Source organism: Zingiber officinale, chromosome 9A, assembly GCF_018446385.1.
Source record: "Zingiber officinale cultivar Zhangliang chromosome 9A, Zo_v1.1, whole genome shotgun sequence".
In the NCBI taxonomy this organism is placed as follows: domain Eukaryota; kingdom Viridiplantae; phylum Streptophyta; class Magnoliopsida; order Zingiberales; family Zingiberaceae; genus Zingiber; species Zingiber officinale.
In genome coordinates this window covers 30,735,282-30,806,756 of record NC_056002.1, presented here as the reverse complement: position 1 = coordinate 30,806,756, position 71,475 = coordinate 30,735,282, and the positions used below count along the sequence as shown (strand labels likewise).

The 71,475-nt window shown below is 39.7% G+C and overlaps 4 protein-coding genes across 11 annotated transcripts; all 4 read right to left on the bottom strand.

Annotated features, from left to right (window-relative positions):
* Positions 1–11,047: 11,047 nt before the first annotated feature.
* Positions 11,048–15,011, bottom strand: LOC122021759 (vacuolar cation/proton exchanger 3-like). 3 transcript variants are annotated; one of them, XM_042579913.1, is made up of 13 exons: positions 14,804–15,009; positions 14,393–14,446; positions 14,033–14,284; positions 13,869–13,936; positions 13,746–13,774; positions 13,380–13,576; positions 13,082–13,294; positions 12,759–12,899; positions 12,481–12,597; positions 12,347–12,400; positions 11,951–12,067; positions 11,374–11,473; positions 11,048–11,300 (listed from the first exon to the last, which is right to left on the bottom strand). In XM_042579913.1, exons 1-13 carry the CDS (start codon positions 14,813–14,815, stop codon positions 11,272–11,274), a joined length of 1,383 nt encoding a protein of 460 aa, XP_042435847.1. In that variant the 5' UTR covers positions 14,816–15,009; the 3' UTR covers positions 11,048–11,271. The 3 variants fall into 3 exon arrangements, 2 of the variants coding, with proteins under 2 accessions (XP_042435847.1, XP_042435846.1); XM_042579912.1 differs by having other exon boundaries at positions 11,048–11,303; positions 14,804–15,007; XR_006122639.1 differs by lacking the exon at positions 11,048–11,300 and having other exon boundaries at positions 11,951–12,045; positions 14,804–15,011.
* A 2,142-nt stretch (positions 15,012–17,153) lies between these two features.
* On the bottom strand, positions 17,154–19,117 carry LOC122020239 (50S ribosomal protein L27-like). Its single transcript, XM_042578075.1, has 4 exons — positions 18,926–19,117; positions 17,886–17,975; positions 17,689–17,813; positions 17,154–17,599 (listed from the first exon to the last, which is right to left on the bottom strand). Exons 2-4 carry the CDS (start codon positions 17,962–17,964, stop codon positions 17,369–17,371), a joined length of 435 nt encoding a protein of 144 aa, XP_042434009.1. The 5' UTR covers positions 17,965–17,975; positions 18,926–19,117; the 3' UTR covers positions 17,154–17,368.
* A 1,884-nt stretch (positions 19,118–21,001) lies between these two features.
* Positions 21,002–37,174, bottom strand: LOC122021690 (histone acetyltransferase HAC1-like). 6 transcript variants are annotated; one of them, XM_042579842.1, is made up of 19 exons: positions 36,780–37,174; positions 36,293–36,472; positions 35,913–36,203; positions 33,514–33,619; positions 32,967–33,270; positions 32,407–32,874; positions 31,491–31,786; positions 29,880–31,409; positions 28,946–29,242; positions 28,551–28,829; positions 26,208–26,336; positions 25,900–26,100; positions 25,655–25,797; positions 25,251–25,563; positions 24,132–24,271; positions 22,499–22,577; positions 21,983–22,375; positions 21,567–21,784; positions 21,002–21,469 (listed from the first exon to the last, which is right to left on the bottom strand). In XM_042579842.1, the coding sequence occupies exons 3-19, from the start codon at positions 36,080–36,082 to the stop codon at positions 21,367–21,369; spliced, it is 5,169 nt and encodes a 1,722-aa protein (XP_042435776.1). In that variant the 5' UTR covers positions 36,083–36,203; positions 36,293–36,472; positions 36,780–37,174; the 3' UTR covers positions 21,002–21,366. The 6 variants fall into 6 exon arrangements, with proteins under 6 accessions (XP_042435776.1, XP_042435774.1, XP_042435775.1 ...); XM_042579840.1 differs by having other exon boundaries at positions 29,880–31,786; XM_042579841.1 differs by having other exon boundaries at positions 29,880–31,786; positions 32,407–32,826.
* Positions 37,175–39,755: 2,581 nt separating this feature from the next.
* LOC122020844 lies at positions 39,756–46,657 on the bottom strand. The gene is made up of 8 exons (XM_042578870.1): positions 46,243–46,657; positions 41,918–42,065; positions 41,692–41,842; positions 41,189–41,314; positions 41,031–41,111; positions 40,737–40,929; positions 40,393–40,660; positions 39,756–40,301 (listed from the first exon to the last, which is right to left on the bottom strand). The coding sequence occupies exons 1-8, from the start codon at positions 46,474–46,476 to the stop codon at positions 40,060–40,062; spliced, it is 1,443 nt and encodes a 480-aa protein (XP_042434804.1). The 5' UTR covers positions 46,477–46,657; the 3' UTR covers positions 39,756–40,059.
* Positions 46,658–71,475: the final 24,818 nt, after the last annotated feature.

Sequence of the window (71,475 nt, the reverse complement as noted above, 5' to 3'; positions counted from 1 at the left end):
AGTGAAGCTAGACAGATGGAAATCCTGGTGAGTGAAGCCAGGTGAAAGTCCTAGTGAGTGAAGCTAGGCAGTATGAAAATCCTGGTGAGTGAAGCCAGGTGAAAGACCTAGTGAGTGAAGCTAGGCAGATTGAAAACCTTAGTGAGTGAAGCTAGGTGAAAGTCCAAGTAGGTCAAGAGAGTGACCGGATACTTGGCATGAAAGAAAAGTCCAAGTGGGTCAAAGGGATTGACCGGACACTTGGTGAGGGAGTCCTAGCAGGTCAAGGGAGTGACTAGATACTAGGCATGACGTACCAACAGGTTAAGTTTGACCGGATGTTGGTTTGGGAGGTTTGGGACTTGGTTTTGGGCAAAAACCAAGCTCTGGATCGATCAGTGGATCGATCCAGGCTCTGGATCGATCAGTGGATCGATCCAGGCTCTGGATCGATCAGTGGATCGATCCAGACCTTTCCCAGCGAACAGAAAGCCTCTGGATCGATCAGTGGATCGATCCAGACCTTTCCCAGCGAACAGAAAGCCTCTGGATCGATCAATGGATCGATTGGGACGCTGCTGCTTCGCGCGATAAGCGCTGGATCGATCCGTGGATCGATCCAGGCAGATAAGCGCTGGATCGATCCGTGGATCGATCCAAAGCCTCCCCGATCGATTGGGAATAATCGAATCGATTGGGATCCGACCGTTGCGTCGTATTTGAGCTGCAGGCGAGCTTTGTCTTCGGCATCACTTCACAGATTCATTTCAGATCTTCACCAGCTCCTCCACAACTCTTCTCAAGCTCGAGATCGCCAGTTCTTGAAGGTTCTTGGAGGCTCTTCCAAGTCAAGAGGCGGATCAAAGCAAGAAGAAGAAACTAGGGTTAGGGTTTGTGCACTCATTGTAAGCTTGTATTTCTTTACTACCCTTTCTTCTTCTTGTATTGAGTCTTATAGGGCTTCTCCGCCCTTGGTAGTTACCATAAAGGAGAGTTTCATTAGTGGAGGGTGCGAGCATTGTGTGGATCCTTGGATTAGTCACCTCCCTTGGACGTGGATACCAAGTAAAATCCAAGTGTTAGCGTGTTTGTATTTGTTTCTTTGTATTTCCGCTGCCCATCCTTGAAGAAACAAGCAACGCCGAGCAACGAGCAAGCGAAGAGCTATTCACCCCCCCCCCCCCCTCTAGCTACTTTTCGGTCCTAACAAGTGGTATCAGAGCGAGGCCGCTCTTCACCGGAAGGGTCAAGCATAACAAGAAGAGCTAGAGGATGAAGAAGTTGAAGCAAAATTGTCAAAGTCAAAGAAATTCAAAAGCTCAACTTCTACAATGGAATTCCGAGATGGGCTCGGATTCGACACGAGGGTGGCTCCACCATACACTTCCACGAGCTTCGATTCTTGGAAATCAAGAATCGAAAATTTTCTTATGATGGACATAGAGCAATGGTTTGCTCTTATGGAAGGCTTCAAGACTCCAACAAACTCAAAGGGCAAAGTTCTCAAGAGGAGCAAGTGGAGTCAAGAGCAAGTCCAAAGGTGCGAGGCCAATGACAAAGTGACCAAGCTTTTGGTAAATTTATTGCCAAGCACCATCCTTTGCAAAATTGAAGAATTTGAAGATGCAAAGGAATTGTGGAGTAAATTGGCCAAACTTCATGAAGAGATCCCCTCCACTGTACAAGTGCAAGAAGAATCCAGAGAGGGTGACTCTTTGGAGCAAGACCAAGAGGAGGACTCCAAGGTTGAGAGATGCTCAACCTCCGAAGAAGAAGTCCAAGAAGAAGCTTCATCTTCAAGGGAGTGCAATGAAGAGAACAAGGAGGGAGCATACTCCTTGTTCCATGTACAAGATGATAAAGCCTCCACCTCTAGGATTGAGGGGGAGTGTAGATCAATGAACCCGGAGCAAGAAGAGACCTCCACATCCGGGTCAAGTGAAGAAGAAGAAGATGGTGCCACCTCCAAAATTCAAGAAATATCAAATGGAGGAGCAAGTGTCATCCCTACACAAGAAGGTATAAATGCCTCAATTAAAAATAAAAATCATATAATATGTTTTGAGTGTAGGGAAAGTGGGCACTACAAGAGCAAGTGTCCCAACTTGGCCAAGAAGAAGGGTCAAGTGACACAAAAGGGCAAGGAGAAGCTCAAGGAGACCACCCCCGGGACAAAGAAGAGCAAGAAGCACATTGTGTGCTTCTTGTGTCAACAAAAAGGACATTACCGAAGTCAATGCCCCAAGGGGAAGAAGATGGTCAAGGCTCAAGGAGGCACTAGTCAAGGGGGAGCCTCCAAGGTAAAGAAGAAGGTAACATTTATTGAGCCTACCCCTTTACGTTATGGTAAAAAGCATGATAGTTCAAATTTTTATCAATTTAATGCAATTTACCATAAGAATAGAAAGCATGAGGGCATTAAGGAAAAGTATGTGGCCCTACATGCCAAGACTACCCAACCTAAGGTTAGGAAGGTAGATAGACATTTGGGCAAAAACACTAAGGATAATAGATACAAGCCCAAGAATAAAAATGCTCATGGATCAAATGAAAAATCAAATACTAAGGACTTAGTAAGGGAAAATCAAGTCTTAAGGTCAAGACTTGATAAATTAGAAAAGACCCTAAAAAAATTGGAAAATATCCTATTAGGGCAAAATGAGCATAACCTAGGTTTAGGGGTACAAAAGCCATCCAATGACCATAGAGGTTTGGGATACAAACCCAAAGCTAAAAAGGATGTGCCTAGTTATCATAGGGTTCCATATAGTTATGGAACAAACCCTAAGTCTAGAGGTCAAGTCAAGGATACAAGGGAAGATATCCCTAGAAGTATCTTTGCAACCAAAGTGACTAAGACTTCTAAGAAGTCTAAGAAAGTCACCAACAAGGTCACAAGGGAGGCTATCCCTAGAGTTGACCTAGAAAAGGTGACCAAGGCTTCTAAGAAGCCAAACAAGGTCACTAGGAAGGTATCTAGGGAAGTTATCCCTAGTGAATACCTAGAGCATCCAAGGAGCACCAATAGGTGTTGGGTTCCTAGGAGCATTTTCTCTACCCCATAAATGGGTTAGAGAGTGTCAACTCTAAGTGAAGGGTAGTTAACCCAATCATGAAGAAATTGACACTCAAGGAGCATTTTCAAGGTTTTTGTTAACCTTTGAAAATGAAATTGAATTATTATTTACTCCTTGAAAGAGTAAAATGTGCCTAATGGTGAAAAATTGATTTTATCTTAAAATGGCATAAATTGGGAAAACCTAGAGAAATACCAAGTTGGGATTTTGGTATTCTCTTAGAAATTTAAGGCAATCCGGGCCTTGATTTATGTGATTATTCTTGAGAAAAAATGGAATATGCCAACATTTGAGGATATGCTTAATTTTTAAGTGGCATAAACAAATCAAGAGAAACAGAAATGTCAATTTAGGTTTTGGCATTTCTTTGAAGCATTTAGGGCAATCTAGGTTTAACGTTTTAAGTTAAAACAAGTGGGATTAGCTAAGTGGGTAAGGATACTTAGAAAGGTAATTTAGGTATATTTTATTTATGCTGAATCTTGCCATGATTGTTTGCCCATTATATGTCATGACATCATGTTTATTTTTTCACTCATACCTTATTATGAAAATACAAAAATACCATGTCATGTCATACATACATCATGTAATTATAGGAATCTTTCTTTTGAAAGTTATTTCATTTTGATGTATGTCATAGCATAATCATGCATTAAGTTTAATTCCTTGTAATTAAGGACAAATGGCATTTAACAACACTTATTAACAAGTGACATCTTGGGTGGATATCTAATATCTCTAAAATGCCTAGATAGATATGCATGATCCCTAGAATAGGGCAAAACCAAATTTTACATCTCACAAAGACCTATAAGATGACTTGTATGTGTTTTGTCCACAATAGATACAAGTGAGATGTTAGGATGATGAACAAAACTCAACATGTTGATTTAGTGCATTCTTTTGAGTTTTAGGTTCATCAAAACACATAGTTATGTGTTTTCCCATCATTGGGAAAGCTAATGTACAAGTCATGTGCATTAAGCCCAAGGAATGTGATGGGATATTGGTTTTGAAAATTATTTTAAAAGACTTTTGGAAAACCTTGGTGAAGGCTATCTTTTGATAGTAATCATTATTGAATAGTTAAACACAAACTTGAAGAAAACGCTAAAGTTTTAGCAAGTTTTCAAGATTGTGTCAATCTTTGAAGATATGATATATTTTCATAGAAAACTATTTTTCCATGATAAAGTATGCCCTAAATAATGTCTACACGAAATTTCATGATTTTTGGATTTTTGTAGAATTTTCTAGGGGTTTCTGAAGTTGGCTGAATTTGAAATTCAGCAACTATCAGAGCTCCGATCGATCCATGGATCGATTGGAGTGTCTGAATCGATCAGTGGATCGATTCAGAAGGCAATTCTAGCGAGCAGAAGCTCGCTGGATCGATCAGCCGATCGATCCAAAAAGACTGAATCGATCGGTGGATCGATTCAGCAGGGTTCAATGATTGGAACCCAACTCCAATCGATCGAAGATGCTGATTTTGGCTGGGAAAGCTTATTTTCAGCATTTTGAACCTATTTTAGTCTAGGTAACCATTCCAAACCCCTGAAAATACATTTGTATACATAAAAAGGGTGTTTTCGTGTGGAAAACAAGGATGGATTGGTTAAGGAAGGCTAAGTTGAAGTTTAGGTTAAGGTTTGTTTCAAATTTTGAATATTTGAACCTCAAAACTTCTAAAATTGGGTTTCCTAAAGTTTTGGGGATTCCAAGTCATTGTTGGTGCAATGACAGAAGTTACCACCATGTTTTTAGGGGGAGGGACTCTTTAAAGGCATGAAAATTATTTTTCATAAACCTTGGAAGGTGGTTAACCTTCCGTTAAGTGGATAATGCTCAAGGATGGGCATTTGTCTACATTGAGGAAGAATGTAGGGTTAAGGATAAATGAAGGGTATGGGACCTTCATTTGGGTCATTAGACCATGTTAATGCTCCAGAGCGAGCATTATTTGAAAATGAAGGGAATGGGTCCTTCATTATCGTGTTGGTCACAACGAGTGAAGTTGTGAACAACGATGAGCAACTCTTCAGGGGGAGAGTTTTCAACAATGGGGCATTTGTTGAAGAGTGCCCAAAATTGAGGCACGGGTTGATGTGTGCTCAAAGATGGGTTGATGTGTGCCAATAGGGGGAGAATGTGTGGTTTAAGTTAGACCTTCATTACCTATAGGGGAGGTCATAGGGGGAGAATGAAGGGAACCAACATTCATACCTTGGCATGAATGGAGTTAAGGCTATGGGATTAGCTTAACTCATAATGGTCCAAACTTAAAGGTATTGCCAAACATCAAAAAGGGGGAGATTGTTGGTGCAATATCCCTTAGGTCAAGGTTGACTGGTTTGACCAAGCTTGAGTCTTGGTCATAGTTTCGATGTTTGACAATACATGTAGACACATGGACAATGCAGGTGCAGTTGTTCATATGGGGAGATTCTGATCAGGGACTGATCAGTGTGAATGAAGAAGAGTCAAGTAGGTATACCTGACTGGATGGAAATCCTGGTGAGTGAAGCCAGGTAAAAGTCCTAGTGAGTGAAGTTAGGCAGATGGAAATCCTGGTGAGTGAAGCCAGGTGAAAGTCCTAGTGAGTGAAGCTAGGCAGATGGAAATCCTGGTGAGTGAAGCCAGGTAAAAGTCCTAGTGAGTGAAGCTAGGCAGATGAAAATCCTGGTGAGTGAAGCCAGGTGAAAGTCCTAGTGAGTGAAGCTAGGCAGTATGAAAATCCTGGTGAGTGAAGCCAGGTGAAAGACCTAGTGAGTGAAGCTAGGCAGATTGAAAACCCTAGTGAGTGAAGCTAGGTGAAAGTCCAAGTAGGTCAAGAGAGTGACCGGATACTTGGCATGAAAGAAAAGTCCAAGTGGGTCAAAGGGATTGACCGGACACTTGGTGAGGGAGTCCTAGAAGGTCAAGGGAGTGACTAGATGCTAGGCATGACGTACCAACAGGTTAAGTTTGACCGGATGTTGATTTGGGAGGTTTGGGACTTGGTTTTGGGCAAAAACCAAGCTCTGGATCGATCAGTGGATCGATCCAGGCTCTGGATCGATCAGTGGATCGATCCAAACCTTTCCCAGTGAACAGAAAGCCTCTGGATCGATCAGTAGATCGATCCAGACCTTTCCCAGCGAACAGAAAGCCTCTGGATCGATCAGTGGATCGATTGGGACGCTGCTGCTTCGCGCGATAAGCGCTGGATCGATCCGTGGATCGATCCAGGCGTTTTTCCAGAGCACAGAGGCGCTCTGGATCGATCCGTGGATCGATCCAAAGCCTCCCCGATCGATTGGGAATAATCGAATCGATTGGGATCCGACCGTTGCGTCGTATTTGAGCCGCAGGCGAGCTTTGTCTTCGGCATCACTTCACAGATTCATTTCAGATCTTCACCAGCTCCTCCACAACTCTTCTCAAGCTCGAGATCGCCAGTTCTTGAAGGTTCTTGGAGGCTCTTCCAAGTCAAGAGGCGGATCAAAGCAAGAAGAAGAAACTAGGGTTAGGGTTTGTGCACTCATTGTAAGCTTGTAAGCTTGTATTTCTTTACTACCCTTTCTTCTTCTTGTATTGAGTCTTGTAGGGCTTCTCCGCCCTTGGTAGTTACCATAAAGGAGAGTTTCATTAGTGGAGGGTGCGAGCGTTGTGTGGATCCTTGGATTAGTCACCTCCCTTGGAGGTGGATACCAAGTAAAATCCAAGTGTTAGCGTGTTTGTATTTGTTTCTTTATATTTCCGCTGCGCATCCTTGAAGAAACAAGCAACGCCGAGCAACGAGCACGCGAAGAGCTATTCACCCCCCCCCCCCCTCTAGCTACTTTTCGGTCCTAACAAAATTTACTGAACGATTCAGTCAAATCGACAATATTCAGGGTCAATCGGGCTTGATATAGCAGCCCTTCATTCTTGGTAATTTTTGTTGCGTCAAAGCGCATATCAATCAGGATCTTCAAGGCCCTCTTGTACTTAGGATCCTTCTTGTATCGATCGAGCGACAATTGAGTCAGCAGCTCCACTTGCCATGCGATTAGAAGGAAAAGGAGGTCGGCGACTTCACGAAGATTCATATTCCTAATTGCAAACCCCCAATGGGAATCATGTTGGTGCAATTTTCCCTAAGTTAAAGTTGACCAGGTTGACTAAGCTTGAATTGGCTCAAGCTTGAATCTTGATGTTTGAGTTTTGATGTCTGAGTTTTGATGTTTGACAATATATGCAGATTGCTGGTGTAATTGTCTATTTGGGAGATTGACGGTCAAAGGTTGACCAAAAGTCAAGTAGGTCAAGGTTAACCAGATACTTGATTGAGAAAGTCTTAACTGGAGGTTAGTCAAGGGCAAGACCAATCGAAAGGTTGGCAGAAGAAGGAGAATAGAAGTGGGGCAATGTTCATCAGATATTTGGTAGGAAAAAATCTTGGTGAGTGAATTCAGGTGAAAAACTCTAGTGAGTGAAGATAGACAGTGAGAAAGTTCCGGTAGGGAAAAGTCCTAGTGAGTGAAGTCAGGTGAAAAACCCTAGTAAATGAAGTCAGGTAGTGGGAAAAGTCATAGTGAGTGAAACCAAGTGAAAAGCCATAGTGAGTGAAGTTAGGCAGTGGGAAAAGTCTTGGTGAGTGAAACCAGGTGAAAAGTCCCATTGAGTGAAGCTAAGTAATGAGAAAATCCTAGTGAGTGAAGTCATGTGTAAAAGTCCTAGTGAGTGAAGCTAGGTGGTAAAAAGTCTTAGTGAGTGAAACTAAGCAGTGAGGAAGTCCTAGTGAGTAAAATCAGGCAGTGAAAATTTAGGTAAGTCAAGGTTGACTGGATATCTAGTGTTTAGAAGTCTAAGTGAGTCATGGAGAACCTGACACTTGGCACGAGTGGAAATCTAGGTGGATCAAAGGATTGACCGGATATCTGGTGAGTGGAAATCTAAGTGGATCATGGAGGACTAAACACTTGGCATAAGGAGATAAAGTCCAAATGGGTCAAAGATTGATCAGACACTTGATGGTGAAATCTCATTCCATCAAGGTTCACCGAATGTTGGGCAAGCGAATCTTAGACTTGGTTAAGCTAGTCAAGGTTGGTCAATAGGTTGGGAAATCGATTAAGCTAGAGTCCCAATTGATTGATTAGGGAACTGTCGCAAACATAGACAGTCCAATCGATCAACTGATCAATTAAGGATACATTAATCAATTAGTTGATTGATTGGAGGCTTTTCTTGCGAGAACATAGAATGTGGTTGGATCGATTGGTTGATCAAGTAAGTCACTCCAATCGATCAAGTGATCAATTGGGGCTGGTTTCTCGCGATGGCACAGAAGGGAGGTTGAATCGATTAGGAAGGAGCCAAATCAATTCTAAAGTTTTCCGTGAGAACACAGAGGCGTTCTGGATTGATCAATAGATCGATTAAGCCTCCCCAATCAATTAATTAATCGATTGGGATATGATTGTTTTGCATGTTTGAATGGGAATCTGACACGACAATCAATTGGGATCGAACCCAATCGATTGGGAACCCTAAAGCGCACAGATAAAAGGTGTTTTCTTCGCAGCTCAACCTAATCTTTTCTCTGAGATCTTCTTCGTTATTATCGTCAGTTCTTGAAGCTTCTTGTAGGAAAGTGTTGCTACACTTCCAAGTTTCAAGAGGTGTTTACAAGCTACAAGAGATCAAGCAAGAAGAGATTTTCCATTTATATTCTTGTATTTACTTCTTGTTTGAATTGTATTCTTGTTAAGAGCTTGTACGAGATTTCTCCACCTCTGGAGTGTTTCCGAGAAGGAGTTATTTTATAGTGGATGTGTGAGAGAGAGTCGTATCCTTGGATTAGTCACTTCATTAAGGTGGATACCAAATAAATCAAGGTGTTAGCATTTGCTTCAAGTTTTTCACTGCAAATCATCATCAACATAGTAGTTGGAGCTAATCCCCCCCCCCCCCCCCCCCCCAGCTCCTGAAGTGTCCCACAAAGCACGCCAAAGATTCATACTCCTAACACGTGGCAACACAAATATGACTGCCTCCCAACATAAATCATTTAGTCAGTCGGCCTTCCGCCTCGTTTGACTAGACACGAATGAGAGGCTTGTGATGTGGTGGATATGAGAAGCCCCCCACGTGTCCACCAAAGGTTAAGCATTATACTTAGGTGGAGAGCAAAGTCAAGGTAGGCCAACAAAAGGAAGATCCGTTCAAGTAGTCTTTTGAGCCCTGATCGAACGCTCTCTGTCTCTCCCCGGTTGATTATACTGATCGGACACTTCCGACCCTCCCTGGTCGGCCTTTATAGTGTAAATCCGCTCGGGTAGTCCCTTGGACCTCCAACCAAACACTCTCTGTCTCTCCTGAATCGGGCCTCACAAAGTATATATCCGCTCGGGTAGTTCCTTGAACCCTGATCGAACGTTCTCCGTCTCTCCTTGGTCGATACTTCTCCTCGATCGGTCAAACCGATCGGACGTACTTCGCTCCTCGATAGGACACACCCTGTTATCCCCGATCGATTCTTCTAATTGGGTATGCTCCATTATTCCCAGATGATCAAGTCGATCGGGGGCGCATTTCTTGTACCGACTGGACATGCCTTGCCCATTTCCATAAAGCCCTAAAAGTCTGGTGTTATTCAATTAAACATGCCCCTAACCTCTAGCCCAACTATCCTATAGCTATGGGCCTCATGGACTAGCCTATCATGGAGAACGACACATGTACTAATACAATATGTGAGTTATTAGAGCATGTGGGGTATCATCTCATGTATCATGATCCGAAGGACTAGTAGATACGATAGGATATCCTCCTTACTGTAGTGTGATACATGTCCCATCTGTGATTAATACGTCATTAATACAGAGAGATATCTAGTGGTAATATTATAAAAATGGGTCCAAAACGAGGACGGAGATATGTGATAATCTTTGACTATACTCATTTTCTTTGTTATTCTCCATATTCTATGTGTAAACTTAAGCGTCAGAGTGACAACGCTAGAGTACTTTCGGCCACCATTCTAACACTCTTCTCTCTATTTTTCTCCTTACGAGGCTTGGCTTATTCTTCATTGGATCTCTCCTTCCTAACAATCAACGACTCTAGTCCACATCGCCTCCGACTCACCGATGGCTTATCCTTTGAGGTCTCGAAGCAAGAACAGTGTTGTAATTGGAGCCGCAGCGATTCATAGTCGGTCGTCCGGGAGCTAGACGAGGGCTTTGTCCAAGAGGCCCTCATAACCAAGGTCGTCGACCACGCCGGCGAAGATCATCTAGAGAGGGGAGAGGGCCTCCTTGAGTCGACGTAGTCAGAGGCGGTCCGCTACCTTGGTGCGCTCGACGGTCTCCTGGAGGTGCTGCACGACGAGCTCGCAGTCAGTAGTCGAGGAGAGTACGAGGCCAAAGGCTGAGGAGATGGTGTGGTTGATGCGTAAGTCGAGAGGGCAAGCAATCACTGGAGCGGGGAAACAGCTTCAGAGACGGACTAGAGTGCGACGACGCCTGTCGGATAGCAAGGCTTGCATGCGGGAGGCGAGGCCGGACCCGGATCACGAGGCACGTGGTGTTAGGCCAGCACGACGGTGGAGACGTCCGCTGCCATCTCAGACTGTCGATTAACTGAATCAACGAGGGGAATCGAAGGCGGAGAGGTCGACGGCGACAATCAACGACAAGAAGGCCAAGGAAGGAAATGGTCAGCCGAGGTTTCGAAACGCCATTTGCCGCTTTATTCTGTTCTGTCAAGTCTCAAGGTTTAACTTTTCAATTTGCCCCCACAATTATCTTAATTTGAATATGCCTTAAAATTTTACAATCAACACCCTGCCCCTCCCTAACCTATCCATAAGTCATAGTTCTATAACTCACATATTATTCACTCCTTACAAATATTTGAAGATAAGAGTTGCTCCAAACTAGTGTTTTTAACTAGATCAACCTCACTAATCCATAATCCATCATAATCAAATCAATTACAAGGATTTAGAATATTAAAGATTTTGAGAAAGAAACAAAATCAATTAATCAATTACAAGGAGATCATAGCATAACTCTCATTGAAGGATATATATTTTTTTTCCAATCTATTAATTTACATGTAATAAATAAAGTGTGCCTAAAACCCTCCCTCAATGTCTCCTATTACGCCAAAATGGGCCACTCTCTACTTCACCAAGAGGATGGCTCCTTGTATGCAATTAAACTTTGTTATAACAATGAGTTTAGTGACTTCCATTTCCCGGCTCTTTATCTTCTGCATAATTAATTTTCACATAAATTAAAATGACTATATATATATTATTGATTTTTCTTTAAGAACTCACCATTGGCAAGAGAAGGATCGACATGTACAAAAAAGCTTGCAGCTACAATTAGATAGCAAAGGATCAGCATTAAACCTTTGAAATAGTTTGAAGTTCCATCCTGCAGTAAATGCATAAGGTTAGGGTGTATCGTAAAAAGACACTTTTGAAAATAAGTGGACTCATTAGTTTAAGTCATTCATTCTACGCTAAATAATGGAATAGTCTGAATTTCATATGAAAAGTTGCAGACTAATAAACGGCTTATAGAATGGGACGAATGAACAAAGGCTAACTTGAACAAAAGGGTTTTGGATTAGCAGTCATGTTTAATAAGTTTTGGGTGGATTGTAATGGATATCCGATATTGCGAAGGCTAAAATAGTTCAAATGGAAGTCTAATCCAACTCGAAATGTTAGACTTGACATTGTTTAGAAGTGAAAGATTGACTGGGGAGGAACAACTTAGTTGAAGGATTAGAACTGAAGGACGAATTCCTGCTTTCTTTGATAAAAGTGAGCAGTAACCATTAGAATCCAACTATTGTTCACTTGCATCATTTTTAAAAGATTAGCAGACGAATTGACATCTCAATACCTGGAGCATGAAGGTGACAACCAATACTGTTATAAACAAAGTCGCCGTCTCAAAAAGTTGAAAATTCAAGTCCATTGGTTGTCCCATGATCCATCCTACTACCACACAAAAAGGAATCTGCATCACAAATGAAGCACAAACAAAAAGAAAAAAAATACATGAGACGAATGATGAGTCGGCAAAAAACTACTATTGTTTCATGTGCCAACTAACAAGCAAAATGATAAGTTGCACCCTCCTCGGTTGACATGAAGCAATTTCTAAAACGATGAATGAAACAATTGAAGACCAATTATGAAATTTCATTGGAGTTCTACAAACTTTCTGAAAATTATGAGCAAAGAACAGTATGCAACTCAATGCTTGCATAGCTCATTGAAACTGAACTTGGCTTACCCCAAACATAGATATCTGAGTAGAGGACCCAATAGCAACTCCAAGAGAGATGTCCTGGAAAATGAAAATTATTATATTTGTACAGTAATTTAAGTTTATCGTGAAAGAAGATTACAAAGTGATAAGAATCATACGAGCTTGTCTTTCATGGCAAACATAATAGAACTTGCATGCTCGGCAGCATTACCGACAATTGGGAGCAAAATGACACTTATAAACGAAATAGGAATGTTCCAGGCAATTGAGGCACCCTGTGAAGTCAAATCCATTTAAGAGAGGTAGATGTTCGTGTTAGAGACAAAGATGATGAAATCATTAATAAAAAGGCAACTAATCTTGGATCAAAAAGAAAATCTTGAATGTTGATTTGAGGGAAAAAAACAAACAACGTGATTGAAAGAAAAATAGGTACCTCAATTGCATCCACCAGGTAATCAGATAGCACTGAGATCCAAACTGTCAAAATTCCAAGCCATATGATGGCTTCCCATTTTGAAATCTCGGGGGCTTCATCTTCTTCATCTTTTGTGATCTCCCCATTTTCACATCCTTCCTTCAGAAAGCACGAAACGAAGCACATTATGTCAATTTCAAAGAAACATTCCTATCTGAACATCATAACAAACATAAACTCTCCTGAAATTAACATATAATTCTACACCAATAACCTGCATTGGGGAGATTTTGAACCATGAAAACTTATTTTGAATTGAAAGTTCTGGAAGTAGCACTAACCTCGCTTATGGGATCGTAGGATACATTACTGCTTTTTAATTGGAAAGCAAGGTAACAAGCATAGGCCAGAAGCATTATGCAACTGCTAAATCTAGAAAGAGCCATTTCTGATTTGCCATAATGTACTTCTGTATGTGTATAATGAAGAACAGCAGGGAAAAGTAGTCCCATTACTGCCATTAACAGCAATCCTGAGTTCACTGCAGCATCTGCCTGCCATAAACAAGACAACAAGCACTTTGATTGTCACTGGATCAACAATAATATTTAAGACTAGATGTTGGATAACAATATGTACCTTATCGAAAACTTGCTCTTTGTTCATGAAAACAATCCCTCCAAAGAAGAACGCACACCCAAGAACAAGCAACATGTTTGATAGAATAGATCCTAATAGTGACTGTTGAACGACTCGTACCATCCCACTTTGCAGTGCATGGACTGATATTATTAACTCGGTTGCATTTCCGAAAGTAGCATTCAAGAGGCCCCCCACTGCATTTGGAGTTTCAAACCTCAGATAAGGCGTTCAACCTTGAGAGGAATTCTTTCTTGATTATGCATTAAATTAGTAATATCATAAATAATTAATCTCTTTTTGTTTTTTAATTTACTTCAAAGACAAAAAAACTTTCTCAAGTAAATAAAGATAAAAAATGTTCACCTGTTGCTCCTGTGAAAAATACTAACTGCCTGCAATGAAGAACAAATCCAAATGTATCAGATATTAGGGCTGAAAATGCAGCATCAAGAAGCTCTTTCGACAACCTAAACTAAGTTTTCTTACTCAGTTGCGAAACCTAAGCGCTCTGCCAATGGAATGATGCCTAACAAACTGAAAAGGAATACCCATCCCTGCACAATGCCCAACAATAGAACCACACAAAAAATCAGAAGCTGCTCCTGCTAAAAGAATTGACCGAAGAAGGCTTTATAGACGAACCGACTAACTTTATCATCAGTCATGTAGCTGATAAGGACTGCTAGAGGTCCAAAAGGAATCAATACATTTATCTTGGCTGTGAATAATATTATTTTCAAGCTCCTCCAGAAGTTAGTCTTCATGATACTATCCATTCGTTCAATGGCAGAAATAGAACCATGCTGAACTCCATTCATGCCGATAGACTTCGTTGGAAGATCCAGACTGACAAGGCTTTCATCCTCGAAATCATGTTCTGATCCACCAGACGGAGGACCAATCTTTGTAATCAACCAAAAGAAAGAAAGAAAGAAAGTGTAAGCAACAACAATTTTCTGGTTTGATAAACAAAAACAAATTGGGAAAAAGTCTAACTCAGGAGAACTCACTTCGAAGGAGGCAGGAATTATCGCAAGCTGAGTTTTTGTATCGCCTTCATGCATCTGCAAAGAAAGATTGGTTGAGAAATCCAAAGACAACAACTCTAGATTTCTCATGATGACAATTAGGCAAAGTAGTTGAAACCTATGGTAATACATCGAGCAACCCTAACCGATCCGATAGCCCAAGAGCGAATACGAGATCGAAAGATGAATTACACAAACACATTCCTTTCACCCTCTACCAAAACGTAACCCACATTCCCATAAGTCGATATATTTTACCCCTACAATGTTCGAAAGTGCGCAAAGACTTCATATCAATTTTTTCGCCATACAAGACCATAAAAGCAAAGGAAACAAAAACAAAAACAAAAAAAATACTTCCGGAGATGATTGAGGATCGAAATTGAATCGCACCTGTCCGGCCATTTCTCTGTTCGATTTCCGCCAGCCCAAGCATCCAGGCGATCTAGGAAGCGATTAGAAGAAGAAGAAGAAGCCGATTGAAACTGCTTAACCGATTGGAACGACGAGAGGAAGAGGAAGAGGAAAAGGTGGAAGTTAACCGGATTGAAGTCATTGGCTTTGTTTGGGAAGCCATGAACTCGCTTACTTTAATGGACGGCCAGCGAGAAGAGAGATACGCCTCTTTTCGTGCGTACCAACAAAAAAATCGATAATAATATTAAATACTAAAATAATCATTTGAAAATCTTTTTTTAATGGGTACTAATTTGGTGGGTTTGATAAAAAAAATAATAACACTAATTCTAACTCCCCTTTTTGCCACATGATTAACGGTAGTCTTGACGGGAGTGCTGGGGGCAAGCGAATCGTCTTTTGCCACATGATTAATGATAGTCCATCGAGATGATTTAGTGATTAGTACATGAGATATTATTATCATAAATTCGAATCTTGGTATATCCGAAATAAATAACTCACTTATGTGTTAATCATTATTCCTAAGGTTAGTAGTCGTCCGTTATTTATCTCCTCTGTCTTGGTTCTGAGACAATTGACCAGGATATATTCATCTTTTTACCATCTTGATTAATTGGATAAAAAAAATTACTAGGATATAATACAGTAGTATGATATTTAAATTATCATCTAGATAATTACGATTCAGTCCACAACTATAACTATGACCTATTTATAAAAAAAACTTTAAATAAAAAATTTCTAAAAAGGTGGACGGATCCTCACATATAGTTAATTCTACCGTAGAATATCAATTACTCTACGCCTTGTAATTAAGTTGGTGATCTGAGTACAGATAATCTTTGTTCAAAAAAATCAATTAGTTAACAAAAAATAATGGGCAAAAATTAGGCAGGCTCTGATTTTTTTTTTTAGAGTAACAGGCTCTGATTTTTATTATTGTTAAAAGCATATTTATTTTTTCCCATTCTAAAATATCCTCACTATAATTAATTTTGATTATAAAATTATTATGAATATTATTATTGACTATGATAGAAATAAAAATAAATAATTTCCTTTTAGAAAATGGAATTGATTTTTTATTTAAAAAATTATAAAAGTATAAAAATAGAGATAGAAAATACTTTTCAGAATTTTTTTCAATTTCCTTAAATAGCTTTTACCATGTTTTGTTTGACAAATTGCGTGCCCCTATAAATGTAATTATGTTCATTTAATTATAAAAAAATATATAAAATAAATATTAGTGAGCAAGATTTTTTATGAATAAATTTATTTATTTATTTGTGTAAAATTAATTATTAAAAAGAACATATATACAAATATTTATGAATAATTTTATAGATTTTTTTAAAAAAAAATCAAATTTAATATTTATAATATGTTAAAAATAAAAAATTAACAACTCAAGTTCAATAATTATATTTATGAAAATATCCGTGAAGAATATTTATCAACAATTTTGAATTCAACTTGGGCTTGATAAATAAAAAGCTTACTGACACGGAAAATATTAAAAGTGAAAATTTTTTGATTTAATAAAGTATAGACGTAATATATGAAATTTAAATTTAATAATATTATATGTAATAAAATGATTATTAAAATACGAGATGACTAGTTATTTAAGAGTTATAAATGAGAGTTTCAAGTAGAATTATTAAAATGAAAAAGATTATAAAATATCTTTAAAATTTTAAAGGAAAAATTTTAACAATGGCAATTAGACTTACTATATTTATATGGAACTAAATATTAGACAATGACATGAGCATATAAATAAAATATGAGAATTATATAGAGATAAGAATATTAAAATAGATATGTAGATATAAAAAAAATAGATAAATTAAGAAATAAAAATATTAAAGAAAAAGTGAAGTTACACTGAGAAAAAATCTTGAGAGAAATATTTAAAATGATATAAATATGTACTTAAACTATTAATAAATATTTCAATTAAACGATATAAAATTATAACAAATACTCTAATTAGATGATACAATATTTATACTTAAACTACCCATATCAAACAACGAAAATAAAAAAAAAACATAATTAGTAAAAAAAAAAAAATTATTTAAATATAAATAATAATATAATAAAAAATAGAACTCAATAACGTAAAAAATCTATAATTAATCCCATATAAGGAGATAAAACTTAATTATTATTGTTTATAAAAAAACTTAATAATCTTTTACCTATCATCTCAAATCTCATAAACACCTATATTTTGCACAACATTTATATCCTTGATAGATCATTAAAACATTTTAATATCATAAAAAAAAATTATGAATTAAATGAAAGAATCTAATTGAATCAAACAAAAGCATTCAATTCATCATGATTGAATGATTTTTCTCGAACAGTTTTTTTGCTGCCAACGATCCCCTCAACAGTTTGTGCCTTTAGGGTTTCATCTATGAATTTAAAGGCAATTTTCAAATTATTCAAACATTAATATATCATGGCAAACACACCAAAAAAATGTAGAGTTGATAGTTTCGTCGAATGTGTGCTTCATTGCCGCTAGCATAACTGGCCGGAAGGTTGATCGGCTTTAGTGTAGATGGGGTGAAGAATATGGCCATCTTTTGGATCAACATGCACCCACTTCCGGCCGCTAAGCTTATTGCGCTCAAACCGGACTTGGCCTTCTTTCAGCGCGTACAGAGTATGATCCTTTCCCATTCCAACGTAATCTCCAGGGTGGAACCGAGTACCTCGTTGACGAACGATTATATTGCCAGGAATCACCTTCTGCATAATATCCAAACAGATGTATTAAAGAGATCCAAACAAAGAAAAATTGGGTTCACTTGTTGCGTAGTGAGATAAATTTTGCTAACCTCTCCTCCAAACTTCTTCACGCCAAGGTATTTGGGGTTTGAGTCACGCCCATTTTTTGTTGATCCTGCAGACTTTTTCGTGGCCCAGCGTCTGAAGACCAAGTTTAGTCCACCGCCAGATGCCTCTGTATCGTAATGGATATAGAATGAAACAAGCAAACAATGAAGATGCTGAATTTGCAACTAAGATAATTTACCAGTAGCCCCGGTGTATACGCTAGCATTTGCGATGAGATCCTTCAGGCCCACCCGTCTACACAAGCTTGAGAAAGACATTATGTACACTCCTGCAATAAACACAATCATTATTCATATTTCAAACTGTTAATCTACTCTAGCTGATGCTTGCTTTTCCAACGTTTGAATTACAATGTGGAAAAGGTATTCATTCCTACAACTGAGATAGTATCGGTTGCTGACAATCACCAAATGATTGTCGATCAGTTTACAAACCGCACAAGATGGTGGATGATCAATGTTCTGTGAATATGTGAATAAGAAATGATTTTTCTTGAAATGAAATGAAATGCAGTGTATAATAATAAGATTTGGAAAAATATACATATATAACTCTTGGTCTAATTTTTCCAGTATCATATCATAGCAACAACTTTTCATATTATTTCAAAGCTCTCAAACAAAAAGCCATCGCCCTCATCAAGCAGTCATGGAATTGTATCGTTCGATGGCAATATTTTTGCCACTGATTTTCCATAAAATGTTTTATTCTTCAAAAGAGTGGACTATTTTTTTTTTCAATATTTCAAATGCAAGATGATTACCATAAGCTTCCTTTCGAAAAGTACTTAACATTTTTCCCATAGGCATTACGACTGCTAATCTCCATAACAAGTTTCATAAAATAATCGACAATAATTAAAGATAACAGCAGAATTGAACTGTTAACTAAACCTAATCAGTCGTGTTACCAATCCTAAGTCATCACAAAACACTATTAATGCACAGAAGGAAAGGTCAAATCCTCCACTTGAGGGACATGGAAAAATCATCACTAGGGTTCACTAAGAGAGATTTGATCCACCGTTTGCAGAAAATCCCTAAAAAGTTTTGCTTCCGTGCCCCTCTCAGGAAACATCCCCCGATCGACAAAATTCGCATCAAAAAGGATGATACTCACATCCGACCAACCACAGCCAGCAATATGGAAGAAAAAAAGCGACTAAATTACTCCATCATATGCCACACGGTTTAGAAGAATGGATAGAGGATCTTGTACCTCCAAGAGATTTTTGTATTTTCCCAGAGCTCACAGCAGCTACACCACGGAAACGGAAGAAGAAGAAGCGATCAGCGTCTACCAGGAACGTCGACGAGTGGCGGAATGCACAAGGAAGGGAGTAGAGGGAACAGGCGAAGGAGAGGCGTCGATCGAAGCTGAGGAGAGAAGAGAAGGGTCTGAATGGAGTCGGCGCTTAGGGTTTAGTCAAACTTGGCTCGGCCCAAATAACCAAATTAGCCCAAAATTACAACTAATTATTTTTTTAATAAAAAAAACAACGAAAAACATCTCTTATTTATGTATTAAAATAACACTTCACTTATAATTTTTTTATCCAAATTATGTCTTTATTCTCAAGCCATTTAATATTAAAAATATAAAACGGCCAAAACAACTCTAAGATAGAATTTTTTTTTAATCAAAACAATTCCAAAATAAAGCATATATATATATATATATATATATATATATATATATATATATTAAAACAGGACTGTATTTATAATTTTATCTCTAAAATATCTCTATATTTTTCAATCGGTCTGATAGTAAAACATAAAACATTAATTAAAACAACTCTAAATTAAAATTTGTTAAAATCAAAAAAAAAAAACGATCCCAAATCTGTTTTTTTCAAAAACAAAAAAAAGTCAGCATCACTCTCATCATTTTATTCTTCTGAAATTATCTCCTAATCCAACATTATTATACAAATTACTGAATAATTTCTATGGCGTATAAAAGTTTACTTAATAGTTATTATCTATTTAGAGTGAGTTTAGGATTTACAATGATTAGAAGTTACTCGATACTTACTATAATATATAAAAGTTATCTAATAGTTGCTATAACGTGTTTAGGATGAATTTAAGATTTAAAATTTGTATTAGGTAGAAATTACCTAATAGCTACTACAATCTACTCGGTAGCTGCTACAATATGTAGATGGTATTTAGTAGTTGCTACAATCCAAAAGCTATCTAGTAGCTGTTACAATATGTAAAAACTACCCAGTAATTACTACAATATATAAAAACTACTTAGTTATTATTACAATGTGTAGAAGCTACTTAGTAGTTGGTACATATTTATTGTTTAGTGTGAATTTAGGGTTTAAAATATTTGGACATTATTATATCAAAATATTACAATTTGGTCAAAATTATTTATAGTTTATCAAAATAACTTTAAAACGGTGGTAGAAAGTATTTTAATATAATAATATTCGGATATTCAAATTTAAAACTTAAATTCTAAACTTACATTAATCACGTTATAAAAGCTACATGATAACTACTCTACATTATAAAAGTTGTCGGATAAAATTATCCTGTGATGATTTGTAAAATCTAGAACGGTCTTTTAATTTTTTTCCCAAATTTCTTTGGTCAAAACAATTTCAAATTTTAGATATAAAATTATAGGCAGAGATAATCTTTTAATTATATGGATAAAAAAATATTGTTTTTATAAAATCACAATTAGAATACCCTCCTACTCTAAATTATTTAAATAAAATTAACACGGTAAATTATTCAAATTAAAGATCCCGTTTTGATTAATGGAAAATATAAATATTCTTTTAACGAGCAAATATCATAATAGACGTTTTGAGTCACATTTATATATATATATATATATATATATATATATATATATATATATATAATAGGCAACAAACATTATCAACAGAAACACTGAAGACATTTATTATTAATTGCTCATTATAACTATAGAGTTATATTATGTGTTCTAAATCCATCATATTTAAGCATAAATATTGACAAGGACTTCTAGATGATAGAATTTGCAAGTAACACACAACACAAACTCAAACTCTATTATTAAGCATAATCAATCAGATATCCAAACCCAAGTTGGATAGATTGTCAAGTATCTATTGTCATTCTATCAAAATATACAAAACCAACGAGCACTGGCTTTCATTATCAAACACAATTTACATGCTCTAACCTGACTTATATAGGTGGACTCATCACAATTACCCGGTTTGATTCATCTCTAATCCTAAACAATTAAAGAGGCTACACAACAAACCAACCAATGAACATCTATGCAACTGCCAATCCAAATAAAATGAATTGGTTTTTTTGTTAATCTTTTGTCATATACAAATGAAACAAAAACTAAGGAGATGAGGGCAAAAAAATGCTTCACCCTTTCACCTCTCAAAATCCCTAGCCTAAAATATGTAAAATAAAGGGAAGAAAAATGAATAATGGGTGAATTAGGGACCGCTATCTTACACCTACAACCAAAGGAATGGGGTTATGAAGGATAAATCAAAGTGTTCCCCTTCATGATGGGTTTCGGTTAAAGAATAAATTAGTTGATGTGAAGGCAGCATCCAATCTGCGGCTTCTTTGATTTCCCTTGATCTCCTAAGTGAAAATGGCTATTTACAGTTAACTGGAGTTTCAGGAAACTTCTGCAGCTCGCTGTCGCATCATTTCCATGACAGCAGCCCTTCGTCTTGATTCAGACTGTTGCTGTAGTCTTCTCAAGTGCTCTCTCAGATCTCTGGAAATGTTTGGAAAAGAAAGGACACTAGTTAACCCAGGCAGTAACCGCAAAGGGAGTGTTTGAAGGCAGTAAAAGAGGAAGAGATGTTTGGTACCTGCAGCGCGGCACGCTGCACTCGGATTTGTTACATGCTCGGGAATGGAGTTGGAGGAGATACCACATCCTTTTACATAAGAGGCAACCTCCTGAAGCCCGTGTTTTGCACTGTATTCCATGGCGGAAGAGGCTCTTAACTTTACGGCAGTTAGGATATTGGCACTGGGGGATCCGACACTGGGAGGCATGGACCAAGAGATCTAACATTTTCCTGAGCTGCAATAGATAAAAGAAGCAAATGAGATTAGTATAGCAAATAATTTGATGCATGTTATTTGTCAACAGAAAGCAAAGCAAGATCATCTTATTCAACTCGAATAAGAAGAAAATGGCAAGTTTATCTATGAGAATGATAGCAAAAGGAAACATAAAAGGGGAATGGAAATAAATAAATATATATATATATAGGATTACCTGTAAAACACGGTTTTGTCGAGCTTCTTTGTTTTGTGCATCGCACTCAGCTGTCGATGGATGATTTGTTAACTTGTGGGGATGATCAATGCCACCTTCTTTCTGATAACATCCATTGCAGACATCAAAATCTGAACAAGTTTCACAATGCCAGCCTTGCCCAGTTTCGATGTCATGTTGGCAGACATTACAAGTCATGACAAAGGCTGGGGCAGTTGGATTATGGAGGTGATACAAAACCATCATTGAGGAATGCTTTGCTCGGCGAAGAGTGTCATATTGATAATGGTTCCCTTGACAAAGGCTCAAAAATGCCTGTCTGGTGTCAAAAAACTCACTCTCCAAGATCTCATCTTCATCCTTCGTATCCATCGTTACATCATTTATTTCAATCTGAAAACATTATGTTAGCAATATAAGTACCACGGGAATAAGCATAAGCAAACAAAACCACCAAATCAGCATGCACAAGAACATACCGAATGCAGTAAAAAGTACACAGGAAGAACAACTCACTGGACAAAGCACATGCTTGTCTTGAGAAGTTTTTGGATGTCTTTCCCTTTCATCAAATCTCTGTTCCAATCCATTGCACCTAAATTCAAATCCATATAGTCAATTGAAGGATTTACAGAAACATCGAATTACATAAAAATCACTGAATCATATAAGACAATTTAACAAGATAAACAACGTAAATCATGTACAAGCTATTAGCCTGAAATACTAATAGACTAGATATAAATATTGATTTGTAAGACTTGTACGCTCCCATCAAAACCATATTGGACAGCCTTGATCGAGTAAAAACCACCTTAATTAGACAGCCTTGATTGAGCAATATTCAAGTAATCAAAAGCCATAACAGCATCTGTTGCTCTATTTTGAGATTGGACATATTTTTTCATGAGAAATTTGAATTTTCAAGCCAAAGATAATTGATCAAGCATCTGAGTCCATTTGCAACCTAAAGCTTCTATATTGCTTTGCAGCATATAACTACTTGATAATATTTAAAGAAAAGAATTAAAAAGTGTTTGCAAGTGACATGTGATAGAGACATCCATAGTACAAGCGTTGTATGCGACCTCCTAGGTGCATGTATATGCAATTATGTTTAAAAAAATATTTTAGACTTTTCTATTCATATCAAGAATTTTTTTTTGAACAATTAATTAATATGTATTTTATGCCTGACCAAAGACATGGAATAATAAAGGCAAAGTGCCTACATTCAATAGGGAAACAGGATTTATTGTACAAATGAGTTGAAGAGATATAACCAACAATAATTGTAGTTGTGAAGGATTACCATCATTGAATTACTTATAACGATCACATTACATGCTCTTTCACTAAGTTCTATTATAAACTATGAGTTTAGATTCATTTGCTCTCGAAGCTTTTAGAACTAAATTTAATGTTAAGAATGATCAAAATGTATCCTCCTATAAGATATCCATCATATAATCAAATTACATCAACCAATGAATCTCTTTCATTCTTGGTTTTTGGGTTCTTTGTGCTATGATTAAATGAAAAATAAACAGATTGCTTATCTTCTTCACGTCTAGTTATTTCAAACTATCTATTTAATTTGGATCAAACTAATATATTAGCTAGGTATACATTGCAAAATAAAATTAAAACAATATGTGACTGCTGAATGCATAGGTGGGCACATTGATATGGCAGCATCAGCCACATACAGTTTCATAAAACAATGGTTTGAAGAGTTTTGTGGGTCTCTTATAAAAATTTGGTTATGTTTCCAATAAGAGCAACTTAAGGTGTAACAATTCAGGTTTTACATTGTATGTAAACTCATGTAATTGTTGACACATAAGAGTTATCTTTCGGTACTATGATGACTCTTTTGGTACTAAAATAACAAACCACAAAAATGTAGCAATCTCCTACAGAAGCCTTTAGAAGATTCAAGCCTTTCAGAGTTTCAGTAGCATATAAATTGGTTACTCCAAGGTGTACATGAGGTCTAAATTGGTCACTCTTTGACAACATTGAAATTATATCAGTTCATTACAAAAAGTTGAAAAGTAAGCATTTGCAGCAAAAATAATATGTCAGGTATACCTTTGATTAATATACCAAGGAAACAAGTAAATGATGCTTCAAAGATGGCACTTACTTAGCACATAGTTGAAAATTTTTACATTGATTGCATACCCAGCGTGTCCCAGATACCATCAGTTCACAGCAATGCGTACAAGCATGCTGCAAATGAACCATGATAAAGTCTTCCTTCATAGGATATATGGTTTCACCAAGCTGCGTGAGAAAGAGAAGGAATAAATAGGATATTCACAACAATATTTAGTTTTTCAAAAGAAATGCAAGTTATCTGTGACAGAGATGAAAAGTTAAAAAAACAAAGTCCCACCACATTCTAATAATTAATCTAGGGTATGAAGAAGTAAGGTATAAAGCATTGACATGGGTATATGGCATGTATCTGATAAATAAATCTCAAATTGAGTGATACGGAAGTCAATTTGCTGCAGTAAAATTTTTGCCACCTAATTATACCAGACATTGGTCTATTGCAAATCACCATCATAAACATCAGTATAAATATCAAAATTCAATATGCATTATGGAGATATTGAGATTAAACACAAGCAAAAAACCTGGAGCATCAGAAACAAGCAAGCAATAAGTAAATAAGAACTCCATATGTGACAGAGAAACAGAGACATTATTGCTTTTTCCAGACATACTCTTCTAAAATTCTGATTGAAGCATTTGACATACATGTAGATCTCTCTAGCAAATTAACAAATATAAAAGTTACCAAGTGCTTTAAAAATATACTGGAAAACTTAAAGTCAATGCGACTCTCAGACAAACTCAACTAATATAAATGATAAACTTTGTATTACTTTTTTCATCAATATACCTGAAAAACAAGTATTCTTGCCTTGAATAATGTATTTGAACTATAGTCATATAGGTTAGTATTGCTGCTGGCAAATGAGTGCTTTTATCTCTGCACATTTTTGGCTATATTGACAAGTCGCCATTAAGAGATTCAGCAGTCGGGACAAGATTAGTAATTTATCTACTTTGCAACTGGACCATACAAGTTTCCTTGATGTTTAATCATATATGACCTTTAGAAAGTATGCTTTGAAGAAACAAGTACCATTACCTAAAGGGTATACTTTGAAGAAACAAGTACCACGCATTGAAGAAACAAGTGCCACTACCTAAAATGATAGGCAACTAGCAAATAAGAGAAGCATAATACCTTTTGCATCAGCAAAGCATCCTTGGAAGCATTGCCAGAAAGGTCAATATGACCAGCAGCTTTCAAAGCCCTTTTTGATATGGTACTTTTAGTTTTCCCTTTCTTTTGTTGCTTCCTACTATCATCTTCTAGACAAAGTTGATTGATCATATCCTCTGCTGCACCAGGCCAGTAGTCTCCATCAAAATAAGGTAGACGAGCTGCTGTAACCTTAGTCTTGCACTCCCCAGTATTTACAAAGAAATGATCATATAAATTAGTGACATCAGCAACCACATTCTCCTGGGTAGCTTTCCGAAGCATTGCTAGATACCTGAGAAGACATAGTCAATGATGCATTAAGATTATCTCAAACAATACAATATTGGAAACATAATATTTTATTACAAAGCTTTAAACCATACCATTCACGTAGTTTGTCAGATTTTGGAGTCTTCTGAATCTCAGGGTGGCAATAAAGGATATAGTCTTCACCCTTAAGAGGAGGGCAAGCCCAAATATAGCAACTGGTAAAACCACGTTTCTTACAATACTCAAGATATCCTATCTGATGCAAGAAGAGGAGAGGTTTCAATAATTGCATAATCAAATACATTTAATTATAAGAAAAAGTTGTAGGAAAATCATTAAAACAATTAGAATATAATACCAAAATTTCATGATAAACAACAGTGCGCAAAGCCTCTCCCGTCACTGATATCGTATCAGGTCTGAAATATTTCACTGAGTCTAGATATGAAAGATATACTCTCCGCTGGTTGGGGAAGGAACATTCTGAACCAAATTCTTGAACATACGTGGCAAAGAGGCAAACTTCTACGCCTTCAATCTTCTGGAACAACAGTACAGCCTGTACAAAATCTATGTGAGCACAACTCTACAAGTTATCATGATATTTGAACTTATGCTGATGATAGGTGTAAAGATCATTTGAAATATTTAAAATATTGAACATACCTTGGATTTATAAGGAAATTCCTTTGGATAATTTTCTTCTTGAAATATCTCTAAAAACCGTCGCTTCACTTCCAGCTTTTTGTCAACTGATGAGACAACTCTAACTACAAGTCCTTCTGCACCCGGGACCTAGGATTTGCCACATATTTGTATTTTTTCAGGTAAAGAATTTAAAATAGGAATTGTTGTAAAAGAGAACTAACTATAAAAGGCAAACAAATTTAGAGAATGTTGTGATTACACTTACTAAAAGGTATACAAACAGATAGTTCCCCCAGCTCACGCTAATAAACATATCATCAAATTCAACTTAGGAATGACAAATTCTAACCAAGCATATAAACTTAAGTTGTTCCTTAGGCTTCACACACAAGCAAATAGGTCGATAATATAAAAAACATAAGCATTGCCTCTTCATCTTCTTCTATTGCTTTTTCTTCTTCGTCTCCTTCCCATTCATCCTCTTCTTTCCTCTCCTCCATCACACCAAGTCCGCATAATCAACGTGTCAAGTTGTACGTCAGTATAAGTAAAAATTAGAGCAGAATCATCCCAAACGTGGGACCAAAAGAGTAATAATTGTATAGATTGTGGCACAATCAAATACTTAATGTAAGCAATAAAAACAAAATAAAAAGTAAATTACTCATTCCTTCCTTTCAGAGCTACAGTTGAGCAGCGATTGAAAATTGAAATGTTAAGATAGATGATGCAAATAAAAATAGGTCATTTTAAAATAATACCCCAATCCAATGTGTGGTTAAAGGTCTAAATTATATTTTATTTTGAATTTGGTTTGTCCTAAAATGCAATTTTATTTAATTTAAATTTTACTATTTCAGTCAAGTTTTAAAATCTCGAGGCATGCCGGAGTTTCAATTTTTTACTGGAACAATAGTATTTCGGTATTTACCGGAACAATACATTTAGACCGTTTCGCTCAGCATGGTACAAAATTTCAAACTATCATTCTAGTACATCTATCTTACTTTGTACATTTTTAGTAAAAACAAGTTATTAGAGCTAATAGTTTTTTACTTTGGTCTAAAATACAAAAAAAAAAAATATTTTAGTTATACTATTTCCATCACACCTAACCTAGTTAATATGAATTTTAATAAGAACAACCCATATTTTACTTTTACTATTTCTGAAAAAATCGAGCCTAGTCAGTATGAGTTTTAGTAAAAATAACTCATTGTAGAATGTGCAGCCTATATAAGGGCCTTCAACCCATGCTTCCATTAAAAAAAAAAAAGGACAGCCCGGTGCACCAAGCTCCCGTCATGCGGGGTCCCGGGGAAGGATCTCAACCCATGCTTCCATTGATTCAATAAATAGTTTAGAATTCCCTTTCATATTTCTTGTTTGTCTCATAAGATTGCTAACTGAGAAAAGAAATCCTATGAGATTGAGAAATGATGCATATAAATATTTTCTTGTCCTACACCAAGTAGTATCTACTATCTAGGGGTTGTGGATCAAAGTATTTGGACTATTAAGAACTAATAGGCACAAAGAAATGATAATGCTAAGACATTGCGTTAACTAGAAATGATAAAATAAAAATATCTAATAAATGATGAAATGAGAATATGGTAGCTGGTATATGAATATGCTTAAAGGAGAACAATAAGACATATAGTTAGGAAGAATTGAATCTGTTAGAGTGAAGGAGTAAGGCAAACCAAATAAAAATTTAGTGTGATTTAATTGATTGGAATATTACTAATAACATAGATTTGCATAAACCTCAATGGACAAGATTCGTGTAGATGACCCCAAATAATTGGGAACATACAGCTAGATGAAGACTATTATTGTTTTTATAAGATTTTTAGCTTGTAACAATCAAATATTTATATGATTATAATGAAATCATCACTGACTTGAGTGAGTAATTTAATTGATTGCACCTAATGAAATTAACTTCAATTCAAAAATTACTAATAGTGAATGGTGGATCTAGGATAAAAATGATTCTTTTTTGAAGGGGAGGCAATTTTCCTGAAATTTATATTTTTCAACTTCCACTCAGCAAAACCTTTCTTCTACTACTAAACAACAAAAAATAAGCCACCCTTATCCAAAATATGTTCAGTTAAATGCATGGAGTCTTAAGACATGTATATCAATAGCCACATGAACCTTCTTGATATAACTATTAATTTGATAAAAGAATTATTCAAATAAGATGGTAGTCTATCAATTGATGGGAAGATCAGGTTAATTAACATGTGACTGTATTCGGAGTCATAACTGCCAAGCATAAGACCCAGATACGGAAGGAGTTTTAGAAAAAAATAAAAAAGATAAGAGTAGGGAATTAGTCATCGGAATAACCTCCTCTATGTTTTTGCCAAGCAGTCTAGCTCTGTCCATTCTCTCTTGCTTGAGTCGCTTGAAGAGTCGTTGTTCTATGTGATCACTGAGGATTGTTGTTGGAAGATCTTTTGCACCGAGAACAGCACTCTGGGGTAAAGGTTTGCGTTCACCATTTTCTATCTCCTTTACATAACAATTTGGGCAAGTATATTCAGCTTGGCCTCTCTCATTTCTTCGGCCATTAAAGAGAGAGCATATTTGATGTTGCCAAGCTTCACATTTATCACATTGTACCCACTACATGAAACATCAGGAGATAAAGCATAATCACAAAAAGATAAAAGGAAGAACAAAATACATATTTTGAAAGAAAAATAAGAAAATCAAGATCTTCTACGGTCTCAAGATTTTACCCATTCTTCTGTTTCCTCGTCATTTTTCTTCTTTTCAAGCTTTGCCTTGAGAAGTGTAGAGCCTTCAACTGCTATAGTATCACTACGAGCCTCATTATAGCATGGGATGCAAAAGTAGTGACGGGTTTCACCAGTTCCAACTGTGTAGTACATAGCATTCCGCTTTATCCTTGCACCACATATTGAACAATATAGTGGAGTTGGATCAAATGTAAGCTTTTCCACTGCACAAAGTTGACACGAATTCTCATTCATTGAGTGTCCCATTGCTTGATTCTTTTCAGCTTTAGCCTTACTCTGTGACAGCCAATTTTGAAGATATGAGAGAAAATTGCAAATAAATAAATAAATAATGCGGTAGAAATGTTTCTAATAGCTTTCATACTCTGGCATTATTTATCACACAGAAAGAATATAGTAGGTAAGCAACACAAGAAATTTAGCAGCTAAAAATGCTTCCAAGCAGCCTGATACCACCAACGAGAAATAGAAATGTGATTGGAAAGACAACTAGCCTAGTGTTTATTTCTACAAAGTAATGTCTATAACACAAGCAATGTGAAGATCCAACAATAACCATGAAAGATATAATGCATAACTAATCAAGTCCTCTCCTAATAAAGAAATTTTATAAGTGCAAAAAAACAAGAACAGAATATCCAGAGATTATTTTACTAATTTGTACAAATTCCTTTTGCTTTTTTGCATTCTTTTCTCAAGATAGCCTGAGCTAAAAAAAACTTTGAATCCAAACCCAAACAAGCATATCATATTGTGCTATGTAAAATATGTCAAAGATACATGATGGAGAAAACAACATTATAGTTTCTGAAAGCCCAAACAAATATAGTCTACTAATCATCATAATTTTGAGGAAGTAATTTGATAAAACTTTATGATGATAGCAACAGATTTTGATTGTTCAACAGCTAACCTGGCCATCCCATCGCCTCAGACTATGAATATGGTCCCTGATTTGTTCTGGAGTGAATAGCTCAGTTAAGGAAACACCTTTTATCTTTGGCTTCCCTGATTTACTTGCAGTTGCCTGATCAGTTGACTTCTCAAAGTTTTCCTGCTTGATATCATTTCTTGCCTGATCAATCTTCTCTTCAACCATCAAGGTTTCTTGCTTAACAATACACTTAACATGATTAGAAGCATTAGATTTCATATCAATTATTTTAATCTGGTTTTGTTCAATGCCACTTCCTTTGGTTGTGAATTTTTCGTGTCCAGTGCTAATGAATTGTTCAGTCTTTGTATCAAAAGTTTCACATTTAAAGGATATGACCATGTCAGTTTGTTTGCAATTCTGAAACTGTGCTTCCTGGAAGCCATATGAATTGTCCTTAGAAGAATGCAAGGCTGCAGATGATCCATTGTTAGTAACAAGAAGAGATGCATGCTGAATTTTCCTGCACTTAGCCAGCTTATCATCAGACAGTTCAGCAATCGCTCCATCTCTCTTGATCCTACCATTGTCAACATCCATCTGGCTTCCTGGTACAACATCAGCTAAAGCACAGGTAAGTTGCATCGTTGTGAACCTAGACTCCATATCACCAGTGATTTCATTAGCATCTCTTCCCTTGCTTGTAGTATTGGAGGCAACAGCCTGACTCTCTGAACCAGCATCAGATAAAGCACGAGCAGGTATTCTACAAGATGCCATAAGGCTACGAACCGGCACACATACAGGGCAATTAGCTGCTTGGCAATAATGAAAATGATGAAGGACCCTACTAGGCTTACAGCGGGCATACTCACATGAGTCACTATCGCAGCAGCGTATGTGAGTTATTAACTCTTGTACTCTTAAGCAATTAACTTCTGGGCATTGACCCTTTGGAGAAGGGCAACGCCGAGCATGGTGCAAAAACAACAACCACCTAATTTGCTTCAGATAATTCGATTTACCTACAGATTCCTCCAGGCCAGGAGCTAATCTGCTAGAAAAATGGGGCATCATTGTAGCAGCGCTGGCATTACATCCCTGAAGGGACATGTGAGGTTGCTGAACTTCATTTTTAACTGTGATTTTCTGATGAAATTCCGAAGGCTCTCCACTTGAAAGCTTATTCAGCACTTGTACCCCTCGTGAAGGTTGAAGTTGAAATTGGTCCCTTGTTTGGGATTCACTAGACTGATTGTTGATACACCTTTGAAAATTATCAACCAAAACATTTGGGTGCAATGATTGTTGTGAACCCTGTGGAATCTGAACAAGAAAATCTTCAGACCCAGATAGCGGGTTGACAAATTGTGCTCTAGAATGGACATCAAAAAAATTAGATTGTGATTCTGATGCTTGGATCTGCTGGGAAACTTGTGAATGCAATTCCCTAGAAGGGGTCATAAGTTCATGCCCTGGCATTTGCCCATCTAAAGAAGTTCCTGAAGTCTGTCTCAGTGTGTCAGGTGGTAACGATATTTGGTTTTGTTGACTTTGCTGCTGCTGTTGCTGTTGTAACAATAGCAGTTTAGTTTGGTTTTGAAAGAACTGAGGATAAGATGAACTAACTTGTTGCTGAGATTGCTGCACCTGTGATTGTGATTGCAATACCTCATTTGTCAATTGTGATGCATTTAGATTAAATTTTTGTGAAGGATCAATTGTGTGAGGCCTTATTTGTGTGTACTGTGGATTTAAATTTGTTTGATGGTGTAGCAAGCTTGGATTTGTTCCCACTCTTGTTTGCAAACTACCACTGTTGAGATTATTCATAGCAGATAATACAGATGAACCATGGCCATGATCATTATCAGATCCTGATATATCAGTTACTTTCATAGCATAAACATTGACTCCACTAGACAACATTTGCTCAGACAATGGCACTGCATACATTACAACAGTATTACAATTTATAAGGTACACTTCCAGAAACAAAATAGGTGCCGCAAATTTGCATGAAGATTGTTGCATACGCATAAGAAAGTAAAATAACTGCCAGTCTGTTGACCCAAGATACAGGTAGATTCAGTTTAACATAGTGCTCAGTTGAACATAGAATCTCCTCCACGTAGTACCTCCAAGGTTAACAATAATGACATTAAAATTTATTTTTGCATTTACTATGTATCAAGAAATTGACAGAAAATTTAATAATATTGTTTGCTTTTTCCAGTATTCATAGGTAAATATATAACTGCATTAAAAAATCAGGTACTCAATTTCCTGATTGATTGTTGGACTCTAAGATTACTAACAAGGAGATAACATAAAAAACATGTTATGAACAAAAATGGGATATTGTTTAAGCACACATGCATAAATTAAGTCTAAAAACCACCATAGCATTCCACCACTTGATCCACAGACAAATACAATGTCACATAAACGATTAGATCCTGGATATGTACAATCTGATTACTAGTACGAAGACAGCATAAAAAATCAAAAGGTATCTGGAAAATGGAAAACTCAGGATAACAGATTCTCATACTGATAGCATTACCTGGCATTCTAGATTGGTGTATTTGCTGATCAAAGTGCTGTTGCATAGGCCCAGTCTTTATCAATCCCTCTAAATTAGTAGACCTGTTAAATTGCATGTTACTCCCAACTGAATCCAGACCACTATTTATGACTCCATTTGACATGCTATGCAGTAAAGTCTTCTGCAGATTATTTGACCTGATACCAGAATCAATCTGCCCTCCTAAACTATGTAATAAGTGGTTGCTTGGGTTTCCAACATTCCTTGTCTGTTGTAATTCCGAAGGTATTGTAGAATCACACCTGGAAAGATTAATTGCATTAGAAGATTCTGAGACTAAAGATACAGCCTGTGGATCTACATATCCTGGTGTTGGAATCATCTGACTAGATTGCCTTGGCATGCCAGTGGAGTTTGAATTCATTATATTTCTTACACCTGAACCAAGAGGAAAGTCAGTACCTTGTCTCGGATGGCAATTGGAAACTGCACAGAAGAAAAAGTCTCATCCCTGTACATATGAAACCAAAGAGAGGCAAACGGCAAATAAAAAAGATGGAATATGCAGACTGAATTACCATTAGCCAAATGAAATGAGGAATTGACATCAGTCAGACCATTCCCAGTTGGTTGCAAATTTCCCACACTTGTTGCTGGAGAACATTCAACACTTGAACTACTAATTTTGGGCTTCTCAACTGAACCAGATATTATTGATTGTACATTTCTATTTTGCTGTATCCTAGGCATTGGAATCATCATGCCAGGGGTAGAAGAAGATCTAACTTGCTGTGATGCACGTTGTTTGCTGTTAAAAATACTCCTTATAACGGCAAAAAAGCGATTTTCATCCGACTCCGTATACAAAGTCAAATACTCATCCTGGCCAAAGCTCAATGCGTATTGCAAAACTTGTAAGGGTTAGCATAGGAAAGAAAATGATGACTATACCGAATAAAATAAAAAAAAAAAGGAGAGAAAGAGAGAACCTTTAGCATTAAAGTCAACAAAGAGGCCTGTGATAGACCTACTATACTTAAAAATACCATGGATTTGGACTTCAAGATATTGAGATAAATTGAAACTGTCAAGAAAATTAATATCTTCGTAAAGTAGAAATGATACCTTTGTTCCAGTATCTCTGAACATACATTCTTCCAAGCGTTTGACTATTTCTGGTAACTTATGCAGCCAGTCATTAGACTGGCTTCTTCTTTGAAGAATATTGTGACTGCAACAAGTGAAATATTTCTAAAACTAGTCACAACTTTTGATAATAGCAAAAATTTGATTATCTAAATGAAATTTGTATAAATATTCCTAACATTAATAATTTAATATAATAATGCAAGTCATGAACATCCATCCTACATTAACTATAAACAGTTTTTTCATTTCAAGATTCCCACATCCTTGCATAATGATAACATTTTGTAAGGAAACTACTGTTGAAGAAAGTCGTAACCATTTAGCATTGCCTAACATGCTATGTGCTAGTCAAGGCAATCTTGCTCTGTTCGATTGAGATAACAAAATTGCATCCCTTTGTCCTCACATTATAGAGTAAGGTTACTTTAAAAAGACAATGATGACTAATCCAAGAGAATTTATTAGTATAAGCCATGGTTTAAAGTGTCGTGCCGAGACGGTCGAAACGGACGAAACATCTCGTTCCACTCGGCGACCGGCACCGGCACGACCTCGGCACCAGACCCGCGATAGCTGCGATGTGTTGCAACCCCGTGGTCGCAACGGATGGGTCACTCGACCCCACAACAGCAGCAGAGGGGTCGCATAATCCTTCCGCTGCCGCCGCGGAGGCATTGTGTGACCTTGCAGTCGTTGTAGAGGGGTCGCACGACCAACGCGGTCACCCCGAAGGAGTCACGCAATCCTCGTGGCCATGGCTGAGGGGTCGCGCCACCCCGCGGTAGTGCCAAAGTCGTGCGGGCTCGCGAGAGGTGTCGGATTTCAGAATTTTTTTAATTAAACTTAGGTTAATTATTTTAATCAACTCCTAGCTATGATGGAGATAATCTTAAGAGGTTTTATTAAACCCTAATAAAATTATCTAATTAATTTTATATTTCATTTATTTTAATTTAAAAATTATAATAAATTTTTTATTTATCTATTTTCATATCTTTTCCTTTCTTAAAAGATTATTTTTATATTGTTTATTTTTTAAATATTTATGTTAAATAGTTTAGTTTTTAATTCATATATTTTATATTTAAAAAAATACCGAAACTATATCGGCACGGCATGACACGATACCGAAATCATATCGTTCCGATCCAAGACCGAAACCTCGGCACAGGTCGAAATTTTAAACCTTGGTATAAGCATACTATGGCTCTTTCACTACCAAGATCAACAAAAAAAATAGTGAAAAATAAACATTAGATATGTTAAACCTTTACTTTTTGGCATGTTAGTTTTATTTTATTTGTATTGCCACAACCTATGTGCTAATTAAGAAGGAAAAAATTAGAGGAAAATATGCTAAAGCATTGCAACATCAGCTTCCTGAATGAAGGTAAGGAAATTTGGCGAAGAAAATAAAGAGGGCAAAGAAACTGATAAAAGGTGTGCTAAAAAAGGAAGAGCGAGAAAGAGAAAAACAAGGAAGACGGTGATTATTATGTTGCTCACTGTCCATGTTCTACATTATCAATTCTAAAAAACCATCTATTTTAAGAAACAAAGAAGCATAAAACTTATTGCCTACTTTGGCATTGTTATAGTAGCAAAGATAGTCACTCAACTGACATGGGAGGTAGTTGAAAATGAACATTTTATAGAGGTAGTTTTAGTTCTAATTTGCAAGGAATGAACGTCTAGGCAAAACTTGAACATTACTAATAATATAGCAAAATAGCCTTAAATTGAGTTCACTGGCGGATAAATTCATGCATCAACTGCCAGATAGTTGTAAGTTGGAACATATGCCTTTTTGCCACTGTGAGCGCCTTGAAAATGCTCACCTAGAAGTTCTTATCGGATGCTCAACTAGGTGACAATGGAATGTAGTGGTCTTGACAATCCTTAAGTGATTTGAGTTGCAACCTTGAGTTGCATGTACTAGTGCCTTTTGATATTGTTGGACAAAAATTGATATAGTCAAGTTGCAATCATTTAGATATGCCTGCACATGCTTATTTGTGTGCAAGAGCCAGTTGCCTCCAACCAGAGATGATTCGCCCAAAATGCCCATAGCTCAGCTGAAATGTCGTGACTTGTGGAAATGTCCACTCCAGAAGTAGTAGATCATGAGTCTTTAGGTAAGTACAGGTAGAACTTTAAGAACTCTACCTATGCTTTAAGCAAGAGATTGTGTGCCAATATGCTGATGTCCCACTTCATTATAATTCAAATTCTAGAGTTTAATAAACCGATAGTAGAATTATAATTACTTGCAATTTGAACGTGAACATGTGTAAGTACATTCATTGCATTAGTTGCCAGGTTAGTCAAGCTGGACTAATAATAAAGTATTTCAAGATATAGGACGAATAGCTTACATTTTTTCCTGCATTCTTATACGGAGTTGCAGAAATTCAGAATCCACCTTTCGAGGATCAAGATTCTGCATTTGAGATGCCATTGAATTGTTGATCTGCTGGGGCAGACCGGGCATTTGCAAGCTAGTTTGAGAAGCCGCCTGTCCAGATATATGAGCATTGGATTTCATAGCCTTCTATCCACATGCAAATTTATGATTACTGTCTAGACTTATTGCTTGAAATCCCAGTAAGTAACAGAGTGATGCCAATCAGAAACTGGCGTTAGATCATGTGGAACAGTAAAAGGGCCTACAACAAATTTGAAGAGCATAATAACTTACCATCGTTCATAGAAAACATAAGTAAAGCCTCTTAAAGAAATTGAGTAGAATAATCACCTATGAATATGAGATAATAATGATAACAAAACGGATGCGACCAAAAAACCTCCTTGCTCTGCTCCCCTCATCTTAAATTCAGTGCAATTAGTCCATTTGGAGCTTGTCAAATTGAAAAGAAAAAAAGGAAAAAATAAAAGTGCTGCTTTATTTGGGAACCAATCAGAACTCTTTGAAAATCTGCAGTCAAGAACAACAGGAGTAAGATGAATATAGTTACCAGAAGTCGTGCAATAATACAGAAAAATAGGGGGAAATAATCGGATGGAATCACATTGGCCTCTTCGTTCGATTTGCAATGAACAAACTGCTCAAAGTTATAATTTACATTCAAAGAACAAAACAATCAAACCAAGTAATCAAGTTCATATTGTGCCCGACAATATAAAGAGAGCAACAGACAAAGCCCTAATGTGCCAAAGGCCGACCAAATTCCACAACCGATAAAAAGAGACATCGATAAAAGAGAATCAGCAAAGTAACTAACCTATACGGCTAGACCGGCATCCCGATTGGTAAATAGTGCAACTTTAGGTCTTGTTTCAGCGTTACGAACCCATCGGCCAATCCAATCTCACCCCTGAACTTCCTTCTTCCCGCCGTCAGCCTCCTCCCGTCCTTGATCTCGCTTCCCCGCTCGCTGCCGCCAATTGCAGGATCGATGCGTCGGCCGTCGAACGAATTTTAAGAAGTTCGCCTCGCGATTTCACTCGCCGCTGCTCCAAGAACGCCGCTTGCGATGGATTTGGGAGCCGCCGAAGCTGCAGATCCTTCGATTTAGATTTCGTCGACGTTCATTTCCGAATCCATCACGTCACACGCAACGGAATCCATGAACCGAACGGAATCGCGGTGAATCGATACGACTCGGCTCGACCAATTTGGCCCGATCAAAAATTACTAAAGAAATTTGAAAATGTTAAATTATTAATAATGTCAATTATAATTTTTTTAAAAAAAAAATAAACAAATATATAAGATATTTTAACTAACCACGTTTTATAAGATTTTTTAAATAAAAAAATTAAAAGAATTAAAAATATTTATATAGATGAGTATATAAATTAACTACATAATATACTGTATATTTATTATTTTTTTGAAGATGAGTTGGTCAAGGAAAACCTCAAATTTAGCAAGGTAATGAACAATCCTTATGAGCTAGCCAACCAAGGTATAAACTTATAAAATATAAAATTATAAAATTTTTCAACAACACTAATAAGAGTGACACCCCAACTACAGTGTAGCGATGAGGCATCTATAAATTAATTAGAGTGTTGGGTTATGAAAATTATTTTATTTTTCTTCATACGTTGGACTGCGGAATCGTTCGTTATGAAACTTTTATCCCGACGACGGCTAGAAAACTTTCATAAAAAAAAATAAAATGAAAAGAGCGGTAGAAGGAGAAAAAGGCAGGAACAGAGAAAAGCTACATGTGTTCAATCTAAACAGTCATGTGGTTTTGCTTTTCTTTCGTTTCGCTTGCTTGTGTTATCGCGTATAAATAGTCAATTTGTGAATGTGGAACGAAGTGAGTCAGCAGTTCTAACCATAGAGTCAATTTTGTATTATAATAGCTATGAATCATAATTATTATAAACTTATAGTAATTATCACACGTAGCTACTATTGGAGGACAACGGAGACGTTGTTGGAGACGCTGAAGGAGGACAACGCCGGCAAGGTGAGATGTGGGAGCTCACCGGAGAAATGATTGTCCTCGAGGTGGAGAAATGTCGGAGAGCGAGTCGTTGATGGTGCCAATGAAGTTGTTGCCATTGAGCCAGAACTTCTTGAGCCGCGGAAGCAGTCGATGGTGATTGGGGCCGGAGAACCTGTTGCTGGGCATGAGAATTGTCTTGAGGGCATGAAGGAGATTGAGGTCGAAGGGGAGGGGCACTGGAGAGGGAGTTGTTGACGAAGCTGAACGAGCGAAGGACAGGCAAGGCGAAGAGAGCGCCAGCGTTGAAGGAGACAGAGAGGGTCATGTCAGAGAGGCGGAGGATGATGATGACGCCGAGCCAGGGGTAGTGGGGATTGCAGGGCGGTGAAGGATTGGCGGTAGACAAGAACGGAAGGGCAGCACCATTAATGAAGGAATTCTTGGGGAGGGCGGCACCAATGCCGGAGGCCAGCGGTGTGAATCGGAGGCGGAGATGAGGAGAAGAAGGGTAATATTCAATATGTATTTTAGGATGATAAAATTTTTCAAAATTATATATATATATATATATATATATATATATATATATATAATTTTGATATACTGTGCACAGTATGGAACTGTGCACTGCAGTATATCATAATTTTTTTTTTTTTAATTTTGATTAAAAAAATAACTAAAATATATTAATTTTGATTAAAAAAATAAATAAAATATATTTTTTAAGATTTTATTAGTAGGGGTCAGGCATCCTAATTGGGATATAATTTTTCAGTTAATTTTTTTTTAAGATTTTATCTCTAGGGTTTAGATTTTTCAATTGAATTATAATATTTAGTTAAAAAAAATTAAAATGAAATAAATTTAAATATTTATGGAGTATTATAATATGTTAAGAGAATATCTTAACGTAGCTACTTATATATAGAAATATTATTTTTTTAATTCAAATTGTATGTGTTTTGTTATTTTTTTTATAATTAATTTTTGAATTAAAAAAAAATTAAAATATTTTTTAAAAAATTTATTTCTAGGGTTTAGATTTTATGTTACAGTATCAAAATTATTTTTTTAATATTTTACCTCTAGGGTTCAGGCTTTGGGTTATAATATCAAAATTATTTAGGGTTCAAGCATTGGATTATAATATAAAAGTTATTTTTTTTTTTAGATTTTACCTCTAGGGTTCAGGTTTTGGGTTATAGTATTAAAATTATTTTTTTTAGATTTTTACATCTAGAGTTCAGATTTTGAGTTATAATATCAAAACTAATTTTTTTTTAAATTTTACCTATGGGGTTCAAATTTTCCAATTAGATTATAGTGTTTAGTTTAAAAAAGAAATTAAAATAAAATAAATTTAAGTATTTATTGAGTATTGTAATAGGTTAAAGGGATATATTAATGTATTAGAGATTTATATAAGAAAATGTTTATTTTTTAATTAATTTTTTTAATTTAAAATATTAAAAAAGTCAAAAAAAAAAAAAATCCGATTGATATCGTGTGCGCGCGTACAATCGCACACTGTGGCGCCAATCGTGTGCGCGCGTACAGTCGCACACTGTGCGGGCGCCACGACATCAATCCTCTATATATATATATATATATATATATATATTAATTTTTAATCTACCCAAAATCGAATAAAACAACTCTTGGTACCTCTCAACGGGCTCAATAGCAAACTCTCAAAAAGTTCATGACAAGCTCATGGCCGCAGACTGACCACAATACTTCTATCCAACTTGTTGAACAGACCCTAAAGATTACCAAAGTATCATCTGGAGCAAGTAGAAAATGGCAACCATTGTATGGAAGTTTTAGTCTATACAAAAAGTATAATCTCGAGTCTTTAAACAGATCTATCACGACAGAAAGAATTTTGCTAATAAATTCGGGAGATATACAGAATACAAATTACGCTAGCCTAAAACCGCAAGTATATTATTTTTGCTTAGGGGCGCCATTTCAGAGAGATATTAAGCCTATCTCGAACGATACAATACTATTACAACTACGATAGAACACAGACATGCAGGTAGGTCTCCATCGAGCAGACCCACACTATAAACAGGCATAGACAGGGTAATTCTATCTAGTTAGACCAGACATGGATCAAACCTTGCTTGTTGCCGGTGTAGATCTCGTTCCGTTCCTCGTCGTAAAAGAGGGCAGTGACATCTTCCAGAGACTCCCTGATGGTGCTTCTGATGGTAGAACGGTTGTCATCTCTACGCTTTCTAGAAGCGACCTGGAGTGTGGGATCAAGCGGACATATTTTAGCTATGCATTTCCCAGTGAGAATGTTGCTCATATTGATGGAGCCAATAGGAAGTGCTGTTTGAAATTGGCACAAGACAAAGATCATATTATCAGACAATCGGATAGGAAGCAGTACTTCATAAGTTGAACGGATCGAGCATGATACCTCCTTCCTTGTCGTCACACCCATCTTCAGATTTGCAGTAAGAGATTATCAGGTTCTGATCACTGGTAATGTAAATGTTGTTGGTGTTACAATCAAGATGCCACAGTTGATGATCTTCGAACGAAGTAACTAGCTCCCCGCAGAAATTCCATACTGACACCGTCCTGTCTCTGAACGTCAAGAAAAGATGATTCTCATAGAGGAAAATGAATGCGGAAGGGGTCATGAACTCATTCCTGCTAACTTCAACAAGTTCGGTATTCCTCACCTGCTTTCATATCTTCAAGGTGTTAAAAGATGAACGAACAAATCTGAACGAACAAGGAAAAGATTTAGCAGTTTACATCGAGAATCTGTAGGTTCTCATTTTCTTGCTTGACCAAAAGTTTTTCATTGAACTGTTCAATGAAGTCAACCTTTTTGTTGCGGTGCAGCAAGTGATTAAAAGATTTCAAGACTTTGCCATCTTCGATTGAGAGTATTGTCAGTGGTACATGGCTCAGAGTTCTTTGGTAAATTAACAACATGATGCCAGGGCTGCCAGAACTGATATATTAGGAGACAAAATAGCAAAATAGGAAAATGGCGATCTCGAAAACATTTTTATAGATATTAATTTTAGTGCAAGAGCTTGAGACCTTATTTTAATTTCCTGGATCTCCTTGTCGCAGATAGAGTAGAGAAAGGAGTAGTTTTTTAGGTCGAAAACCTTGTAAATGCTGAAAACATATGAGACTCAGAAGTATGCTCCTACATAAATTTACAATGATGTTATACCAAAAATGTGGAAGCTTACCCATCCTGGGCTGAATAGGTTAGCACTTTGCCATTTACATCATCGAATTCAACAAATCCTGGCCATTTTAAGGATTCAGTTTCAAAAAGAGGATACCCGGCATCCAACTGGTTTCTCCTAATGTATCTGCAAAGTTTATTCGACACTGACATCATTTTCTCAAGAGAAATCACATTCAAATAGCAAATTTGACAGATTCTAATAGAGACATCAATTTGAATGGATAAGAATACAGGTCGTGAATCACAATTAGGCACATAAATTGTGGTTAACTTGCCAGAGCAACACAAGGAAACAGATTATGTTATTCGTCAAGGAAAACATATTCATAAACTTGTTGGCTGGTATGATTTGTGATCATAAACAATAAATAAAAGCCAATTTATATTCATTTCTATATAATGTGTATGTTTGCTCTCAACTAAAGTAAAGAGATGCCGAAGATTTATTCATGTGCAGAAATTCTCATTGCCCGTGGATTCACATGAGAAAGAGTTGCTTACTCAATTGGAGTTGTCCTGCATTTCAAAGAACTGAAATGATCTGATGCATAAACTGACACGGTGATGAGAGATTCATTGTTCTTATTATAAAATAAGCTCCTGATGACTTCATCAGGGCTTATGTTCAAGAAGCATATCCGTTTGTTTGTTGCTGCAACAAGAAGAAACAAAAGTCAATCACAATGCAAAAGAAGAACCAGCTATTAAGTCTGAGTGGAAGATTTACTTCTACTAAAAGCAGCACAAAGACCCGATTGAGCAAGAGCAAATATAAGATCATTTGCTGCGACAATCTCAATAATCTTGGACCTCTTCTTCAGAAATTGCAGTTTCAGAAACCAGTGGATATTAGGGTCGTATGTGTCAAACTCTTCCTGTTATACCCAAAAGAGAAATCATAAGATAAATTCTGAAATATTGCAAGGAGATTAGCTGCACAATGCAAGTGATAAAATCTAAGAATAGCTATCAGTGTATGTACACTCTCATTCAATGTGATAGAGGCAGCAAATAGAAGTCAATGTGCCAAATAATGAAGACTATCGAACAGTACTGTTTGTTCACCAGATAGATAACTCCAGAATGTTGTTTAATCCTACACAAATAAAAAAAGTGTGCTCCTTTCACATTGGCTATCCAACATATAATTAATATTTATCTCATAAGATAGTAACAAAGGTAGTTTTGCATCATATTTTAATTTGTTTAATGATGTCTTAAAATAGTTAAGATTGAACACCATGCAATATTCACCAAATCAGCTAAATAAAACATCAGCTTTGGATCAAATTTGTAGAATTAGGAAACAAAATGATAAAAAATAACTAATTTTATCTAAAGCATAGGCATATGACTAGGTAGAACTAAACTGGACTTTTGCATTCTTTCCAACTTGAGAATTCATGTCCTCAGCGAGGTCACAAGGCTTTAAGGCCTCCAATCAATAGCCATCATCAGGCAGTTCTTGCCAATCAAAACACCTACCCAACCTAAGACTAAATTTTCTCTTATATAAAGTACAACTCCCTCACATAAGAAAACTTACCGATTAAGGCCCCGATTAAGTTGGCAAGCCTGAACAAATTATTCAAAATACTAAAGAAAATCAATAGTAGTTCATTCATCCAACTTTTTAAGCACCCTCTCAGTAGTCCACAACTTTCCGTGTGACGCCAAACCAACATGCAGCGTCTTATAAAATATATCCACCTCCTTTTGCTTACTTTTTTTTTTCCAATAACCAATTCATGCATTGACTAAATTCACCAATAAATTATATTTACATTCTCTACAATGAAGTTTCATGTATCTCCCATCTTTTATCAAAATCTCCATTTTAGTGCATCATGATATGTGAGTTCTAAGAGGGAACAACATGTACACGCATAGATTATGGTATTCCATGCAAGGTTTGAAATATCGTTTCAAATAGGGTTTCAATCTAGAGTTTGATTTTTAGTCCCAAAACGAAACGATTCGTCAATGCCGTATGGGGCATGTAGACATGGTTTTTAAAAAAATTACATTTGAGCAGCATAAGTGACCACCTAGCCGAATTTTGAAGGGGACCGCGTGGTGACTACATATAACATATACAATCTACATATGTAGTCAAACAAAATTGGCTTAAAACTCCAAATTTAGCAGCTTGTAACTTTCAATTAAATAATAATTTTGCAAGAAATAAATCCACTTGGTATCAATATAAATATCTTTTAATATTCTAGTACAATATGTCTCCATAACCGGCATATTGCATATACATTGCTACACGGTGTACTGCCTACAAGCTCTTTTTGAAATCTTGTAAAATGTAGTGTTGGAAGCATCAAGGAGTCAGAGGAAGGGGCTGCAATGAAGAACCGAGATTGACCCATTTTGGGCCCTATCTATTATAGAAGATGAAGAAGAAGAGGAGAAGGTTGCGGCTTAAAAAGAGGACTCATCATGTGTTGCCAATGTAACAAGCAATCCTAAAAGCTCATATTTCCCCTCACATTGCCAGTACTAAAGGTAGTCATGAAAGCATTGCGCCTAGCCTCATATGAAACCTCACCTTGTAGAAGCAAAAGAACAACACGGAGGCTTGCCCTCGAGTCTCATCGATGAGGCCTAGTGTGATTAGACTTAGAGAAGTTGCAATCGTGCGAAGCCTTGCACCTCACCTCCGCATCTCAATTTGTGTAGCAATGCGCGTCAATCTATGGGAAGATATGTTTTGCCCGTACAAGTCGGACCCATTGGAGCCTAATTTAAGATATTAAGTATTGGTCCGCCAGTCAAGCGGCACATAGCTATATGTAAAACTATGTTTCTGTGTACCCATATTAACAAAAAAACAAAAGGAAACAAACTCTACTCTAGTCGATTATTATATAAATTGAAATACATATTACCTCGTCTAACTTATTAATATTATTATCAATGATCTTATTAAGCATATTGAGTCAAAAAAAATATTACATAATATATATGTTATAATTCATATTAGACAAAAGTCGAGAGGGAAAAATTGTGAGGCGCATGAGATACAGTAAACTACAACTGGTGAGCATATAATTTACTCAAAATTGTTTATGTAAGGACTAGCAGCCCTTGCAGCAAGTACTCCTTTAACAAGACTTTAACTTAGCAGTGAAGTTATTTCTATGAAGAAGCTACTATTTTTACTCCAGCATAGTAGTCCAACTTCCACTACCACGAATGAAACAAAGCTATTTCTATGAAATAGCAACTATTCTTACTCCAGCATAGTAGTCCAGCTTCCACTACCACAAATAGAAAAGCCTGGGTTAAAATACTTGAAACTTTGGTTTAGGAGAATACTTCATGCTGTAATAACTCAAAAAAGACGGGGTTTAAATACTTCAAACAAACTCCTTTAACAAGACTTCAAACTTAGCAATAAAGCTATAGCCACTACTTTTATTCAAAGCATAATATTCCATCTTCTACTACCACAAATAGAATATCCTGGGTTTAAATACTTTGAGCTTCAGTTTCAGAGAATACTTCGACATATAGTAAATTTTTTAAATAATAATAATAATTAAGGCAAAGTGATATGTTCAAAAGAACCAAGAAATATATGTCTCCTTCATAAGTGCCTAATTCATTGTGATCCTCACACATCAAATGCTTTCAAACTTAACATTGCAAAGATTTTACTTTGTTTGGAGATAGTCTCCTTTTGATGGTGTTAGCAACCTGGTGTATCTTTTATGACTTCAAAATATTATTTCAGTTGGGCATTAATTTGTTGACTTTCAGTTGAATTATAGTGAAAATTTTCCATAATTACTGCCCTCTACGGTAGTATTACTATCTGGAAATTTCTTGATTTTGGATAACATTACTGTTGAAATAGGTTTGTGCAATGCTCAAGTGCATCTCAACATCCAAGAAAAGTCAATTGGATGTCTGTGCAACTCTCCTCCATGCTAATGATGGAATTGGATTAGGATGCATTTGAAACCAGCTTGTTTGACAATGTTTTCTCTAATTACACCAAATGACATGCAATCTTAATCATAGAGAACGTATCCAAGACTACCAAATATGCATGTGAAGAGACTAGTAAACATGCACATAAGGAAGGAAGAACTAATTTATTTGTAAGATACGTGGACTCTGAAATTTCCTGAGCATCATACAGATCTACCTGAAATTATGAAAAATAATAAATGATTCCAGACGGAAACAACATGAATTCTCGAACCCCAATTGAAATACTCAAGTGCCAGACCAACACCATCATAGAATTGCAATAGTTAAACAAACATGATGTAAATTGCTCAGCCCAATGACAATGCCTGACCCCACACTTGACTTGGAATCTGACCAACGCTCAACCCTACCCCTGAATATAAGTCAGTGCCAATTCAAACCATAGAGACCCAATCTGGCATGGAGACTGATTTTTTTTCTGCATCTTGAATGCTGCAATTAGTTTTACTTATTTCCCCTTAATTTTTTATGACTAGTTCATTATTACTTGAGTGTATATTGGTAGTAAGCCCCAAAGGAGGAAAGGTGAAAAATTTAACAAAAGAATTGTTTTTCTCCTCAATTGTGTTTTCTCTTGGCGGATTCCAGGGTATTAGTAGACCATTACTTTCCTCTCGAATGGACTCCAGCATGATGAATATGGATTTATGCTAGTAATCCCCTTCCCTTGCACACTTATGATAGCTTTCATTTTTTTTCCTTCTTCTGATTTTCAGTGTTTTATAGAACGCAAATAGTTGGAAACTTATGTTCGTTTTCAATCACAAGTGTTTTGCTAAACCAGGAAATTAGCTTCCAATTTTCTATTAGAAGCAACCCTTCAGATTCTGTTCACTTCCACAACTCCACCAACATCAAAGGTCTTGGCATAAATGAAGAAATCCACCCAGTGACATAGTTTATTTGTTCGAAATCATAATCAACATAAAATTTTAAAATGTCTAAATTTTTACAAACTCGGTCGACCAATACAGCACCGAAAGACAAAGCAATAGAAAGAAAAGAAAAATCCACCCGACCGAAATGGGTACGAGAAATTCAAACCTGGAGCTGGATGTTCCGGAACTTCTCGGGCGTGACGGCGGCGCTGCCACGGGACAGCTGGGGGAACCCCCCGATCTCCCGTCGCTGGAGCTTCCTCACTGTGTTGAGACACTCCTGCCGCTTTCGCTTCTGGTCCGATCCCTCTCCTGCGAGCAACTTCCAACCTTTCTTCCTCGCTGTCACCCGGAGCCGAATCCTCAACGGCGACTTCTTCAGGTGGTTCTCTATCACCATAGCACGCCGCCACAGACTCCGGAACCGGGGGCGAGGGCGAAGGGTAAACGCCGAGAGATGGTGAATTCACGGGAGCGAGAGCGAGAGCGAGAGCGAGAGCGAAAGTTAGGGCTAGGGTTCAGCGGAGCTCAACTACGACTACGCGATACACTGCACGGAGAGAGAGAGATTTGTATAAAAAGCATGAAGTTTTTTTCCCCCAAATTGCGAATGTAATTTGGCAAAAAAAAACAAAAAAAAACGCAATTTAATAAACGCTGTAAAAGTTTTCCAAGAAAAATACTCATTTTAGAATTCACCTTTTCTTATTTTCTTTCCCATAATACCTTTATTTTATTTTATTTTTTAAAATAAAATTTAATCTCTAATCCCTCCTTAGGAGCATTGGCAATTTGTGAGGATAGACTGGCGAGTTAAAAGAGAATGATTAATTCCAATCATTTCTTTAATAATAAGTCGCACTCGAAAATACTTAAAGCAATTTTAATAACTATGATCCTGTCTGAACGCTGAGTTGATGGGCGCTGAACATGTGACACTCTTCCAGATGATGATGTGGATCTCTAACCGGTCGTATGGATCTCCAGCGAACCTGTAAGGAAGTCGAGCCGGGAAGGGGTTACCGGCGACGACCCTCCGACGCTCAAGTCAGGCAAGAGGAAAATGATGAAGTGGCTCCAAAGATAAGAGAGCGTGTACCTCCGGCGAACTCTGAGGGCTCTTATATAGAGCTGTGAGGAGGCTTATGCACACCTACCGAGGTGTACACGTGTCTTTTATCATACCTTAGTATGGGCTTACCAGAGGAGCATGTCTTACACCATACTGCTACAGTCCGAGCACCTCTCTAATGGGACAACAGAACCTTCTGTCGTAGGATTCTATGTATGGCTTGGTCGTCGAACATGCATGTTGTCAGAAGATGTTGCCCAATGTCCCCTTGTCCTTGTCTTCTTTTTCCCCGAGCCGAGCGTCCATCCGCTCGGCAGGCATCGGTCCGACCGGGTGTAGGTGTCGGTTCGACCGGGTACTCGGCTGAGACTGTTCCTTCACAGCATTGATGCTTTACGCCTCGGCCGAGCGGGCTATCTGCTCGGCCCGGCGACCCTGTTCACCATGAGCGTCGGAAACCCGACTCCCCGTCGGGTTGTCTTTGGTTCCGCCTGGACCCGTTCGGCCGGTTGACCCGATCCTTCTTCGATCGGATGGGCCTCATGCTGACCCTTTTGACTTCTGACCTTCACGTGTCATTAGCTCCCCACAAAGGGGGTCCCCCGTCCTTACTGTCGGATCACTTGCCTCCCCTTCAAGTCTAGTCGAAGGAGGCGATTAGTCTGACTGACTGGACCGCCAGTCACGCTGAGCGGCGTCTCTGTGAAACTATCCTCCACTCGACCCCCACGGGGGTAGTTATGACCTTAGTCAACGCCAACATTTCTCAGATCTCTTCGAAATTTGCATCAATCTTCGACATTAAGGCCGGGCATGCGCTCTGTGCCTCATGAAGGCGCTCATTAAATGCACTCCAGTGGCCGAATGCCACGTGGCGCTGCTGCCGTCATCGTACGGTGGCGGCGTCGCGGGCGACGAGACCGATGCAGTTTAAAATGGACGACCCGATGCATGCTTCGGTTCCCGTGACCTGCATCCGACGGTGGAGGCCGCTCGGGCTCAACCCTATAAAGTCTTCTCCTTCTCCCCATCCTCGCCGCATCTATGCCTTCTCGTGCTCCACAGCTTCCTCTGGCGTTTCAGACTTCCGGCGATCCCGCTTTTCCGTTTCCAGCGATCTCCAGCCTCCTCCTTTCGATCCTCAGCTTCTTTGTAAGGTCCTTACCCCTTCTCTGTTATCCTCGTGTTTTTTGCCGAGTTCTCGCTCTCTGGTTGCTGTATTGTTTGTCGTCTTCTTCTTTCTATCATTTGCCTCTTCTCGCCTTTTGTGGTTTCACCCGTTCGGACAATGGCCAGTTCCTCTCAGCCTCAAGACCCAGCCCTCGGCCCGTGGTATACCACCATGGATTCGCGCTTCGATCGGCGTGACGCCGATATTCTGATGGACAATTTTGACATCCTCTCTGATTTTAAACTTATCTCGGCCACACAAACCGCCGCGCGAAGCTATCTGTGTTTTTCGCAACCAGTTCATAGCCGGTCTGCGATTTCCAATCCATCCCTTTATCGTAGAAGTCTGTAATTTTTTCGGCATTCCGCTCGGAAGCTTAGTCCCTAACACCTTCCGCCTTCTATGCGGCGTTGTTGTCTTATTCAAAATCCACAACATTCCCCTCCGACCGGAGGTCTTCTATTATTTTTATTATCCTAAACAGTCCGAGCTGGGTACTTACATGTTCCAGGCTTGGCCCGGTTTAGTCTTCTTTAATAAACTGCCCTCTTCCAATAAACATTGGAAAGAGTACTACTTCTATCTTCGTCTTCCCGAACTCCTTCCGAACCCAGTGGCAGGTCGGACCGCCAATCTCCCCTGAGCTAAAGAGGTTCAAGACCCGACCGGACTATCTTCACGCTGCCAACATGCTAGCCGGTCTGAAGTTCGACATCAACAAGTTCTTACCTGAAGGGGTGATGTACATATTTGGCCTGAGTCCGATCCAGACTCCCCTCCCGAGTGGCTTCGGTAAGAATTTTACTTGTACATTCACCTTGATTGCTAACTGATTTTCTCCTTTTTCCTTTGCAGCGGACATTGTCATGGAGTCCGTTGATGGCCGGGATTTTGAAGAGGAAAGCGGCGGCGCTAGAGGCCGCAGCTGCCAAGGAGTAGGAGTTGCTTGGCATTGAGTCGGTCGGCTCACACGAAGGGGAGAGCGGGACTCACGAGGAGTCGGCCGCTCAAGCCTCTCCCCGGGATGTAGCAAGAGGCGCCACCCCCAGCAGGGGACCAACAGTTCAGGAGGAAGGCTCCGCTCAGGAGGAAGAGTGACCCCTCCGACAAAAGAGGCGCCGAACCGAGACACCCCTTCGATCGACCACTTCCGCGGTCTAGCCGTCCGAACGGACCACCGCCGATTCTCGCGGCAAAGCCCCAGCGGTGGAGGCAATCTCATCCGATCGGACCCCGTCTCAACTGGACGCGTCCGCGGACCCCCTCGAGGCCATACCTGTCAGCACCCTTCCACCCTCTCCCCGCCGAGTCCAACGCTCGACCATTTTGTCCTAGTTTTCTGCATCGGCCTCCGATCCTTCCCCAGCTTCCGCTCAAACGACTCCCGGTCGGCGCCGTACCATCAGGGTCTCCCTGCATCTCCCCACCGAAGAGTTGATGCCCGAGTCCGATCGGCCAACCGCGCCTGAGCACATGATCACCATGAAGGGGCCCCTAGCCGAGATGTGGGCCGACGCTCGGGCGCGTGTCGCGATGATTCCACTCGACAATCTAGCCAATAGCCACATGCAGCAGGCCACTAGGGTAAGTGTGTTTTCTTCTGAAGTTTTTTATGCCGTAATTCCGATCGGCTATTAATGATTTTATTTATGTCAGAGATGGGTAGAGGAGATCACTGTCTCCAATCGTCTGGCCATGGTGGACAAAGAGTTAAAGAGGCTAAGGAGTTCGGGCGGCGCGCCCTCCCAGGGTCCTTCATACGTCGAGCTGCAGAAAGAGCTCAAGAAGACCCAAGATCTGTTGGCGGCTGAGCAAAAGAAGACGGCCGATCAGGCCTATACTCTGGGAGAACTTGAAAGACAAGTGAAGACGCTCGATCGGAAGATAAGTCTTGCCACCGATCGGAAGAAGACGGCCATCGCCGACCTGGAGAAGAAAAACGTCGAGGCGCGGGGCCTGGAGCAACGGGTTAAGGAGCTGATGGATCAGCTGGCCGGCAAGAAGGCGGCCCGATCGGACGAGGTGACGAAGCTTGAGGCTGCCTTGCAAAAACACCAGGTCGCCGCCGACGCCTCCCGAGCGGCCCTCAAAGAATACCAGGAGGCTGAGCCAGGCCAGGTCGCCGCCTTGAGGCTAAATTACATCCGTTCGGTCGAATTCTCGGAGAAAGTTTGCGAACGGATGTACACTACCTTTGAGCTTGCCCTCGCCACCACGACGGACTACCTGAAGTCCAAGGGTCAGCTCCCTGACTCCGCCAGCATCCCGGCCCAAGACTATGCGGCGCTCCTTAGCACTATCCCTAAGGACCTTTATGATTTTCTAGAATAAAAGTCTTTATGTAATTCGGTCGTTCGGCCACAAACTTCCCTTTTTGTAATTCGGCCACTCGGCCTTGATTCCTCTGATTTCAATGAAAAATTTATCTGTGTTGTGCAACTTCATTTTTACTTTGCATGCTTGTAGGTGATTGGTCGGGGCCTATGATACACAACTTGGCCAACTAAGCCTCCCAAGCGGGCGTAGGTGGCATACGACTTGTCACTACTTTCCCTTGCCGCTTATGTAAAATATCGGAAAAATAGAAAATATTAATAAGGGAATTGTCCGGAATTTTTGGAAATTTTTCGGGAATTTTTCGAAACTCGTACGGATGAGTTAACGGGGATAAAAATGAGGCCCGGGAAAGCCTGTTTAGGCTACCCCGTTTAAGCAAGGAAATGTTTATATTTACATTTCCTTTTCTTTTATTTCTATTTATTTTCTTTATTTCCTCTTCTTACCCTCTCCCCGCCGAACCCGTGCGTGCCCTAACCTCCTTCCCCGATCCCGAGCGATTTCTCCTTCTTCTTCTCCTCTGCCGCCACATCCTCTGTCCCTGCCTAAGTGCCGGCGAGCATGAGCCACCTTGCTCCGCCACATTGCCGAGCCCTAGCATCTCGCGCCGCCACCACAGCCGGCCACCGCGAGCCCTATCTCTGATCACCTCACATCAGAGTCGAGTTTTCCTCCATCTCGAGTGCCCTAGCCTGCTCCGACGCCACTGCCGACCCCCCCGCCTTGTTCCTTGCTTGAGCAGCTGGCGATCGCAGGGATCTTCTTCGCTGTGCTCGTGCCCTAGCATCGTTGCCACCTTTGTTGTCTTGGCTCGGCACCACAGTGGCATTGTGATTTCATCAGAGGAAGCTTTGGACCTGATTGGGGTACGATGTGTTTAGAATCCGGCTTGTAAGGATCTGGTCGTATATTTTTGTGATTTGCCAAGAGCCATTAGAAGACATCTAGGGGTAAGTTTGGATTTAATTTCTTGTTGTCGGATTATAGTAGCTCCACCAGAATCCTTATGCGGGCTAGAATGTTTGCAGGTGTTGGTGATACGGATTGAGCCCAGAGATAAGTGAATTGAGGTAAGTTTGGGATTGTTGATTGTGTTAGGAAGAGATGTTTTTGAAGGTTGATTAGGATCTTACCCTAGTAGTCGTTGAGATTTTATTTAGCTATTCATTGAGTTCTAGCTAAATAAATATATGTGTATCGATTGACGCAGGACTTTGACGCGAGACGAGCATCTCGACATCAGATTGGACCTTTCTATATTGGAGGCGGGTACTTTGACTTATGTCTTTTGATATGCATGATAATATGTTTAACATATAACAATAATTGTGTTATCTGTTTGTTTCGGTTGGTCGCTACATGATTAGTTACATGTTTGTTTGTTTATTTATGCTGCACTGCATGATATCTACCTGATCACATATGCTTTAGGTAGTGAACCAACCACATGCTATGATATGTTCTGGATCTAGGGTTTATTTGATACCCTATTTGATTGGTGTACCTTCTATTTGATACTTCTTCCAGTGGTACACACTTGTATCTAGTTATATGGACTATGCCATGTTTTTAGTGTCATGCATCATGATTGCATGCTGTGCGATTGTCGGCTCCACTTTGGTTGAGCCCATCGCCAGTTACATGTACTGCACACACCACCCATGGATTAGTTGTATATCTGGCTGGAGTGTGGCGGTTCTGCTGTTTGGCTCCGTTGGTCAGGTGACTCTTTGGCTCCGCTGGCATTTAGAGTAGCAGCGTAGTAGCCGGCAGATGGTGGACTTTGTTTGGCTCCGTTGGTCAGATGACTCAGCGTGGTAGCCGGCAGAGATATCCTCCCCGTCATTGTGTACCGGGAGATGAGAGCATTGAGCTCCCCCATTTATGATTTGGGGCCAGAGGACAGGAGTACTCCGACAGCATTCCGTCCACTCAGTCACTGTCAGGAGCAGTGATGTCCGAGTGCACGGTCACCATATGCATTTATTGCATTTTATTGTTGTGATTGTTGCACTTATATGCTGCATTTGTATGGATGCATTTGATTGACATGCATACAGGATTATGATTTCTTCGGTCTGACGACCTGTTACCTTTGTACCTTGATCCCGGTTAGTACAGTTATCTCCTGATTTCGTTCCAGTTGCATTTATTCCTTCTCGTATTTCAGGAGACTGTACGCATGATTAGTGTTGTCTGTTATTTGTTTTATTATGCATATCAGTTGTACCTGCTGAGTGTTGGACTCACCCCGCCTCCATTGTTGATATTTTCAGGTTGAGGCTGTCCGGAGCAGTTCCAGTCGCTGGCCCCCCATATGCACGTAGAGCCAGTTCTCTACTAGTTCGTTATTTGTTTTATTTTGGCCTTTTTCTATATCAGACTTTGTTTTAGTATTGTCTTTGGATTTTTCCTATGAATATTGTATGGAGTGACACCTTTTGATGGATTTTGATATGATATTGGATTTCATTTTTACTACGTGCCTGCCTGGACGGCAGAAGAGGTGAGTTCGTTGGATTTGAGCTTTACGAGTGTAGTGGAGTAGGGTGGATTTCGAGTCAGAGTCCTATTGTTATTGATTACTATTATTAACTGCGTGGTTGTGACAGCCAGAGGCTGAATATCTTTATAAACTGCGTGGTGTTTGTTTTTATTTTATTGTTATCATTCCAGCCGCCTGTGGCTGATGTATATGTGATATGTAGAAAGTTTCATATTGTCCGCCGTACAGGGGAGATGCTGCCGAAATTTCTTCGGACAGAGACTCCTCTGGGGCGTGACAATTTAGTGGTATCAGAGCAGGTATACGATACTTGCTGTGTGTTCTGGATTTTTACGATCTTTGTTTTCGTATTTTGCATAGTTGGTATAACCTGATACCAATTGATATGGTATCAGAGCGCCAAAGTTTGGCGATACTTGTTGGATTTTTGTATTTTGGATTTTCAAGATTTATCTGATACCAATTTATTGGTATCAGAGCAGGTTATGGATACCTGCTTTTAGTATTTTGGACATTTTTATACTAGCCCTAGTTGCGAGACAGATTAGTCTGGGCAGTTATTTTGGGTTGCACGGATTTTCCGTTTCGATTTTGTTATGAACTTCCGTTTTGGGTTTATATGGATTTCCGGTGTTTGTTTTTCTCGTACGGAATTCTGAGGTCATGTTGGGGACTGGACAGCGACGGAACATCTCCAGACGGCATATAGGTATGATGTTTATTTTATGATAGTTTGACATGTATTAGCACTTTATCTTTAGTACTTGTCTGGTTGTTGTAGCCATATTTCATGTGATGGGTTAGCCATTGAGCATGGTCGACCTTAATAGAGATCAAGTATTATAGTCTCTGATGATTTTTCATATCATATCATCAGTAGTTTTAGTTTCTGTTACTACTTGTAGGAGATGGAGGCACATACCAGCCTCTGCTTTTGTTAGCTGGGTAGTGGATGATACCTACAGACTCCTGTTGACTTAGCCAGTAGAGTTTTTATACTCATACCTTTTGGATATTAGGGTACCCGATACGATGGGAATTGGTCATTGGGGGTTATCATGTTTGATCATTGTTGAGAATGGTTTGAGGTTGAGAGATATGGTGAGATCAGGTATTGTGATATGTTGATTTCTAATGATTTATGAGGATAAATGTTATGTGGTTGTCTGATGATCAATTACTAGATATTTGTTTTGATAATCTATTAGTGGATAACTATTTTGATGATTTATATTTGGGTTGTCATTGAGGGTGACATAGTGAGTGTCATTTATGATATTCACAGGTTTGATGATTATGGTTGATGATCAGATTATAAATTGGGTGTTGGAGAGTTTTACGGTTGAATGTACCTATGAGATTTTAATAAATCTGGTTGGTTATGGATAGTTAACAGGATGAAAAAAAAAATGATATATGCTTCCTCTGATATGGGACTATGTGGAAAAAATAATGATTGATATTTTGAATGCTAACTTGCCCTCATGGGGAGTGGAGATTTATTCATCTGATATAGTGTGGGCTGATGTTTTTGAGGATGAAGATGAGAGTGTCTTGATGTTCTTAAATTCTGACTTTTTCTTTTGGGTCGTACACATTTATACATATGATATTATGTAGTTGGATATACCTTAGTTGCTTGTGGAGGATTAAGGTATTCTTGATTAGTTAGTAGATGAATGATTTAGTTTTGTTGGTTGATCAGTAGAGGATTGCCATACTCTATTTTTTTTTTAGAGGTTCGAACCTTTAGGTTATTTGTGCTTAGTTATGTATCTAGAGCACATTTGAGTACATGTTTTGTACTGACGTGAAAATGAATGATTTAGCCATATATCATTATCGGCTTGGATAGGTTATAAAGGATCGACGTATCCTATTCCATGAAGATTTTGACCGTGGATTGTATATACCTGGTGGGTTAACTTAGAGGGTGTTTGGGATATGTGACCCCGCTGATGTAAGGAAGTGTAGAGCTAATTGCTTAACACTTATGGGATACAATTGTTACTAGTGTATACTGGAAGAGTACATTTGGATTTATGATGATAAAATTTTCCCCATTAGATATAGTCTTGGTAGTGTATGACATTGACTTGCAATGTTATACCATGGTGTGTATATCTTTCTTGTCTGATACTAGTTCCTTTGAACCTATAGCAGGGTTGTTACTGGATGATTAGGCTGTTTGATTTAGGGTTGTTTTTGATTGGTGTATTCATGCTTGATTCATATGCATGAATTTTGTTTAGATATACCGTAACCCATGGGTGTTGGTAGCATAAGGTTGGTCTTTTTGATTGAGCTGGTATGCTGATTTTGCATGTCTATATTGGATGTATATTATGATTGTTATGTGTTGTAGGAGTCCTGTGGTAGACTGTCCATTTGCAAGTAGTATATGTAACCATGTTCTGATATGGTTTGAAGGTTCCTAGTGGATTATAGATATGTAGTTCGATGTATGTATCTGGATGTATTATTGAAGATATCTTGTTGATTTAATCCGAGATGTAGTATAAGTACATCGGTGGTGTTTTGATGGAGGCATTTTGTCGATTTAATCTGAGTTGGGATATGTACATATGTGTTTGGTGTGGTATCTGAGGTAACTTTTTGATATGTTTGATTTGTGAGTGCACCTGAGTTTAGTATGCTTTATTGGAAGTATATGTTGGTTATACTCTGGGCATAGGTGAAGATATATCATGTGGGTGTTGTTTGAGGTGTATTATTGATTTTACCTACATTGATTTTGCACACGTGTTCGGTATGTATTGTTGGAGGTATCATACTGAATATACCTGAGGTGTGAGTATGTTTGGTGTATAATAATTGGAGGATTTTGTTGATCATACATATGTTGTGTGAGCATGTGTGCTAGGTGTATACATTGGTAGCAGTATGATGATTCTACTTATACTGAATGCAGAATGTGGAGTGACTGCATTATGTCATTTGTTGAATTAACTCATCAACTAATTTTCCTATCAGTGGATGACCCACTAGGATGCTGATAGATTTGATGATGGATTTGATTAGTTACTAGGTTGTTATATCCTAGGCTAACCACAACGAATTGTGGTAGAGAGATCTTGTACAGTCTCTAGCTGGATAGTTAGGTGCCTTGGGGTACTTGGGTATTGTTTTGTGGTGGAGCGTTGCTCCCACATATCACGGATTGCTGGTAGCGGAGCATTGCTCCTATATTTATTGCAGATACATATTTCAGATTATTTGTGGTGGAGTGTTGCTCCCACATGTTGAGGATTTCTTGTGGTAGAGCGTTGCTCCCACATATGTGGTGTTTCCTGTGATGGAGCGTTGCTCTCACTCTGGAGGATTTATTCTTTGGTGATTTATGTTATTGATGATCAGATTTTTCGATTTATTATTGGAGATCTTATGGATAAGAATGTCTGTGATACGGACATTATGTGTCTTGATTTTTGCCATATAGGCTTACAGTGCCTTAGATGTTTTCAGGGACTCGATGATCCTGATATGTCGAGGATGTTTGGATAGGTTTCCATTATCTTTGTGGACGATAATGTGATCTATTATGGATCCGAGGTGAGTCACGTACACTACCTTTGCATAGATTTAGAGATGATTCGACGAGAACATCTATATGTGATTATTAGTAGTGCTGGCTTGGATTGTCTTTTGTTATGATGTTTGGGACACACGGTCACCAGTAGGAGTGTACCGTGGTTCCACAGGAGATAGAGGTTGTTACCGTTGGGAGCAGCCGAAATCAGTGTAGGAGATCCGCAGTCTTTTGTGACTCGCAGGATATTACAGACCTTTCGTCGAGGGTTTCTTCCGCATAGCTATGCTACTTTCACGCGTGACCATGAAAGGCGTGAAGTTTACTTGGACTGGGGAAAAGATAATGTGGTTGTCGATGCACTTAGCCAGAAGTCCAGAGGGACTTTAGCTTGCCACCGAGTTGTGGTCACAAATTTGATTCAGGGTTTCTCTGAGTTAGACCTTGAGGAGCAGGGACAGATAGAGCAGGGTGTTCTTGTTACCATGGTTGCTCAGTTGTCGATCAGGACGAGAATCCCTGAGGCCCAGTTGTTGGGACCTCATAGAGCTCAGCATGAGGCAGAGTTGGTCCATATTATCAGACAGAGGATGTCAGAGGCATAAGACTGCCAGAAGTGTTATGCTGACCGGAGTCAGAGACCTTTAGAGTTCTCTATTTGCGACTAGGTATTTCTGCGAGTTTCACCCATGAAAGGGGTGAAGAGATTGGCCTCAGAGGTAAGCTAGCTCCGCGTTACATTGGACCTTTCCAGATCTCGGAAAGGATTGGAGCAGTAGCTTATCGGTTGGCACTATTGCCGTCCTTGGCAGGCGTTCACGCTGTATTCCACGTATCTACGCTGAGGAGATACGTACCCGATCTGATATATGTGTTGATAGATGTCTCAGTTCCAGTTCAGTCTGACGTCACTTATGAGGAGGTTCTGGTACGAAGTTTGGACCGGAAGGAGCGTCAGTTGTGGAACAAGACTATCCGACTGGTTAAAGTCGTATGACAGCATCATTCGGATAAGGAGGTTACCTGGGAGCTCGAGGATACTATCCGAGCTCGATACCTCATTTTTCACTTGAGATATGTGATTTAATTTACCGTTCAGCATTTATACTTTATATATGTTGTTGGTACTTGCTGATGGTAGATAACCAAATTTGGGGACCAAATTTTTATAAGTGGGGGAGAATGTAAAATATCGGAAAAATAGAAAATATTAATAAGGGAATTTTCCGAAATTTTTGGAAATTTTTCGGGAATTTTTCGGAGCTCGTACGGATGAGTTAACGGGGATAAAAATGAGGCCCGGGAAAGCCTGTTTAGGCTACCCCGTTTAAGCGAGGAAATGTTTATATTTACATTTCCTTTTCTTTTATTTCTTTTTATTTTCTTTATTTCCTCTTCTTACCCTCTCCCCGCCGAACCCGTGCGTGCCCTAACCTCCTTCCCCGATCCCGAGCGGTTTCTCCTTCTTCTTCTCCTCTGCCGCCACATCCTCTGTCCCTGCCTAAGTGCCGGCGAGCACGAGCCACCTTGCTCCGCCACATTGCCGAGCCCTAGCATCTCGCGCCGCCACCACAGCCGGCCACCGCGAGCCCTATCTCCGATCACCTCACATCAGAGTCGAGTTTTCCTCCATCTCGAGTGCCCTAGCCTGCTCCGACGCCACTGCCGACCCCCCCGCCTTGTTCCTTGCTTGAGCAGCTGGCGATCGCAGGGATCTTCTTCGCTGTGCTCGTGCCCTAGCATCGTTGCCACCTTTGTTGTCTTGGCTCGGCACCACAGTGGCATTGGGATTTCATCAGAGGAAGCTTTGGACCTGATTGGGGTACGATGTGTTTAGAATCCGGCTTGTAAGGATCTGGTCGTATATTTTTGTGATTTGCCGAGAGCCATTAGAAGACATCTAGGGGTAAGTTTGGATTTAATTTCTTGTTGTCGGATTATAGTAGCTCCACCAGAATCCTTATGCGGGCTAGAATGTTTGCAGGTGTTGGTGATACGGATTGAGCCCAGAGATAAGTGAATTGAGGTAAGTTTGGGATTGTTGATTGTGTTAGGAAGAGATGTTTTTGAAGGTTGATTAGGATCTTACCCTAGTAGTCGTTGAGATTTTATTTAGCTATTCATTGAGTTCTAGCTAAATAAATATATGTGTATCGGTTGACGCAGGACTTTGACGCGAGACGAGCATCTCGACGTCAGATTGGACCTTTCTATATTGGAGGCGGGTACTTTGACTTATGTCTTTTGATATGCATGATAATATGTTTAACATATAACAATAATTGTGTTATCTGTTTGTTTCGGTTGGTCGCTACATGATTAGTTACATGTTTGTTTGTTTATTTATGCTGCACTGCATGATATCTACCTGATCACATATGCTTTAGGTAGTGAACCAACCACATGCTATGATATGTTCTGGATCTAGGGTTTATTTGATACTCTATTTGATTGGTGTACCTTCTATTTGATACTTCTTCCAGTGGTACACACTTGTATCTAGTTATATGGACTATGCCATGTTTTTAGTGTCATGCATCATGATTGCATGCTGTGCGATTGTCGGCTCCACTTTGGTTGAGCCCATCGCCAGTTACATGTACTGCACACACCACCCATGGATTAGTTGTATATCTGGCTGGAGTGTGGCGGTTCTGCTGTTTGGCTCCGTTGGTCTGAGGACTCAGCGTGGTAGCCGGCAGTCAGTTCCGCTCTGTTTGGCTCCACTGGCATTTAGAGTAGCAGCGTAGTAGCCGGCAGATGGTGGACTTTGTTTGGCTCCGTTGGTCAGATGACTCAGCGTGGTAGCCGGCAGAGATATCCTCCCCGTCATTGAGCTCCCCCATTTATGATTTGGGGCCAGAGGACAGGAGTACTCCGACAGCATTCCGTCCACTCAGTCACTGTCAGGAGCAGTGATGTCCGAGTGCACGGTCACCATATGCATTTATTGCATTTTATTGTTGTGATTGCTGCACTTATATGCTGCATTTGTATGGATGCATTTGATTGACATGCATACAGGATTATGATTTCTTCGGTCTGACGACCTGTTACCTTTGTACCTTGATCCCGGTTAGTACAGTTATCTCCTAATTTCGTTCCAGTTGCATTTATTCCTTCTCGTATTTCAGGAGACTGTACGCATGATTAGTGTTGTCTGTTATTTGTTTTATTATGCATATCAGTTGTACCTGCTGAGTGTTGGACTCACCCCGCCTCCATTGTTGATATTTTCAGGTTGAGGCTGTCCGGAGCAGTTCCAGTCGCTGGCCCCCCATATGCACGTAGAGTCAGTTCTCTACTAATTCGTTATTTGTTTTATTTTGGCCTTTTTCTATATCAGACTTTGTTTTAGTATTGTCTTTGGATTTTTCCTATGAATATTGTATGGAGTGACACCTTTTGATGGATTTTGATATGATATTGGATTTCATTTTTACTACGTGCCTGCCTGGACGGCAGAAGAGGTGAGTTCGTTGGATTTGAGCTTTACGAGTGTAGTGGAGTAGGGTGGATTTCGAGTCAGAGTCCTATTGTTATTGATTACTATTATTAACTGCGTGGTTGTGACAGCCAGAGGCTGAATATCTTTATAAACCGCGTGGTGTTTGTTTTTATTTTATTGTTATCATTCCAGCCGCCTGTGGCTGATGTATATGTGATATGTAGAAAGTTTCATATTGTCTGCCGTACAGGGGAGATGCTGCCGAAATTTCTTCCGACAGAGACTCCTCTGGGGTGTGACAGCTTATCTTCAAGCGTCTTTCGTTCCGGCCGGAGAGTTTATAGTCGCTGGTACGACTCTCGATATTTAACGTCGGAGCTCGACGGTCTTCCGGCCGGAGGGTTTATAGTCGCCGGTTCAACTCTCAATATTTAACGCCGGAGCTCGACGGTCTTCCGGCCGGAGGGTTTATAGTCGCCGGTACGACTCTCGATATTTAACGTCGGAGCTCGACGGTCTTCCGGCCGGAGGGTTTATAGTCACCGGTTCTACTCTCGATATTTAACGTCAGAGCTCGACGGTCTTCCGATCGGAGGGTTTATAGTCGCCGGTACGACTCTCGATATTTAAAGTCGGAGCTCGACGGTCTTCCGGCCGGAGGGTTTATAGTCGCCGGTACGACTCTCGATATTTAACGTCGGAGCTCGACGGTCTTCCGGCCGGAGGGTTTATAGTCGCCGGTTCGACTCTCGATATTTAACGTCGGAGCTCGACGGTCTTCCGGCCGGAGGGTTTTTAGTCGCCGGTACGACTCTCGATATTTAACGTCGGAGCTCGACGGTCTTCCGGCCGGAGGGTTTTTAGTCGCCGATACGACTCTCGATATTTAACGTCGGAGCTCGACGGTCTTCCGGCCAGAGGGTTTATAGTCGCCGATACGACTCTCGATATTTAACGTCGGAGCTCGACGGTCTTCCGGCCGGAGGGTTTATAGTCGCCGGTTCGACTCTCGATATTTAACGTCGGAGCTCGACTGTCTTCCGATTCGGCTGACGATGCCGACTTCAATTGGGATAACTGCTTCGCCGCCGTACACTAAATGGAATGGCGTGACACCAGTTCCCTCCTTTGGGGTCGTGCGGATAGCCCATAGGACGCCCGGCAGCTCGTCCACCCAGCTTCCTCCTATGTGGTCAAGTCGAGCCCGAAGAATTCTGAGAATTTCTTGGTTGGTAATTTCATCTTTGCCGTTGCTTTGGGGATACGCCACGGAAGTAAAGTGTTGTTCGATGCCATAACTTTTGCACCATTCTTCGAGCTGCTTCCCGACGAATTGTCGCCCGTTATCAGATATGAGCCGGCGAGGAATGCCGAACCGACAGATTATATGCTGCCAGATAAACCTTTTGACCATCTGCTCGGTGATCTTGGCCAGTGGCTTGGCCTCCACCTATTTGAAAAAGTAGTCGACCGTCACTAGAAGAAACTTCCGTTGACCGGTCGCCATAGGGAACGGACCTACGATATTCATTCCCCACTGATCGAACGGACAGGACACTGTAGATGCTTTCATCTCCTCTGCCGGTCGGTGGGAGAAGTTGTGGTACTTCTGGCAGGAGAGGCACGTCGTGACGGTCCGAGCGGCATCTGCTTGCAGGGTTGGCCAGAAGTACCCGGCCAGCAGGATCTTCCTAGCCAGCGATCGCCCGCCCGGATGTCCTTCGCACGATCCTTGGTGCACTTCCTGGAGGATGTACTCTGCGTCTTCCGAGCTCACACATTTCAAAAGTGGGCGGGAGAAAGCCTTCTTGTAGAGTTGGTCTCCAACGAGTGTGACCCGAACGACTTTCCTCCTCAATAGCTGGGCTTCCTCCCCATCGGACGGTGTCGCACCCGAGCGCAGAAACTCCATGATGGTTGTCCTCCAATCGCTCGGGAATGCGAGGCCCTCCATCCAGTCAATGTGCGCCACCAAGGATACTTGCTCAATTGGCTGCTGGATGATGACCGGTGATATTGAACTTGCGAGCTTGGCTAACTCATCTGCCGCCTGGTTCTCTGCTCGGGGTATCTTCTGGATAATAACTTCTCTGAAGTGGGCCTTGAGCTTTTCAAAGGCCTCAGCGTAGAGCTTGAGCCGAGCGTTGTTAATCTCAAAAGTGTCCGAGAGCTGCTGGGCGGCCAGCTGGGAGTCTGAATGGAGTGTCACCCGACCGGCTCCTACATGTCGGGCTGCCTGCAAGCCGTCTATGAGGGCCTCATACTCCGCTTCATTATTTGTGGCTTTGTAGTCCAGCCGGACGGATAGGTGCATCCGCTCTTCTTGGGGGGAGAGTAATAGCACACTAATTCCGCTCCCGCGCTGAGTGGACGATCCATCCATAAATATTTTCCAGATAGCTTCGGGTTCAGGATTTTGCACTTCGGTAACAAAATCTGCTAAGGACTGCGCCTTTATCGCCGAACGGGGTTGATACTGAATGTCAAATTCACTTAATTCCGTTGTCCATTTGATGAGCCGTCCGGACGCTTCTAGATTCAACAGCACTCTTCCCAATGGGATATTTGTCCGGACGATGATTGTATGTGCCAAGAAATAAGGACGCAATCTCCGAGCGGCGAGGACTAAAGCAAAAGTCAGCTTCTCGAGCCCAGTGTAGCGAGATTCAGCATCTTTTAGAATATGGCTCAAGAAGTACACGGGTTGTTCTTCACCGCTCGTCCTCACTAATGCCGAGCCTACTGCCCACTCGGTTGAAGATAAATAAATACAGAGCGACTCACCTACAACTGGCTTGGCTAACACGGGCAAGGAGTTCAGGTATGTCTTCAGCTCCTTAAACGTCCGATCGCATTCCTCGTCCCAATGAAACTTAGTAGCTTTGCGTAGGATCTTGAAAAAAGGGAGACTCCGGTCGACAGTCTTAGAGATGAATCTTGACAATGCAGTTATTCGCCCGGTCAGGCGTTGTACTTTCCTCAGATTTCTTGGGGGCGGCATATCTTGCAACGCTTTTACCTTGCTGGGATTTGCCTCTATGCCCCGCTCGGTCACTATATAGCCCAAGAAACGCCCGTCTTTTGCTCCGAACAAACATTTATGAGGGTTCAGCTTGACTCCACACTTCCTCAGCGTTTGGAAGGTCTCCTCCATGTCCGTAAAAAGATCAGTCGCTCGGGCAGACTTGATGAGAATATCATCCACGTACACTTCTAAATTGCGTCTGATCTGCTCCTTGAATACCTTGTTCATTAATCGCTGGTAAGTTGCTCCCGCGTTCTTCAATCCGAACGGCATTACATTGTAACAGTAAGTGCCGTCAGCTGTGACGAAGTTGACCTTCTCTTGATCTTCTCGGGCGAGCGGCACCTGATGGTAGCCCTGATAGGCGTCTAGCATGCATATCAGCTCGCACCCGGCTGTGGAGTCCACCAGTTGATCAATCCGGGGCAGAGGGTAGAAATCCTTTGGGCATGCTTTGTTGAGATCCCGGAAATTGATGCAAACCCTCCACTTGTTGCTCGGCTTGGAGACTAGCACTACATTTGCGAGCCAGCTCGGGAACTAGACCTCCCTTATATGGCCGGCCTCCAGGAGCTTCTCGACCTCCGCTCGGATGATGGCGTTTTGTTCGGCACTAAAGTCCCTCTTCCTTTGCTTCACCGGCCGAGCGTCCGGTCGGACGTGAAGCTCATGCTGTGCTATACTTGGCGAAAAATTCCCGGCAGCTCATGCATCAACCACACGAAGACGTCGCAGTTTCTCTGGAGACATTTGATCACCTCCTTTTTCTGGCAGTCCGCGTCCTTCTGAGTGGCTCTTCTCCCAGCGAAATAGCCAGTCGGACCTGTCCGACCGGTAGAACTTTATTGCCCGTAAACCCGTAGAGGGGGGTTGTCATGGGCAGCAACTCAGCTCGATCAATTTACAGTTGGTCGAAAGCCTTTTTAAATATAATATTGACCAAGCTGCCTGTATCGATGAAAATGCGGTGAATAGTATAGTTAGCTATTACCGCTTTGATGATGAGGGCGTTGTCATGTGGCACTTCGACTCCCTCAAGGTCCCTGGGCCCGAAGCTGATTTCGGGCCCGCTCGCCCGTTCTTGACTGCAGCCGACCGCATGGATCTTGAGCTGCCTGACACTCGTCTTCCTCGCTCTATTGGAATCGCCTCCGGTCAGTCCACCAGAGATGATGTTGATTTCGCCTCGGGACGTGTTGCTTCTATTTTCTTCCTCCTGGGCGAACGACCTAAGCCGCTCCTTAGATACCCGGGGATTATCCTCGTGCCCCTGAGGATGATACCGCACGGGAGACTTTCTGGATATCCGCCGATCGGCTTCATGGTGTCGCTGTCGCCTGTCGGATGATGGCGATCGATGACGACCACTCCGGGGAGCAGGGTGGGCGATCAGGGGAAGGCTTCGGTAATCTCGTGTGTTATGCGTGTCAGTCCGGTGGAACGAGCAAAACATGGGGGTCTATACCTTCTTTTTTGGTTTGGGCCGCTCGGCGGCTACCTCTTGGACGGCGTGGGACCTTGCGTGGTGAGGGCGGACTGCTTCGGTTCGTGGTCCTCTGGGCGGCTGGTGGCCAGTGAGCGGCTTCCACTCGGCAGGGGCTAGTCGCTCAGTTGGAGCTTCTTTTCTTCGGGTTGCCTATGCTTCCTCCACATTAATGTACTCATTGGCCCGGTGTAACATATGATCATAGTCTCGGGGCGGCTTTCGAATAAGTGAACGGAAGAAGTCACTGTCCATGAGGCCTTGTGTAGAGTTGTAAACAAGCCAAGCCGAGCCGAGCTTTGGGGTGTTCAAGCTTGTTTGATAAGATAACTGAGCCGAGCCGAGCCGAGCTTAAAATGAATCAAGCTTTTGAAATGAGTGTTCAAGCTTGGCTTGGTTTATTTTCTATGAGCTCGAGCTTGTTTGAAGCTTGGCTTGAGCTTGGTTCGTTTAGATGTTATCAAGCTCTTAATTCAAGCTTGGCTTGAGCTTGGTTCGAGCTTGGCTTAAGCTTGGTTTGAGCTTGGTTCGTTTAGATATTATCAAGCTCTCAATTCAAGCTTGTTTGATTGTTTGAAACTTTTAATTGTTTGATTGGTTATTAAGATTGATCGTTTAAATTTATTTATTTATTTTATTATTTATTTAGAATATTGAAAAGAGTTTTATTAATAAATATGGTTCGTGAACATTGTTCACGAACGCTGTTCACGAACATTGTTCATGAACGCTATTCACGAACATTGTTCATGAACGCTGTTCACGAACATTGTTCACGAACGTTGTTCACGAACATTAACGAGCTGAACACATATGTGTTCAAACTTGTTTGTTTAGCTTAACGAGCTGTTCAAGCTTGTTTGTTTAATCAATCTTATGTATAATGAACGAACATAAACAAGCTCTTACCAAGACGAACACCAAGCTTGTTCACGAACGCTTGGTTCATTTACAGCCCCTTGCGTGAACGCATTCATCATTGTTTCTGAGGTGGCCGTTGGAATATCCATGGCCACCCGGTTGAATCATTGGATGTAAGCTCGGAGCGACTCCCTGGGCTCTTTCTTGATGGCAAATAGACTAACACTGGTCTTCTGGTAACGCCGACTGCTCGCAAAATGATGGAGAAAAGCGATGCGGAACTCTTTAAAGCTGGTGATGGATCCGTCCGGTAGCCTCCGGAACCATCGTTGCGCCGATCCCGAGAGGGTGGTAAGGAACACCCGGCATTTCACTCCATCTGTGTATTGATGTAGTGTAGCTGTGTTGTCGAACTTTCCTAGATAGTCGTCTGGGTTGGTGGTTCCGTTGTATTCCCCGATCGCCGGGGGCACATAATGCTTGGGCAGAGGGTCCCGCAGGATGGCCTCTGAAAACTGCCGGTTGATCCGCTCGAAGGATGCGTCCGTTCGAGGAGCCTTGCCTTTTTTGTAGTCTCGCCTGGGCGCCTCGTCGGATGAAGATCCTCGATCAAGGTTAGCTGGTGCGACTTCAGGAGGCGTACGAAATAGGGCCCGATGAAATGGAACCGGGGCAGGCGGTGCTTCCGCTCGGCCTCCTGACGCTGACGTCGCTTGTTGCTCCAGTCGCTCGGCTTGCACCTTCTGTTTCTGTTGCTCCACGAGCTTAGCTGCTCTTGCCTCGATTAGAGCGTTGAGCTCCTCCTGGGAGAGCATCACGGTGTGCGATCGTCCAGCTTCGTCCATCTCTTCCGCTCGGATGCAGGTGTGTTCCCACAGACGGCGCCAATTTGATCCTGTCCGAACGCTGAGTCGATGGACGCTGGGCACGTGGCGCTCTTCCAGATGATGATGTGGATCTCTAACCGGTCGTATGGATCTCCAGTGAACCTGCAAGGAAGTCGAGCCGAGAAGGGGTTCCCGGCGACGACCCTCCGACGCTCAAGTCAGGCAAGAGGAAAATGATGAAGTGGCTCCAAAGATCAGAGAGCGCGTACCTCTGGCGAAGTCTGAGGGCTCTTATATAGAGTTTTGGGGAGGCTTATACACACCTACCGAGGTGTACACGTGTCCTTTATCATACCTTAGTATGGGCTTACCAGAGGAGCATGTCTGACACCATACTGCTACAGTCCGAGCATCTCTCTGATGGGACAGCAGAACCTTCTGTCGTAGGATTCTGTGTATGACTTGGTCGTCGAACATGCCTGTTGTCAGAAGATGTTCCCCAATGTCCTCTTGTCCTTGTCTCCTTTTTCCCCGAGCCGAGCGTCCATCAGCTTGGCAGGCATCGGTCCGAACGGGTGTAGGTGTCGGTTCGACCGGGTGCTCGGCTGAGACTGTTCCTTCACAGCATTGATGCTTTACGCCTCGGCCGAGCGGGCTACCCGCTCGCCCCGGCGACCCTGTTCACCATGAGCGTCGGAAAGCCGACTCCCCGTCGGGTTGTCTTTGGTTCCGCCCGGACCCGTTCGACCGGTTGACCTGACCCTTCTCCGATCGGATGGGCCTCATGCGGACCCTTTTGACTTCTGACCTTCACGTGTCATTGGCTCCCCACAAAGGGGGTCCCCCGTCCTTACTACCGAATCAAACCGGATTTATTTACTATCTATCTCAATGAGATGATTAATCTAAGAATCTACATAGAATATACTCTCCATTATAAAAATACTCATTCTCATAAATACTTCGAAAGTAAAAAAAACTTCGTACAAGATCACAAACAAAAAATACAATGCAAATAAAAAGAAAATACACAATATAAATGAAAACTTTATTTGCTTTCCTGTAGCATGTAAACGCCTCTTGATCGGTTGGAAAGTGCAACAACACTTGTCTATCAAAGCTTAAGGATCAGCGGTGAAAAGTGGAGAAAAAGAGTTGCGCTTGAATCTTCATCGACACCTTTATATCCCGCAGATTAAGGCCCTCAATCGATTGGCTTTACCCCTAATCTATTGTCATATTAGATCCGAGCACATCCAATCATCCAAACCTCACAATAGCTTTTTTCATCGTCACTTAATCGATTATGTATCTTCTTAATCGATCACCCAATCGATTATGAAACCCACTGTTCGCTTGTGAGCTTCTCCTGATTGACTACCCAATTGATCACGTTCTCACGAGGAAGCTACTGTGTTTTACAAAAAACTTCTCTTGATCGATCAACTGATCGATCAAAAAGTTATTATTTGTCACTAAGAAATGTGCTCAATCGATCACTTGATCGATTGGTGTAGATCTTGATCAATTAACCAATTGATCCAACCCCCTTCTATTTCACGAAGATAGACTCCCAATTGATCCGCTAATCGATTGGATTTGGCACAATCAATTACCTAATCGATCACCCAACCCTAACTCACTTAACCTGAGTCTAGGGTTCCCTTGCCCAACCTTTGGTCAAACGTGACATGTTGGGACTTCTCCACCAAGTGTTTGGTCAACCTTTTAACCAACTTGAACTTTGCCAACTTCCTGTTGGACCTTAGATCACCTAGTGTGGTCCTCCTTAACCCACTTGGACTTCCTTTTGCGTAACTGCAGTTAGGACTTTACTTTGCCAACGTGTAGTCCCCCTTAATCTACTTGGATTCTCTTTGCCTAACCATAGTTAGGGCTTTCCTTTGCCAACGTGTGATCCTCCTTGATCCACTTGGACTTTGCTTATCTAATTACAGTTAGGACTTTCCTTACTAACGTGTGGTCCTTCTTGACCCACTTGAACTTTCATTGCCAATGTGTGGTCCTCCTTCACCCACTTGGGTTTTCTTTTGTCTAACCATAGTTAGGACTTTCCTAGCCAACGTGCAGTCCTCCTGGACCCACTTAGACTTTCCTTACCAATTTTGTGATCCTCCCTAATCCACTTAGAGTGTCTCTTTACCTAACCCTCGAGTTAGAACTTGCCTTGTTTAACCTCCAGTTAGAACTTTACTTGTCAAATATTGGTCCTCCTTGACTTACTTGACCTTTCTCACATATTATCCAACAATATATTGTCCACAACATATTGTCCAAACTTTGAAACTCAAGCAACCTTAACCCGAGAAATGATTGCACCAACAATCTCCCAACACAACGGTTGTCTGTTATCATCTCTTTGCCTCTATATAGCACCGTAAATAGATACGGTAAGCCTGCGATAGTTTGAGATTAAGATTGAGCTTTGGACCTTCGTCACTCCTCTCCTCTAGTTGTTCAAGAAAGATGACGACATCGCGATCCTTGTCGGTGACTTCGGCCTCTACTTGATCCCGCAGTTAATCGCCTATGTCCTCAACTTCCCCATCTCCAAGTTCCTACATGTGTAGAGCAAGGTCCTAGTCATGGTCGACGTCACCGACATCGCTTTAGTCTTCAATGTTGCCATCACTTAGCTCCTCATTGACCACTTCGTCCTTAGTCTCCCCGGTGTGGTGGTGTCGCTCAACTTGGCCTAGTAGATCGTGGTGGGAAGCCAGTTTGCATACATTGCCATGGGGAACTGCCCTAGCGCATGGAATGACTTGGTTCCTTCGCCGAACTTGGTTCCTTCACATGACTCTCCATTAGATCCTGTATAATGCTCTAATAATTAACATATATATATATAATGAAAGATGAATCGATTAATTCAAAACTGCAACTCGGCATCAAGCGAATTCTTTGCTACATATCCCTCAATTGCTTTGCTATTTTTTTAATTTGTAGCCTCAAGTTATAGTACTACATGATATTGATAGTTTTGGTTGGCCATTTGAAGGATGCACAAATTACAATTGTTGTCATATTATGATACTACATGATACTATTGTTGTAATGTATGTTGTTGTTGTAAAACTTAATAAAACTGTTGTTGTTATTATTATTGTAATTTTATAATGGGATAGTTGGCAATTTACTAAACAAATTATGTATTTTTCTCGATCATCTATGTGGTTTTGGAAATATTCAACGACATAATCTTTCTCTTTCTTTTTATTTGTCTCTCTCTCTTCCTTTTTACTTCACTTACTTCCTTTTTACTTATCTCTCTTCATTTTTACTTTTCATCTGAAGAAAATCCCAAACAACTTTTTTTTACTGTCAACAACATAATGGAATGTGTTGTTGATTTTATGCTACTAAAAAATTAACAACACAATGTAGTTGATTTTTTAAAATCAACAACACAACATTGTACTGCTAATCTTTCAGCAACACAATGTTGTGTTGTTGATTTTATGCTGCTAAAAATAAACAACACAATGTTACGTTGCATATTTTGAAAAATTAATAACACAATATATTATGTTGTTGATTTTACTGTTGATCTTAAAAGACCATAACTTTTGATTGGGATTAAACTCCTTATAGCCTAAAAAATTCACAGAATCTAAAATGGATACAATTGAACTTGTCTAGGTCCATTATTGGATTTTGATCAAAATCCAATAATAGACCTAGACAAGTCCGATTGGAACCATTTTAAGTCCTATGAATTTCTAAGACTGTAAAGAGTCCAACGATATTTCCATTACTTATTTTAGCTTCTCCAAAGGTGTTAAAATTTTATTGGAACAATCAACATTAAATCGTTGGGCCTGATACAATTTCATATGAGGGCCATATTAGACTTAATATGATTCCATATCCTGCCCAATATTGTTGTTGATCTTCACGCACATTATAATTTTGAAAGGTCTTAACTTTTGATTCAGTTTGAATCATAAAATGTATAATAAATCAAATTGAAGTTTATTCAAAGATATTTGATTTGATATATTTTGTGTCTTGTAGATCAACCTAAGTCAAAAGGTATGACCATTTAAAGTTGAACTTGTAATTGTAGCAACTATGGTTTCATTAATGTATATGCTGGGTAAATTTTGAGAGACTATAACTTTGACTTAGATTGATCCACGAGATGCATAATATATCAAATCAAAGGTATCTGAATGAGCTTCGATTTAATATTTCATGATTTAATTTAAATCAAAGGTTATGATCTTTTAAAGTTTACAGCGTGCATGTTATTGAGCTTAGAAGATCAGCAACAATGTTGGACCTGATATAATTCCATATCAGGTCCACATTGGGATTTAATGTTGATTCTTCCAATAACATGTTAACAACTCCGGAGAAGCCGAAATAAGCAATGGAGAGCATCATTGTAGTCCTTGCAACCTCAGAAATTAATTGAAACCTACTAATAGACCTAGACAAGTCTGATTGGACTCATTTTAGGTTCTGTGAATTTTTAATGCTATAAGGAGTCCAATGATGTCTCTATTGCTTTTTGCAACTTCTCCGGATATGTTAAAATGTTATTGGAAGAATCAATATTAAATCCCAACATAGGTCTGATATGAATTATATTAAGTTCACGTTGGCCTGATATAAATTATATCAAACTCATGTTGGCCTAATTTGAATCCATATCAGGCCCATGTTGGGTCTCATATAGAATTATATCAAGACTAATGTTGTTTCTGATCTTCTAAAATCAGCAATATGCACGTTGTAAACTTTAAAAATTCATAACTTTTGATTCATGTTGAATCATGAAACACACAATATATCAAATCGAAAAGCATTCAAATATCTTCAATTAATATAGTGTGCGTCTTGTAGATCAACCTGAATTAAAAGTTATAGTCTCTCAAAATTTACATAGCATACATGTTGTAGCGGCTATGAAACTGTATCTACTACAACTAATTATTTAATTTTAAAAGGTCCTAACTTTTAACTCGGATTGATCCACAAGATACACAATATATCAAATTGAAGATCTTTAAATGATCTTCGATTTGATATATTGTGCATTTTATGATTTAAACTGAATCAAAAGTTATGACCTTTTAAAGTTTACAATGTA

Coding starts and splice junctions, on each gene's coding strand:
- LOC122021690 (XM_042579840.1), bottom strand. CDS start 36,082: ATGAAATCCAATGCTCATATATCTGGACAGGCGGCTTCTCAAACTAGC. Junction 29,243..29,879: donor TGAGGCGATGGGATGGCCAG/GTTAGCTGTTGA, acceptor TGGCTGTCACAG/AGTAAGGCTAAAGCTGAAAA. Junction 21,470..21,566: donor TGCAGCGTGCCGCGCTGCAG/GTACCAAACATC, acceptor AAACATTTCCAG/AGATCTGAGAGAGCACTTGA.
- LOC122021759 (XM_042579912.1), bottom strand. Junction 13,937..14,032: donor GCTACATGACTGATGATAAA/GTTAGTCGGTTC, acceptor GGCATTGTGCAG/GGATGGGTATTCCTTTTCAG. Junction 12,068..12,346: donor CTCAGATATCTATGTTTGGG/GTAAGCCAAGTT, acceptor TTTGTGATGCAG/ATTCCTTTTTGTGTGGTAGT.
- LOC122020239 (XM_042578075.1), bottom strand. CDS start 17,964: ATGTCTTTCTCAAGCTTGTGTAGACGGGTGGGCCTGAAGGATCTCATC. Junction 17,814..17,885: donor CGTATACACCGGGGCTACTG/GTAAATTATCTT, acceptor ATTACGATACAG/AGGCATCTGGCGGTGGACTA. Junction 17,600..17,688: donor TGAAGAAGTTTGGAGGAGAG/GTTAGCAAAATT, acceptor GATATTATGCAG/AAGGTGATTCCTGGCAATAT.
- LOC122020844 (XM_042578870.1), bottom strand. CDS start 46,476: ATGGTGATAGAGAACCACCTGAAGAAGTCGCCGTTGAGGATTCGGCTC. Junction 41,843..41,917: donor TTGTGCTGCTTTTAGTAGAA/GTAAATCTTCCA, acceptor TTCTTGTTGCAG/CAACAAACAAACGGATATGC. Junction 41,112..41,188: donor ACCTATTCAGCCCAGGATGG/GTAAGCTTCCAC, acceptor ATATGTTTTCAG/CATTTACAAGGTTTTCGACC.